This window comes from Myxocyprinus asiaticus, chromosome 6 (assembly GCF_019703515.2).
Source record: "Myxocyprinus asiaticus isolate MX2 ecotype Aquarium Trade chromosome 6, UBuf_Myxa_2, whole genome shotgun sequence".
Classification (NCBI taxonomy): Eukaryota; Metazoa; Chordata; class Actinopteri; order Cypriniformes; family Catostomidae; genus Myxocyprinus; species Myxocyprinus asiaticus.
This window is the reverse complement of record NC_059349.1, coordinates 16,508,089-16,580,177: the sequence shown is the minus strand read 5'-3', so window position 1 is coordinate 16,580,177 and position 72,089 is coordinate 16,508,089. Positions and strand designations below refer to the sequence as shown.

The window sequence follows — 72,089 nt, the reverse complement described above, 5'->3', positions numbered from 1 at the left end:
CAGGCCACAAGCTGGAAATCGAGCGAGCTCACAGATTTGCTGAGGGAGACAGGCCCCGACCGATTCTGGCCAGATTTCTGAGATCATCCGATAAAGATCTTGAGTTGCGCCAGGCGAGGAGCAAAGGGAAGCTTTCTTGGAAGAACCATAATATTTTCTTGTTCCTGGACTTTGCGAGTTCGACGAGAGAAACGCGATCGGTTCAAGGAATGTAAGAAACTCTTACATTGGCGAAAGATCTCGTTTGCTCTGATGTTTCCAGCCAAACTGAGAATAGAAACGAAGGACGGTCGCAATGTATTTATATGTCCCAATCAGGCAATGTCTTTTATAGAATCAATGTCTGAGTAAACCTTTGGATGTTTCTCATGTGAGTGGGTCAACTCGCTGTACTTACTCTTGAGGAAGCTGGGCGACATTTTTTTTTTTTTTCGTTGGCTCCGCCGTGCGGCGGGAGCTTGTTCTATTGAATCACATTCCTTTGGAACAGCTGTGGATTAATCTGTTCGTCCTTCGTGCTTATTCCTCCTGCTGGCTGTAGTTTGTTTTGAGTTTTTTTACGGGACATTGGAATGATTACGACACCCGTTGAACTCATAACAGCTGGCTCACTGAACATTCGTCTGTCTGTCCGAGGAATCTGAATGGTTTTATATCAGCTGGAATTTGTTTTGTAGAAGATCACACCTTTGAGACAGTTCTGTGAATGAATCTACACATTCTTTGTGTTCATTCTTCCTGTTGACTGGGTTTATTTTACAAAGTATTTTCTGTTATGTAATTTTGCCACACAAATTTGTGAGGCAAAATTGAGCAATCCGATGGCAAAGTTGTCGTGGGCTCTCGTGGGCGTTCATGGACTTTGAGTTTAGAGGGATTGTCGCCGGTTGACTCTTTCGTGCGTGGGGTTAATGCGCACGTTTTTCTTTTTTCTGTTTGTTTTGTTCGGGGGGAAGTTCGGGGTTTGTTTGTTTCACTAATGGGGAATGTGGTCTGTATAATTTTTGTTTTTGACACAATTTATTTTTTCTACTATATCAAAATGTCAGATGTCATTATGAGTGTACTATCTCTCTCCACATGGAATGTCAATGGGTTGGGGCACCCAGTAAAAAGAAGGAAGGTTATTACTTTTCTTAAACGTAAGAAATATGATATAGTGTTTCTTCAAGAAACACATCTCTCCCCGCAGGAAGCTGGAAAATTTGGGAAAATATGGGGTGGACATGTTTTTTTTAGTGCTGGCTCAAGTAAGAGCAAGGGAGTCATTATATTGGTAAATAAACATCTACAATTCAAATTTCTCAAACAGACTAAAGATAAATTAGGGAGAGTCATTATTGTTTTAGCAGAAATTCAAGGGCAAAGGATGATTTTGGCTAATATTTACGCACCTAACGCTGATGATCAAGGCTTTTTTATAGATCTGAAGGGATGTTGCAAGCCACTGGCACCCCTCATGATATAATATTGGGAGGAGACTTTAATCTTTTTATGGATTCAGTCCTTGATCACAGTGAAGCAAAAGTGTGTAAACCCCCTAGAGCAACATTGATGCTTCACAGGATGTGTAAAATCTTGATCTTTTGGATATTTGGAGACTTTTGAACCCATCTGGTAGGGACTATACATTTTTTTTTTTTTCATCAGCCCATAAGATTTATTCTAGAATAGGTTTTATTTTTATATCCAAGTCCCTCATTTCGTCTGTTGTTGATTGCTCAATTGGAAACATTTTAGTCTCAGATCATGCCCTGGTGAGTTTAGAGGTGATGCCACATATAGAGAAAAAGAAATCATATAGTTGGCGCCTTAATGTATCCCTTCTGCAAAATCCTGATTTCCAACAAATGTTAAAGACTGAAATCAGTGTTTATATGGAGACCAACTGGTCCTCATCATCCTCTGTGGGCGTGGCTTGGGAGGCACTTAAGGCGGTTCTTAGGGGTCGGATCATACAGTATGCCTCATTCATTAAAATATCCAAGGCACAAGAACTCGTGGAGTTGGAAGGAAATATTAAAAGTGCCGAGGCGGAGCTGAAGCGCCGAATGTCATCTGATGGCCTCAGAGAATTAACCCAATTGAAATACAGATATAATACTATTTTGTCACGTAAAGTGGAGTTTTGGTTATTCAGGGCAAGACAGTCTTACTTTGAGTCGGGTGACAAAGCAGGGAAGCTTTTGGCTAGATACATAAAGCAGAGAGAGTCTTTTTCTATCATTCCCTCAGTGAAATCTGCTGGTGGTGAAATATTTACCTCAGCCATTGATATTAATAATGCCTTTTAAAGAGTTTTATTTTGATCTTTATAGTTCCACGTCTTCGTCTACTGATGAAGATATTAGAAACTTTGTGGAACCATTAGATCTTCCTAAACTGAAGACTGGGCAGAAAAACTCTCTTGATTATGAGATAACCTTGGAGGAGCTTGATGAGGTAATTAAGTCCCTACCTACTGGCAAGGCTCCGGGGGCAGATGGTTTTGCCGCAGAATTTTTTAGATCCTATGCTACAGAACTGGCTCCACTTTTGTTACAAGTTTATACTGAATCATTAAAGAATGGAAAGCTTCCGCCAACCATGACACAAGCCCGGATCAGTCTGATTCTTAAAAAGGACAAAGATCCAAGAGAGTGTAAAAGTTACCATCCAATCTCACTGATCAAACTAGATGTAAAAATATTGTCAAAAATTTTGGATAATCGATTAAGTAAAGTTATGACATCTCTTATACATATAGATCAGGTGGGGTTTATTCGGGGCCGCAGCTCTTCTGATAACATCAGGTGTCTCATCAATATCATGTGTTCAGTAGCGAATGATCAATCTCCGATCGCTGCCATCTCACTTGACGCCGAAAAGGCATTAGATATGGTAGAATGGGATTATCTTTTTAAGATTTTGGAAATGTACGGGTTCGGGAGTACATTTATTGGTTGGATTAAGTTACTTTATAGACATCCTTTAGCAGCGGTACAAACAAATGGATTAATTACAGATTATTTTACTCTGAATAGGGGCACTCGGCAGGGCTGCCCTCTTTCCCAATTATTGGTCTGTCTTGCCCTGGAACCATTAGCAGCCACGATTAGAAAGGAGTGACAGCGGGAGGTGTGGCGCATAAGCTTCTGCTTTACGCAGATGATATTTTATTATTTGTCTCTGAACCTACTAGATCTATGCCTTGCCTCCACAGAATTATTAATTCCTTTTCCAAGTTCTCAGGATACAAAGTCAATTGGTCTAAATCCGAAGCTTTGGCGCTGACAGCGTACTGCCCAGAAATGGCTTTCCAGTTTTTATTCCCAGCAAATTTGTCTGATTTAGTTAGTGTTAATTTTGACCCTTTAATAAAAAGGTTTTCGAGCGATGCGGGCAGGTGGGCTTCATTACATTTATTGATGATTGGGAAGGTTAATGTTATTAAAATGAATTGTATTCCAAAATTCAACTACCTGCTTCAGTCTCTCCCTGTAGATGTCCCCCTCTCTTATTTCAAGCAATTTGATAGCATAGCGAAGTCCTTTATTTGGAATGGTAAGCGCCCCAGGTTAAATTTCAATAAGTTACATAGGCCGATTGACAATGGTGGGTTAGGCCTACCCAAGATTTTGTTTTATTATTATGCGTTCAGTCTTATACATTTGGCTCATTGGTCGCTTCCACCTGAGAGAGTCCCTCCCTGGTTTTGTATTGAAAAGGAAGTTCTTGCCCCTATCTCGCCACTACAAAGCCTTTCGATTAAACTAGTTGGAGAGGTTAAGTCGCACCCCGTTATTTTGCATTTGCACTCGATATGGACAAAAGTGTCCAGAGTGTTTAATTCGGATATTTATTTAAACGTAGCCTCGAGCATATGGCAGAACACTAAACTATGCATTAATAAGTCCCCTTTTTGTTGGTCAGATTGGATTGTGAGGGGGGTTAATGCACTTGGTGACCTATATGAGGGTGGAGTATTGAGACATTCCCAGATCTCAGTTTTATAAGTATTTACAGCTTCGCCACCTACTCTGCACTGTTTTTGGGAGTGGCACGCACCCCCCTAAGGCGGCAGGTGCTTTGGGAGGGGTGATTGCTGCTTTTGGAAGAGGCCATGAAGCATCAGTGTATTACTCCCTACTAATTCAGAGTCTGGGGGATGGAGCCTTGACTTCTCTCGAGAGTATGGGAAAAATATTTGAATTTGGTATTGGAGGATGGTGTGTGGACTAAGATTCTTAAAAATGTCAAGTCTGTATCTAGAGATGCAAGGGTTTGCCTTATGCAATTTAAGATTTTACATAGATTTTATTGGACTCCCTCTAGATTATATAGGCTTGGTCTTAAAGACACACCCACTTGCTGGCGATGCCAATCAGAAGTAGGAGACACTACCCATGTCTTTTGGGGGTGTGTTAAGATCCAGGAGTTTTGGTTGAGGGTTCAGAGTTATTTGTGTGATGTATTGAACATTCATGTTTTGCTTTGTCCCAGACTCTGTATTTTGGGTGATGGGGCGGTCATGCATTTAGGGGATAATCACATAAAAAATTGGGTTCTGGCCAGTCTCATGATCGGCAGGCAAGTAATTTTAAGGGGTTGGAAGTCAAGTGGAGCACCCTCTTTTTCGGAGTGGTGTGTGGAAATGGGGAGGGTAGCTGCATTTGAAGAAGCGGTAAGTAGAAGGCTGGGGTTTAGGGACTTATTTGTTAAAAAATGGGGCAAATATTAAATTTTTTGGGGGGACTCTCGGGGAGGGGATGTGGAGAGTGTAGTTTAGTTTAATCATGTATGCTTATTTTATTTATTTATGTGTATATATGTATGTATGTATGTGTGTATATATGTATGTATACGTGTATGTATGTATGTTTATATATTTTATTTTATTTTTTTGGATTGTGTGTGTGTTATGTGGGACCACAGGGGTGTTCGTTAGGGGTCAGGGTGGGATTGTATTAGTATGGTTTAAATGTAAAATGTTGATTCTTTATGTGAGTTTTTTTCCACTGTCATGTGCATATGAATCAATAAAAATGTTAATTACAAAATAGAAAATCCTAAAGGAGAACGTCCAGTCATCAGTCCGTGAGTTGAAGCTCAAGCGCAACTGGATTATGCAGCAAGACAATGATCCAAAGCATGGGAGTAAGTCCACCTCTGAATGGCTCAAGCAAAATTAAAGTTTTGGAGTGGCCAAGTCAAAGTCCTGACTTGAACCCGATTGAGATGCTGTGGCAGGACCTTAAATGGGAAGTCAAGCTCGAAAATCCTCTAATGTGGCTGAACTAAAGCAGTTCTGCAAAGAAGAGTGGGCCAAAATTCCACCACAGCATTGTGAAAGACTGATCTCCAGTTATCGGAAGCATTTGGTTGCAAGTTGTTGCTGCTAAAGGTGGCACAACCAGCTATTAAGTTTAAGGGGGCAGTTAGTATTTCACGGGTGATATAGGTGTTGGATAACTTTTTTGCTTCAATAAAAAAATATATATTTTTGAAAACTGTATTTTGTGTTTACTCAGGTTGCCTTTGTTTTATGTTATATCTCGTTTGAAGATCTAAAACTATTTAGCATGAAAAATACACAAAAATAGAAGAAATCAGTTTCACATCACTGTAAAATGCACACTTGTTTGCGATTTGAGGGAGTTCTAGTTAGTTCTAGCATAGATTTAATGTTTATTTTCATAGAAAAATAAGTTGTGCATGACATTCCCCCTCCCCCTTTAGATTAATTAATTCAGTTTGCTCGTGGTAATTTTCTCCCTCTCTCTTTGTTGTAGTTTTGAGGTGGAGCTCTCCTACGGCTGTGAAGTGACATTTATGAAGGCTTGCACTGAAAGTAGAGACAATACTAGCGCACGCCCGATGTTCTGCTCACTTCACCATGCCCCTCAGAGATGCAACACCTACAGATGCTGATGTGGGATACCTGGCAACAACAGTGGCCATATATATATATGAATGCAGCCAATCTCTTGTGCAATAATTATTTGATTCAGGATATATGTTCAAAAAGAGTTCAGTTGGCTAAATCAACAAAGAATTTAAGGCATATTTTTTTTTTTCACTTGATCCTACTGTATGGCTAAAATGTGGTCTTTTTTTTTTTTTTTGTTTTTTTTTTTTATATGTAATTTTGAACAGGTCCTAACTTCCTAATCATATTTTAACATCTAAGCAACAATTATATTTCTGAGCCCTGAATTTTATATTGCTTTGTATAGCTTCAGATGTTTACTAAAATGGAAAATAAAATGGAGTCTAACAATGTATCAAAGTTCTTTATTTACATATTACAACTAAGGTTGGAAATGCAATGAAAATAGTACATTACAATCATTACAAGCAGCTGGCTTCCAAAACAGTGTTTAGTCAGAAGTGTTTGTTATAACACTTCTCGTGCTACTTCATGTAGCTTGGTTCGCTCATTTGTCTTGCAATGTAATTAACCTAGTTTAGAATCAGGCTTAGTCTACTCTTATCCAGATCACTTCAGGTGAAGTCTGATCCTATCTCCACTGTCTAAGAATACTATTATAGACCTGATTTCGCAGGTTTACAGTAAATGTTAGGTCTCTACTGAATGGCACACTATATTGTGGTTGATCCGATTAGATTGAAATGCGCAACCATTTAAAGTTTGGCTCCTTGCACAATAGTCTCTTTTTTTGTGTGAAAGCTATTATCTTTTCAAAACAGAGTTAAACCTGAAAGGTTTAATAACATTACATATAATAAATGTACATATTAAATGTCAGCTAACAAGTAACTAATAGCTTCTAAACTGTAAACAATTCAGGCCAGTTCCTTTTACTTGAATTAAGCTTGATTGGGCTTGATTAAAAGATAGAGATTCTCTATTGAAGGAGCACTCAAAAAGATTACCTTTTGATGGTAACTTCTGTCTTAAAGGAATAATTATATCTTAGCTTGTATTAAAAATGGGTTCAATACAAGTTAAGTACAATCGATAGCATTTGTGGCATGTTGATTAGCACAAAAATAATCCCTCCTTTTCTTAAAAAAGCAAAAATCTGGGTTCCAGGAGGTACTTACAATGAAAGTGAACAGGGCCAATCTGTAATTAAAATACAGTTTCAAAAGTATAGCCACAAGAAGTAAACAGTGCGTGTTAACATGATTTTAGTTTTATAAAATCACTCACTATCCTTTTCTTATACAACTTAACCTCGATTTATGTTTTTTTTTTTTTTTTTTTTTTTTTTTTTTATAAAGAAAAGGATGCACGAGTTGAAATTATTTTTTTTGGTAATCAACATTATGCCACAAAAACAGACGATTAAGCATAAATTGTATTGAACCCGGAATATTCCTTTAAAAGATTAGTTGATCCAAAATGAAAATTCTGTCCTCCTTTTGTTCCAAACCTGTGACTTTCTTCCTTCCATGGAAAACAAGATGAGATATTTAAAATAATTATACTAGTTTTTCTTTCACATGCAATTACAATTATTTTAAAGCTTCCAAAGTTAGTTAACTGAGACTTCTCAAGCATATTTTGTAGTGTTGGCAATAGTGGGCAGTATTTGTCTGTCCTTAAAATACAATTTAATTCCTATGAAGTTCATGGACAGGCCTGCAGACAGCACTTGATAAAGGCCTTGTCTGATTCATCCATCTGCACTCTGCGACTCGGGCTTTGCAGCCTTCAGACAGTGAGTGTAGGAAGGGTGGTAGTCTGACCTGCAGGTGTGTGGAGCTGGATGGGAATGCCTGGCACTACAGTAATCATATCAGAGCCATGTGAAGGCCAACCCTACATGCCAGAAGTACTAGCTCTTCTTTACACATGAGTGGTTGAGGAGGAGGTGTGGTGTGTTCTGTGGACTGCAAGCACAGACACAACAGTTAGCTTGAGTTGAGTTGCAAGTATAATACTACATAACATGAATCTGACATTATCGAGTACTCTTTGAAATTAAAGTATTAAAGCGAATCAGAGCTACATATTAGGACAGTGTCTTTGTTAAATTGTACTGTCTAGAATGATTATCCATTATGAATATGCCATTTAATATTTATATGACAGGACAAACGGAACAAATCCTTTTTCTTATTCACACTGCAAAATTAATCACGCGGCATTACTGAAAAAGCAACGTCATATGTTTTGATAGTGTGTACATGCATTTATGGAAAATCATATTAAAATGTCCAATTCTGTGTGTTCATTATATATATAATTTTAACTGATAGAAAAATGTCACATACCATTTAAGCATACTGTATATGCAACATATATTTCAAAATATTACATACATGGCCATTAATTTTTTACTGTACGTCACAAACAAATATTGTCTAGTCTAGACTAGAGACTAATGGAAAATGCTTACATAAATGATATTATCAGTCTACCTATTGAGTCAAAAGAAGGAAAAAAGTAATTATTCTTGCAATTCCATTTGCAAAAACAGTGGCACAGAAATAACACATTTTAAATGCCTTTAAATGTTTCCGAAACCATTTAGTTTATTTACAGGTTTAAGTGAGTATTTGAATCCCAAATTGTCAATGTAGTCGCAGACTTTTGGACCCCACCGTATATTACATACCCATATTATACAGTACATGGCCATATTGTAAATTCCAAGATTTGTTCTTTTTGCCAGACTTCTTACCGAGACACAGCAGCCCACTCTGAACCTGGCTTGCTGTCCCAAGGCAAGGAACGACACAAACACCAACTGTCGCCCAAGAACTCGAACTCCTTTGTTTAGGTTAAGGGACAGAAAGATTGGTCTCAGTGTTGTCGGTGTTTGAGCATGGTCTGTCCAGCTCCATATTCTGATCCTTGTCCCACTCTCATCTTGAGTCTGCCCACCCCAGGCATCCATACTCAACCTGCTCCACAAGAAACAAGAGTCACAGCAGAGCTGATGGGCAAACAAAGCACATTCAGTGATGTCATTTTTATTTTCAACTTTCCATTGAACTCATATGATGCACATATAGATTACAATGGAGATTTGGAGTACTGAGCTAACATTGCTTTACGTGTAACCTCTGTTACTGTAGATCAATAACCAACCGGCCCACTTGGGACATTCAAAACTGTATTAGTGTAGTAGCAATTTGACCCTAGCAAATGCTGATATTGCCGTGGTAACAAGTGGCTCTGCCATAGGAAGAAGGCACTGACTGGACAAAGGGGAGCTGTCACATCACCATGTATGATACAGACTCTTTCCCTCTTACTGCTGATAATCATTTTGGCCAAGTTTCCTGAAGAATAGCTATTCCAATGACATTAAGGACAAATAATAGCAATACAGTACACAGTAAAATTCAAATCCTAAGTACATTCTGGCATCAAATCATGACAACTGTTGGCATGGATGCACAGGGTTGCCAACTCTCTGGTATTAGCAGAGACATCCATCCATCCGTATTTTGGCAGAAATTAAAACATCCCCTAATAACCCTTAAATGCATACCTCGAGTCTTCAGTGACCCAGGCCCTCATTCCACCCCCTGTACCTCATCCATTTTTTAGAGTTGTGCCCACACCTCTTTAGTATTCCTCTAAAGAGGAATCTACAAAAACTACAATCCCACAGTCAAACGCTATACAGGTGCGTCTTGTTGGTATTAAAGTGGCGAAACACTCAAGGGATCCCGACACGCCCAGTCCCACCCCTGGTCGGACAGCACCTTCCCATACTGAAGTGCTAAGAATGCTCAAGTGCCCTGTATTCACGTGCTACCCCGGAACAGCATTATGCATATTGTCCGATACCAGTTGAGAAATTCCCTGTTTGCTGATGTGATAACAGGGGGTTAAAATAAAGTGAATAGTTTACAGGTGGTCACAGTCACAGCCTTCGGACTGGTGAGTGGATGATATGACCAGTATATGGCATCTCAACAGCAGTTGGTCATGTCTAGAAGGGAACTGTCGAAGATTCGCATTGACCGTTACAAAAGTTAGGGTTAGGTTTAGGGGTAGGGTTAAGGATAGGTTTAGGGATAGGTTTGGGTTTAGGGTTAGGAGTAGAGTTAGGTTTAGGGGTGAGGGGTAGGGTTAAGGATAGGGTTATGTTTAGGGGTAAGGGGAGGTGTAATTAACATGACAAACATAGTGGACTCTCTCAAGACTTTCCCCAGCTCAACAGTTCCCTACTAGACACAACCATGGCAGTGACCTAGCTGGTACGTGATGCATGACCCCTAAAATATGTGACCTGCATGCTGCCATATTTATTCACATGTCCTCAATTTTGGGAACGTTTTTTTGAGTGTCACCTAAACCATAAATAGCATGTGACTAACCACGCTGAAACCATAGCAAAATTACATCCCGACAACGCTCATTGCTTACAATCCCAAGTCCTTCACTCGCAATATTTGCGATCTTTACACCCTGTATGAAAAGCAGTGTCATGTAAAAGGATACAAAACTTGAGCAGAGCCATCTAGCAACACAGTAAGAAATGTATCTCCACTGGAATAGTAGTTTTCCAAGAAACCTGAATTGTTCTGTAAAAACAGAGAGATAAGACAATGTTGATTCAACTGTCTAATATGGTTAATGTACAGTAAGTCAGTTACCTGGTGATGAATTAAACCAAACCCAAATGTCCCCTGTGTAGAAGGTCCATCATCTGGCCATTGTTCAGGGCTCTCCTCCTCATGAATATCCTCTTGAACATTTCAGATATTCTCTTTGGGCGCACAGTTAGAAAGCTGAAAACTGATGACCCCAGATGTGTAATATGGAACACATCTGTGGAAGGTTACATTGAAAAATATCCCTTAGAACCCATTCATTTACGCCACAACATGCTGTTATTTAGTCTAGTCTATCTCAATAATTCGTAAAATCAATAGTTGTGCATTGAGGATACTCACTGTTCTTTGCAGCCAAGAAACTGTTGAATCTTCCCATCTCTCTCTGCTACCGTCTGGAATTACGTCAAAGATGTAAATGAGAAGAATTTTTTTGTTTTTTTAATTAAAAATAAAAACCACATTTTAAAGCACATTTCACACATTTCATACAATACAAACCTGTGTTTTGCCTCTTTCTTGTGCTTTAACTCGTAGCTCTTCGTCCTCATTGATAGTGGGGCAATTCCACTACTGGGCCATCTCGAAGGTTTCACAGTCAGATGTTTCTCGTGGGCTACAATCTCAGACAACTGAGTACTTCTCACAGCAGAAGTCCTGAAGGCAAATTGAAGGTCCAGTTAGACATTCATGGATTCAAGTAAAGTGTTGAAGCTATAAGAGTTTGTGTATACTCTAACTAACCTCTGGTGTCTCTGCATAAACAGAATCCAGAGGAGGCCAAGCTTTCAAACCACAGAACTGACAGCTTATCGGAGAGTCCCTCTGAGGTTGGTGCTGTGTAACACACTAAAGTCATTTATTTATTTATTGTATTGGCTTGATGAAGCCAACCCACTTTTATTCTACAGACATGGTTAGGGTTTTTTTCTGCCTGTAACTCCTCCTAGAGCTTTCAAGCTACATCCATAGACTTTCAGGCTATTCTGAATCTGGTTGCTATGACTATTCCAACTGATCCAAATTACGTTTTTCTCACAGGATTACATTATCGGAATGGTCATATGGTCCAAGACTATCCAAACTCACACTGTCAAAAAATTCAAAAATGTAAACATAACCAAGGCCATCTGCTTTATCTCTCTCTCTGTTTTCCTTGCCTTGTTATCTATCTATCTATCTATCTATCTATCTATCTCTCTACAGCTGAAGTCAGAAGTTTACATACACTTAGGTTGAAGTCATTAAAACTTATTTTTTAACCACTCCACAGATTTAATATTAGCAAACTACAGTTTTGGCAAGTCGTTTAGGACATCTTCTTTGTGCATGACATGAGTAATTTTTCCAACAATTGTTTACAGACAGATTGTTTCATTTTTAATTGACTATCACAAATCCAGTGGGTCAGAAGTTTACATACACTAAGTTAACTGTGCCTTTAATTAGCTTGGAAAATTCCAGAAAATGGTGTCAAGCCTTTCGACAATTATCTTCTGATAGGAGGTGTACTGAACTGGAAGTGTACCTGTGGATGTATTTTAAGGCCTAACTTCAAACTCAGTGCCTCTACGGGGAGCTCCCTTTGAGCCCCTGGAGTCAGTTGAGCTAAAGGCACTCTCTTTGAAGACTGCCCTCCTGACTGCACTCACTTCAATCAAGAGGGTAGGGGACCTGCAGGCGTTCTCTGTTAGCGAATCGTGCCTGGAGTTCGGTCTGGGCTACTCTCACGTCATCCTGAGACCCCGACCGGGCTATGTGCCCAAGGTTCCCACGACCCCATTTAGGGAACAGGTGGTGAACCTGCAAGCGCTGCCCCAGGAGGAGGCAGACCCTGTGTCTTGCTGTGTCCGGTGCGTGCTTTACGCATCTATTTGGATCGCACGCAGAGCTTTAGGAGCTCAGAGCAGCTCTTTGTCTGCTTTGGCTGGGCAGTCGACTTGTCCCTGAAGGGACCGTTCGACACTCATAAGAGCATTGGGGGAGGTTACATGACAGCCTGGTGTGCTGGCTACGAGGCACACATCGGTCTGCCCGTCTCGCACCGCCAGTCCACGTAACACAGTTCAGCTTATTGTGCCGTTTCGTATAGGGACCCCTAGTGTCACTACATTGACACAACGTCGAGTGAATGACAAATAGGGAATGTCCTGGTTACTTTCGTAACCTCCGTTCCCTGATGGAGGGAACGAGACGTTGTGTCCCTCCTGCCACAGTACTGAATTATCCGCTGAAATGGCCGGGACCCTGTCTCGGCTCCTCAGCACAAAACCTGAATGAGTGGTTGCAAGCCAATTCCTTTTATACCCGTACGTCCGGGGGAGTGGCATGCAAATTCCACTCGCCAATTCCCATTGGCCTTTTTTCAAAATCAGAGGTGTTTGGGGCTCCCAAGAGTGACCCCTACTGTCACTACATCGACACAACATCTCGTACCCTCCATCAGGGAACAGAGGTTTACGAAAGTAACCAGGATGTTTTCTTTGCATTATTTGAGGTCTGAAAAAACTGCATATTTTTTGTTATTTTGACCATTTGTCATTTTCTGCAAATAAATGCTCTAAATGACAATATTTTTTTTTATTTGGAATTTGGGTGAAATGTTGTAAGTACTTTATAGAATAAAACAAAAATGTTCATTTTACTCAAACACATACCTATAAATAGTAAATTCAGAGAAACTGATCATTTTGCAGTGGTCTCTTAATTTTTTCCTGAGCTGTAAACATATTTGGTAACTGCTTAGTTACCAAAAGTGTATAGGGACCATTAAATACCCTAGATATACAGTATAAAAGTGTCAGTTTTTTTTGCACTTCCATAAATCATATAAATTTACTATCACAGGATTCTTTGTTTATTACAAGACAAATGAGTACTATATTCATACAAATACATACTGTATCATGTTGATTTTCTGTGCAACAATGGTGAATTATCAGTATCCCATATGCATGTACACATATATATTATACATGCTTTTTCTTACTCAAGGTGGCGCTGTTGATTCAGTGATTGACTTGATTTACATTTGACATTGCTATTTGACGAAGAAACAGTGTGGAAGTAAACTATAGCAAATGTAACACTGAAGGTGTATGCTTAAATGTTTGAAATTAGTTTTGTAGAGAAAAATATAATTGTGCCACCATATTAATTTATTTCATTATAAAACTAAAATTTAATTAAAAAAAAAAAAGTTTTTGAAATTGATGACTTGGACCAAATAATAAAGAAAAGCAGCCAATAAGTGCCCAACATAGATGGGAACTCCTTCAATACTGTTTAAAAAGCATCCCAGGGTGATACCTCAAGAAGTTGGTTGAGAAAATGTCAAGAGTACATGTCTGCAAATTCTCGGCAAAGGGTGACTACTTTGAAGATGTTAAAATATAACACAGTTTTGATTTATTTTGGATTTTGTTTAGTCACAACATAATTCCCATATTTCCATTTATGTTATTCCATAGTTTTGATGACTTTACTATTATTCTAAATGTGAAAAAAAAAAAAAAAAAAAAAAGAATATATATATATATATATATATATATATATATATATACAGGTGCATCTCAATAAATTAGAATGTTGTGGAAAAGTTCATTTATTTCAGTAATTCAACTCAAATTGTGAAACTCGTGTATTAAATAAATTCAATGCACACAGACTGAAGTAGTTTAAGTCTTTGGTTCTTTTAATTGTGATGATTTTGGCTCACATTTAACAAAAACCCACCAATTCACTATCTCAAAAAATTAGAATATGGTGACATGCCAATCAGCTAATCAACTCAAAACACCTGCAAAGGTTTCCTGAGCCTTCAAAATGGTCTCTCAGTTTGGTTCACTAGGCTACAAAATCATGGGGAAGACTGCTGATCTGACAGTTGTCCAGAAGACAATCATCGACACCCTTCACAAGGAGGGTAAGCCACAAACATTCATTGCCAAAGAAGCTGGCTGTTCACAGAGTGCTGTATCCAAGCATGTTAACAGAAATTTGAGTGGAAGGAAAAAGTGTGGAAGAAAAAGATGCACAATCAACCGAGAGAACCGCAGCCTTATGAGGATTGTCAAGCAAAATCGATTCAAGAATTTGGGTGAACTTCACAAGGAATGGACTGAGGCTGGGGTCAAGGCATCAAGAGCCACCACACACAGACATGTCAAGGAATTTGGCTACAGTTGTCGTATTCCTCTTGTCAAGCCACTCCTGAACCACAGACAACGTCAGAGGCGTCTTACCTGGGCTAAGGAGAAGAACTGGACTGTTGCCCAGTGGTCCAAAGTCCTCTTTTCAGATGAGAGCAAGTTTTGTATTTCATTTGGAAACCAAGGTCCTAGAGTCTGGAGGAAGGGTGGAGAAGCTCATAGCCCAAGTTGCTTGAAGTCCAGTGTTAAGTTTCCACAGTCTGTGATGATTTGGGGTGCAATGTCATCTGCTGGTGTTGGTCCATTGTGTTTTTTGAAAACCAAAGTCACTGCACCCGTTTACCAAGAAATTTTGGAGCACTTCATGCTTCCTTCTGCTGACCAGCTTTTTAAAGATGCTGATTTCATTTTCCAGCAGGATTTGGCACTTGCCCACACTGCCAAAAGCACCAAAAGTTGGTTAAATGACCATGGTGTTGGTGTGCTTGACTGGCCAGCAAACTCACCAGACCTGAACCCCATAGAGAATCTATGGGGTATTGTCAAGAGGAAAATGAGAAACAAGAGACCAAAAAATGCAGATGAGCTGAAGGCCACTGTCAAAGAAACGTGGGCTTCCATACTACCTCAGCAGTGCCACAAACTGATCACCTCCATGCCACGCTGAATTGAGGCAGTAATTAAAGCAAAAGGAGCCCCTACCAAGTATTGAGTACATATACAGTAAATGAACATACTTTCCAGAAGGCCAACAATTCACTAAAAATGTTTTTTTTATTGGTCTTATGATGTATTCTAATTTTTTGAGATAGTGAATTGGTGGGTTTTTGTTAAATGTGAGCCAAAATCATCACAGTTAAAAGAACCAAAGACTTAAACTACTTCAGTCTGTGTGCATTGAATTTATTTAATACACGAGTTTCACAATTTGAGTTGAATTACTGAAATAAATGAACTTTTCCACGACATTCTAATTTATTGAGATGCACCTGTATATATATATATATATATATAATAAAGAATGAGTGTTTCAAAACTTTTGACCGGTAGTGTATATATAATTATAAGTTAACATTTTTATAGTAAGAATGGTATGTTAGTTAACGGGATAGTTCACCTAAAAATGTATATTCTCTCATCATTTACTCACCCTCATGCCATCCCAGATGTGTATGACTTTCTTCTGCTGAACACAAATGATGATTATATATATTATATATATATCAGCTCTGAGGTTGAGAGACAGATCAATATTTAAGACCTTTTTTACTATAAATCTCCACTTTCCCTTTCAGATGTGAAAGAGAAACTAAACAGGCACCACATGTGACTGTCAGATGTGAAAGTGAAGATTTATAGTAAAAATTACTTAAATATTGATCTGTTTCTCACCCACACCTATCATATTGCTTTTTATTTATATGGATTAAACCACTGGAGTCTTATGGATTAATTTGATGCCGTTTTATGTGATTTTTTGTGCTTCAAAGTTCTGACCAGCATTCTCTTTGTATGGACCCACAGAGCTGAGATATTCTTCTAAAAAATACACATCTGGGATGACATGAGGTTGAGGAAATGAGAGAATGTTTATTTTGGGGTGAACTATCCCTTTTAGTAATTATTTTATACATAAGAGTTGTAACAGTTTGATTTTCTGATATAGATCAGTTCTGTTGTCACTGTGATTGTCAACTTACAAACACCATGAGTGTTAAACATCACATACACCAGAGATTTGTTCAAAAACAAGAGCGATATATCCAATATTAGCACCAAAATTCCTTCAGTGACAAGCCATAAAGATTTGTTCACCCACCTTAGCATTTTGTGCCGAAATAACGCAGATCACTAAAAGCATTTGCCTGAAGGCGTCTCAACGGTGTCACTGCAAGAAAAACTGTTATTTTTTTCCTATACTGTTGTCACGATGAAAGTACATATCTCTGATAGATTGGACAGATTTGCACCATGTTGAGTAAATCTTAAGTGAGATTATGAGTGTGCATGTTTGATTGACAGACCGTGCATGAGCGCACATGCACTGTGTATGAACGCGCGTGCACACCGATCGCCACTCTCATAATATCAGACATTCTCAGACAGTGGCGTAGATTTGGCTTGAACATTGGGGGGCGTTGCAGCGTGAAGCATTTACAGGTTTCCTTTGATCATGGTATAAATAATGGGGGAGGGGGGTTGCAATTGCTTGTTTTGATTATTGGGGGGGTTACCTCCACCCCATCCCCCCCGGAATCTACACCCCTGTGCTCATATATTATTCGTCGTTGTTGTTGTTGTTGTTGTTTTGTAACATCCTCTTGCAGTTGAATTACCTCTCTAACGTGATTCAGCAATGTAGAGAACTAGCGTAAATCCTCATGAAGATGAACACCTCACAATTCATACAGATTTGATAGGCTGCTGATATATATTTCTGATGATATCATAACATGGGGCGCAAAAGATCACTTGAGGGCTGCGTGTTGAGTAGCGCTGCTTTAGCATATTATTTAAGTATCTTTGTTCTTTATATCAGGTGTGGTGCTGCTGAGAGACTGCAGATCCCCAATTAGTCAATATACCAACAATCTCTCAGTATTTGTTTCATGAGAATAGCAATACATACTGATATTTTAGTTACCTCAACACAACAATTAGCTCCATTCTTCTCCACAATGGTAACCTCCAAAAATATTAAACATGACAGAAACTCCTCTAAATTCCAACATAAAAGAATATTAAACAAGTTTTCTACTTGTTTTTATTTTGCATAGAAAGACATTAAAGTAACACTTAATTTGAACATTTACGCTCCCAATCCAGTCCCGTGCAAAGCATGCTGGTAAATGGAAATCCCTTGCCCGGCTTCAGCAATACATTGATGCAACACATTTTATTCACATAGTCCCAACACAACTGGATTAAGTGAACATACTGTAGATAGTTTGTACACAAAGAAATCAAGCTGAGACCAAATGCTAAAGAAATGTGTTGCATTAGCTCATTTTAAACAAGTTAAATGAGCATTCAGTAAAAATTAAGTTGAGTGAACACCATCTGTCACAGAAGTCTGAATCCATTTGAACATTTATTTCATAGCAATGTGATCATATAATCTTTGAATATCACTGTAACTTTACGCAATATTATTATGTTCTCATGTAAAACAAATGTATTAAGTTGATCTCAAGTGTTCTGGTTTAATGTTTTCAATAGATCTGCTTTTCCTTTTTTTTCAGTGTAAAGACCCAAGTATGTAATAATGTTTGGCGAAACACCCATGCATTAAAGGGTTAAAAGAAAAAAAGATTCAAATATCTCACTTGTTGTCTCACCTGGCTCACCTGTCACAACTTAGGTATGAGTTTAAAACATATCTCCCTTTTTATCACTTTGTTACTGTGAAAAGATTAACATAATAATTATAATAACATAAAATTCTCTACCACCCCTGGAGTCACGAGTTCGAATCCAGGGTGTGCTAAGTGACTCCAGCCAGGTCTCCTAAGCAGCCAAATTGGCCCGGTTGCTAGGGAGGGTAGAGTCATATGGGGTAACCTCCTCGTGGTCACGATTAGTGGTTCTCGCTCTCAATGGGGCGTGTGGTAAGTTGTAAGTGGATCGTAAAGAGTAGCATGAGCCTCCACATGCTGCGAGTCTCCACGGTGTCATGCACAACGAGCCACGTGATAAGATGCGCGGATTGACGGTCTCAGAAGTGGATTGATGTGAGTAACCGCGCCACCATGAGTACCTACTAAGTAGTGGGAATTGGACATTCCAAATTGGGAGAAAAGGGGATAAAAAAATAAAAAATACAATTTAAATTCCAACCAATTTACAATCTACTGTCTAAACAAAGACTGCAAGCAGGGCCGTAGCTAGTGGGGTGAAAGGTGGAAACGATTCTATGGGCCCAAAGGTCCAGGGGGCCTACAACAAATTTGAAACTGTATTATTTTAAAAGAAAGGGGCCCAGAGCAATATATAGTTAGGGGGCCAAGAATTCTTTGCTACGGCCCTGCCAGCATGCATTGCAAAACCTAATAAATTTACACGCTTACCGGGCTGAAAGGTCCTCCTGTGATCTTCCGAATCACATCGGTATTCCCCAGATATCCAGGAAATCATATTTTCACCTGCAGTTTCTTGTCCCATCCACAGTAGAGAAAGTTGGAGGGAAAGAGCATCCTATATATTTTTGTTTCCCTTAGTCACTAATACAGATAATATTTTATTTAAGATATTATTAGTCTATATCTGGGAATGTTCAGAATTTTGGATTGTTTCACAGCAGTGCATTGAAGGAATGCACCCAGTAAACTGTTGATGGTATCATGGACATTTAAGAGCACTTAGGGGAGTTGTCCAGCCTGTTATATCAAACCCTGTGGGATACCATAGTGGTCAGACCAGAGTGCCAAAACAGCAAGAGCAGCATATTTTAATTAGATTTGTATGTGATTTATTCACAAATAGCCTATGGTAGTCCATATCATAACATTTTGTTTTAAACACAATGAAAGACAATTTCAAGATTGTTGATGTTTGAATGAATTATAAAAATAATTTGCTCTCGTAGTCTAAGTGTGCAACAATCCTTGGACCAAACTACTGAATTACATAAATATAAAACGCAACGCGTTCACTTACTGCAAAAGGGACTCGCAGAACATGCCGAGAGGTAAAGCCAAATCAGGCTAATAATAAAAACGGAACATGTGATTGGCCGTGCACGCATCAATTTACCAAACATGTAAGTGATTAAAGGGCCACAACACAAGCACAATACTCGGGTCTGGCAGGTCTAGCTGCACTACAGAACTTTGGGCTCTCTAGTTACATCTGATGTTAAAAGCTAAAATTGCAATTAACTTGCGGAGGAACATTTTATGCGAGTTGTGTTTTGCCACTGCTCTTCTTCGCGTGCAAATCTCATGGTTTGAGGTTACCTGCTTTGCCTGTGATCACTCTGACATATTCACCTGAGAGCCACAATCACTGCGTGCTATTTTTATATTGATATTATGTTATTTGATTAAACATTTATAACCAATGTTTGACTTGCTTTGAGAAAATATATGAATGCTTATGTTAGTGTTTTATCCACCACACATTAATGCTTGTTTTGTACTACAAGAGATGAAATTTGTGATATGACTGGTATGTGTTCAATGGAAGACAGTTATTATAATCTACAGCCTCAGTGCACAATGCAATAAATGAATATGACAATAGTAGGTCTATGCAATGCACACAGTCAAACAAAATGATAGAGATAAAATATTCTTTATTTAACATGAAAATAATATGCAGAAATGCACAATAAAACAAATGAGCACATCGCTATCAGTAAACACAATATCCTCTGTGTAATGTTCAATTCATTAAAGCTTGACAACCAATATAAAATTTAACAACCCTACCAGAAAACATATCCTATTATTATAGCAAGTAAACAAATTTGCCTAACAGTTAAACATCCATCCGGAGACTGCAATCCTACTGCTGCTAAAACTGCTGTAGTTTCCCCAGCCCTTCTTTTCTGTGCTTATGGACATGTAAACATGCAAGGACAAATAAAGTAAGCCAGCATAATATAAATCATTATTGTAGGCTTACCGTAGTGAATTGCTATAAGACAAGGACAGGCTTTCAAAAAAAGTCATTTTTAGCTCTTATACATTGTCAAATATAGTCAAATTTAAAATTTCACACACACAAAAACATATACTAATAACCAGTTGTAAAGGTTGTTTATCAATAAGGATTATTTTGCATAAGGAAGGGGCAGGTGTCACATCCAGATCTGCTATTACACCAGTTTTAGGTCATCACCCCGCTACTATCCACAGCTAGATTCAACACACATGCATCCAATGTTCTGCTAATCACCCAAGGACTATATAAGCATTGCTCTCATAGATTTATTATTATCAGTATTAGTAGCAGGGCTGGGCGATATAGCCAAAAATATCATCACAATATTCTTTTTCATATCTATCGATATTTATCACTATATACATTCACATTTGCACATTGCACATATTTTTGAATTTCCAAGTTGGCAGAGGAAAAGAAGCTTATCATCGATATCGTGGATTTTTTTATCACGATAAATATCAAGATCATTTTATTGCCCAACCCTAATTACTAGTACTATTATTACTGTGACTATTACATAATCATACAGCAGTGATATCTGTAGTATTTTTATTTTTTATTTATTATGATTTATTTTTTTTATTACTTAAACTGAGCTTTAATTTTGGTGGAAATTTGATGGAGTTTCTCAACTCCAGAAAAGCGGGTTGATAATGCACTCACGTACTTGTACTCGTAAAAATGCTCCAATGCCAAAAAAAAAAAACCTGACTGCTGAAATATGAATCATGGTGTAAAAATTCAGCACACAAATTAAAATCAAAATATGTCCTTGTGTGATAATTAAACTGCAAAATGCTGTGATATCAATAAATAAATATGAAATCTGTATGTGTGCTCTGCTTTCTGTCATCTGTTACACAATGAGCGCATGTGAAACTCCTAATGTTGTGTTCTCAGTGTATGAGCGGCCAGCTTCACACTTTCACTTTAAAGTGCACAGCACATGCAGAATATATATTTATTTCATTAAATCACAGCCTTTGCGGTTTAACAATCACACTAGGACATATTGCGATTGTGTGCTGAATGTTTACACAGTGATTTATATGTCAGATGGTATCAGGTTCTTTTATGTTTTTATTTTGGCATTGGAGCATTGGAGTACGTAAGTGCATTATCCGACCCGATCGGGACATCCCTAGATATTGCTAAAGTAAACAGCAGCTCTAAACTGATTAAATAAAACAGCGCTTATTTATTATTGATTTATGTTCTACACACTGAATAAAATACTGAACAATTTTATGTTGTTCTTATTCCTCTGTCATAGTGAATAGATTGTTATTCCTGCTGACCATGAAAGTAAACTGTGCTTGTTGTAATTATTGATTTGTCAACTTAAAATTAACATATTTTGGAACATGCTAGGATGCAAGGTCACTCAGAAAATCAGACAAACATGTAAGGTGATCAGCGGGGGACACTTGTACCATTATCACTGTATCCGCTGCATAAGAAACATGGTTGCAAATGCTTCTTCTTGACTTTGTTAGCTTTTATTCAGTCAGAAAGCTTAGATAAGAAAGCAAGACAAATAGACAGACATTTTGCACTGGTATAGATACTGTAGATTGAGAGATTGTTTGCGTTGTGTGTCCATGTCACATGTCACATCATATCAGGTTTAAGAAAACTAAGAGAGGAGTTATAGCTGATGTGTTAGAACTGATACCTGTATGTAATCATTATAAATATCTGAAAACAGTCATAGAATATAAAATGTGTCCGTATTGTTATATTAAGTTATATTGTTAAGCACATTACAAATAAGTATTACAACTGTCCCAGGAAAGTATTACAACAGTACCCAGCATGAGGACAGTTGTAACAAATGCACTCCTTGCACACAGTAATTGTGGAAAAAAGGAACTATGTATGTAGGTTTTTGACATTTATTTTGCTGGTAGACAGATAAAAGCATCTTGTGGAAAAAATGGCATGTTTATTCTGGTCAGTATTTGTACGGTATAGCAAAAAGTGTTACAACTGTTCTCAATCTTTAATGTATTTTCCAAAATCCCTACAGAAAGAGACATAAAACATCTTAGTACAGACATTGTTTTTATTAGATGGGGATCATTTTAGATATGGAAATTAACTTTTTGAAAAAAACTAAACTAAATTGAAAGGGCAAGTTGAAAATTAAATAGAAATAAAAACTAAATCTAAAATTCAAAACAGTAAAAACCCTGATTGTATGATTCTAATGCAGCCGTTTGCTTTTCTATATGCTTTCACTTGAGTGTAGAGTGCTGTATGAGTGGAGGAGGGAAAAAAGCATCAAAGTTCATTGTGTTTTGTCTTCACACACTTATAGAATATGCTATTGCTCTGAAACCAATTTTAAGTTTGTTGGGCAGGATAGCCTATTAATCATGAGATGTTGATATAAAATGCTCTAGAGGTATGTTTTGTGACTTTTATATAGACACATAGTTTTTCTTAGATGCGAAGGTTAAAATAATCGTAAAATATTCTTGTAATGGCTTGGTGTTGTATTTACAGTTACAATTTGAATTCAGATTCATAAACAGATTTATTTGGACTCGGCCTGTTATGGACTCGATCTTGAGTCCGACTCGGCCCTCTTTGGACTCGGAGTAGACTCAAACTCAGTTGGTTAAAGACTCTGGACTCTAACCCAACACTAGGATTTGATAAAAGCTGATCTGTGGAAGAAACACAAAGGGAGAAATACAAAATCAAAGTAATAGGGTTTTGAGTGGCATATGCAAATCTGTTCGAAAGTCTGTTTTTGAGTATGATTGGTTTGAGGACATTCCCATATATTGCTGTTATTCTGTACTTTTGCAAATCAAGTCCTTTGTATTAGAATACAAGGTGCCTTATGGTGGACAGCATACTAGATTGGGGGATGGCTGGAAAGCCAGACTGAATCATCAGGTTTGAAATTGACAGCAAAACACTGATCCAGTTCACTGCCTTTGCTTTTCTAGTGACTGTGTTTCATTGCGAAGTGCTTGTGCTCCTCCTTGCACGCTCACTCGTGCTCTCCCTCCTCCCCCCTTGATGTGCGTGTATTGATGCAGGATCACGGCTGGTCTCAAGGGTGTAGCTCAGACACTGCAGTGGAAGGTAGGGCTTGGCTGCTGCACTATACAATGCGCTGAAAGATGGTACACCAGGAGAAATGTGTTTACCAGGTAAGATGAGTCTGTCTGATAATCTGCTGTACTTTGTGTGCTTGTAGGTGTTGTGTCGTTATGCCTTATGTTAAGTACATGTTAAAAAAATAGGTGTGTATAAAGTCGATCTGTCTGGCTTTATCACCAAGGTTCAAATGTCTTCTTTTTTTTTTTTTTTTGGTCATTGCTGATGCTAAAGATGCAGTTCTGAAGAGTGGTAGAATTATTAGCCTATTTGTAGATTTATTTTGATGATAATTTGATCAAAACAGAAAAATGACCCTATTTATTATTTTAACCCATACCACACAAGGTCGTATTTTTCTGTGTATATGGAGAGGTGCTTAGTTTATCTGCTAGTTAAGTGGCTGCAGACCATCCCTTCCCTTGATAACAGCATGTATTAGGGGGTGAGAGCAAACCAGTTTGTTACCGTTCTTCAGAATGCCCCAGAAACCTGCTTCATAGATTTTTAATTCTACATCACAAGCTGGATATATAAATCGTCATCTGAGGAGAACTGATCTGGAATCAGTCCGAAAATGAAAGGAAGCAGAGAGATAGAGAGAGGTAGATAAAAATAAATGTGGATTTTGTGGATTTTCATTAGAGAGAGGAAAAGACCAAGTGTTTAAAAAAAATGGTGAACGAAGAACGGGAGAGGAAAACATTGAATTTGTATAACTAGTAGGCCTGTATTGTCAATAGATCAGAGATGGATGACAGTAATATATAAAATATTAGTCATTCTGAGCACCAGAAGGAAAATTCTGTTGCCATGGCAATGAAGTAGATGATCTGAGAGAGGGTCTTATCTTTGCAAACATAATGTCTAGGAAAGGTCATGTAGGAGTAGTCATACAATTGTATATATTTTCATGTGTGTCCATGTGGGTATGTTTGTTTGGGCCTGTCCTCTTTCATGTGTACTGCCTCAGGTCTCTCTCCCTCTTTTTTTTTTCTCTCCGTCTCTCTAATTTGCTGTTCATTGAGGCAGCAGTGATTTCACCACTAACACAAAGCCAGAATTTATACCACTCCCTCATTGCTCCACTCAGGCTTTCTCTACTCCCACACCAAAACCATCATGTCCTTGGAAGATATCCAGTTAGTTATTTTTACTCTGTCATGAACGTTTAGTTTATATATAGGTCAATGACAGATATGGACATCTGAGATGATACAAAAGAGAGATGCTTTAAAAACTCTACTTTAAACACAAATTCTTAGAAATAGGCTATAATCTTTTTACTCATGTTTTAAAAACATTTATACAATTTTCAATCCAAATTTTGATTGATTTTGAATTACTTTTATGACCACAAAGTAAAATATTTAAAAAAACCTTTACTTATACTTGAATACACGACTTTTTTGTTTGTTTGTTTGTTTCAAAAAAGTTTTAAAACATTATTTATTTATTTTTTTTATTTTTTATGTTTTAACAAATATAATGGATTTTTGAATGTTACAAAGTTTTCTTGGGGATTGTCCATTAGACCTGAACTAACCAAGCCCACTACAATTGTACAGAGTGGTTATCTGAGTTACCATAGCCTTTCTGTCAGCTCGAACCAGTCTGGCCATTCTCCATTGACTTCTCTCATCAACAAGGCGTTTTTGTCTGCAGAACTGGCGCTCACTGGATGTTTTTTGTTTTTGGCACCATTCTCTTTAAACTCTAGAGACTGTTGTGTGTGAAAATTCCAGGAGATCAGCAGTTACTGAAATACTCAAACCAGCCCGTCTGGCACCATCTGTGTGATTTTATGCACTGCACTGCTGCCACACAATTGGATGATTAGATAATCGCATGAAAACCCCATACACACATGCAGCAGCAACTACCAGCGACAAAGCGATTTCATCTCATTCATTTTCAATGAAAGCTGGCGACTTTCGGCGACAAAAGTGACAGCAACCTCTGGCGACTAGATTTGGGCATGGTGAGCGACACGACAAAGTTAAGGAAAGTTTAACTTTATGCAAATGAGGAGTGACTTTCAGGAGCGAGAACCAATAGGAGGGAAGAGGGTGTTCAATGGAGGTCACGTCATCCGTCTCCTTTGAAATAATGCCGTTGAGTGCAGGCTAGATGGAGCAGCGCTGTGATGTTTCTGTGAGAGATTTCACTGTTTTGTGATTTGTTTGTAACAACATACATGGAAGTGTGGTCAGCAGTGAGCTTGATTCGTACATTGATAGATTGTTCATCTTTTATTAATGATACGATGCAATGAGCACAGTTCATGTAAAACACTCTCCCCTGCAGAATGTGCATTTTAGGGACAAGAAAACTGATTCATTGTCAAATTAGAAATAAATTTTTACAGACAGTACATCTCATCTGTAATCATATTTTCAAAAGACATGGCCAGACGTTCAGTCCACCAATAACGTTAGAGTGACATTGAGTGATAAAGTGTACAGGTGTTCCTAATACAGTGCTAAATTAGTGTATTTTAAATAATGACTTTGACACACAGTCATAAGTGATTGAAAGGGACTTTGTTCCGATTTACGATTACGTTCTGCAAAAAAATTATATTCGTTTTCATTTTTTGTTTTTGTCCCTTGAACCATTTTAGTCCCTGGTTGTGAGTTTCTACAGGTGTTATATCTGTAATATAATTTCCTGTTTAATGGTTTTCTTGTCACATGACAGCAAAATGTCTTCATGCATGTTCATTATGCCATACTGACTTTGATATGGACAAAAGTTTTTTAAATATTAATAACATTTTTGTTTTAAAAATGCACAAAAATGAAGTGTATTCAAGTCATTTTTCGTATGATTTGCATTTTCAATGTTTTTTTTTTTTTAATAAACTAATAGGTACAGACAAAAATGAGCATCACATTACTGACCCGTATGTAAGCATGTTAAAATGGCAGTGCTAGACATCATCATCTATTTTAAAATGCCACATAAAATATTACTTGTTATGAGGTCTTCTGTGGCCTAGTGCATGCTGGCTCTGTGAGTGTTCTCCTCATTTATTGAAGTCAACTGCTTTTGCTCAGGCCCAGAGGAATGAGAGGGAGTCCATTAGACAGAAACTGGCCCTTGGCAGTTTCTATGACGACGGACCGGTTACCTTTACTGGCTGCAGCAAGAGCTGCCTGTCCTCACGGTCAGTGTGTGCTTGTCTTTGGTGGGTTGGTGTTTTATGTGTGTGCATGTTCGCCGTCATTGACTTTAAAAGAATAGTTCACCCACAAATACTCTGCCTCATGCATCCCAGATGTGTGTGAATTTCTTCTGCAGAACATTTTTAGTAAAATATCTCAGCCCTGTAGGTCCACAAAATGCAAGTGAATGGTGACAAAAACGTTGACGCTTCAAAAAGCATATAAAGGCAGCATAAAAGTAATCCATAAGACTCCAGTGGTTTAATCCATGTCTTCTGAAGTGACCCAGTTGGTTTTGGATAAGAACAGACCAAAATATAGCTCCTATTTTAGTATAAATCTTAACATCTGCAGTTTCCTTGCCGATCATTATTTCAAGCTCGATTACACTTCCTTGCACCATCAAGTGCTCTGCGCATGCGTCAAGAGCTAGGAAGTGTATTCAAGCTTGAAATCATGATCAGGCCTAAAGATTGCAATGACAAGATGTACAGTGAAAAACGAGTTATATTTTGGTCTGTTCTCATCCAAAACCAACTGAATCACTTCTGAAGTCATAGATTTAACCACTGGAGTCTTACGGATTACTTTTATGCTGCCATTATGTGCTTTTATGGACATTGTATGGACCTCCAGAGATGAGATATTCTTCTAAAAATATTTGTTTGTGTTCTGCAGAAGAAAAAAAAATATACACATCTGGGATGGCATGAGCATTTAAATTTTTGGGTTAACTATTCCTTTAAATGCATAGTTCACCAAAAAATGCTAATTCTGTCATTTTCTTACCCTCGTGTCGTTTCAAACCCCTATGACTTTCTTCCTTGGAACTTCCTTGGAAGTAAAGCAGAATGTTATGGACTGGCAGCCTTAGTCACCATTCACTATCATTGCATCTTTTTTCCCATACAATGAAAGTGAATGGTGACTGAGGCTGAGAATGGTGACACTGCACCTAACATCATCTTCTGTGTTCCATGGAAAAAAGTCGTATTGGGTTGGAACAACAAAAGGGGGAGTAAATGATGAAAGAATGTTATAACACTTCTATATAATGATTGTTATTTGTAGTGTGAACATGCTGTTTTTTGTAAAATAAAGTGAATATATTTGGGGTTGTCCCATCTGATGACGAATCATCATTCATGCGGCTCTAGAGTTTCACCATGAGGCACTTTGGCTTTGTGGGTGTTGGGATTGCTGCATTTCAGTGTCTCTTCACATTTTGGAACATGATTTCTAGAAGGTTCCTAGAAACAACAGCCAAGTCCAGAATGATGAAGCAAAGGAAAGTCCACACAGAATCAAATTCAAGTAATGAGAATTAGCCAGAAAGAGCATGTTTCCATTGTATCACTGTTGTATCACTGAATAAAGAGTAATTGCTTTTATTTTAACTTTACAAGGTACCACATTATCTCAAATCAGTGTAGAGGGGTAAAATCTTCCAACAATGAAGGCTAACTTTGTAATTATGAGGCCTAGTCAGTGTTCTCTAAATATACTGTTAAGTTAAACACAAAATTCTCTAGCAATTGCAGAAAAAAAGTCTAGTATGGGAAGTGCTTGCTTCACTGTGGTTCACAAACACTAAAAATGGACCTTTCTCGTTTGAGAGTTTAAATGTTTTCTGGTTACTGTCAACTGTAACAAGTCTCAAGTTCTCAGGAGTTTAAAGGGTTTATGTAATTCACAGTTATGTGACAAAAATAAATAGGTTGTTTAGTTCAATTGATTCTAAAAAGCCACTGTCTTTGTTCATGCATTTCACCCAACTACTACTGTAAATACAATGTCACAATTTGGCATACCGTGTACAATCTTCAGGATAGCTGAGCAATAAGAATGTCAACAAATTAAAGAGGCAATAAATAAAAATCCCATTATTTTCATTGATACTATAGAAATATGTATGTCAATGCCTGTTGAAAAATGTTTTGATTGAAGAATGCCAGTCATGTTCTCCACCTTTCATCTTCACTGCTCTTTCTGCGCTGTAGGCTTCAGAATGGGGTGAACCTACAGATGTGCTTTGTGAATGACAGCAGCAGTGACAGGGACAGCGATGCAGAGGACAGCAGAACAGAAACCAGCCTGGACACCCCATTGTCTCCTATGGTAGAAACCATAACTTTTAGTATATCTAAGCACTTAATATTTTCATAGTGTCATCCAGTTTAAATTAAACTTGTTTGGTATTCTTTGTCTCATTATAGAGCAAGCAGAGTTCTTCTCTGTCTGATCGGGACACAGGTGAGGAAGATCTCGACTCGGAGGATTCTGAATTCTGGCGGCTTCAGCGACGTCTGCAGGAGGAGGCCCGTGTGGCTCTGGCTTTGGCCCGTCCAATGGCCCGAATGCAAGTGGAGGTGGAAAGACAGATTCAGCTACACCGCAGATCCCCTGTGGCAGACCTGGTGTGTGAGGCCAAGAATAATGCTGCATTTGTTCACAATAGACAGCATTAAAAGCATCAGGAACCAAGTGCTCTTGTGCATGGAATTAATGAATGTTTCTTTTCCAAAGCTTGTTTAATCGTTGCTTATTTTTCCAACTTTGAGCATTTGCTCTTCATCAGCCTATCAGAGTAACTCAACTGTTTCCATGTGTTATAGTTGCCTCATCTGCCACACATCAGTGAGAGTCTACTGAAGAGAAATTTGAGGCCTGTGGACCTGAGAGACATGAATCTCGGCCAGTTACAGGTCATCACCAATGATCTGCACTCTCAGATACAAGGTAAGGGCAGCACACGCTTATAAAAAATACTGTAAGCACACGGAAAAAATGACTGTTTAACTTAACAGATTAAGTTATTTCTACATTTAATAAGGTAAAGCGTGAACTTAAAAATATTAAGTGAATTCTACATTTGTACTCAATTTAAACATGTAACAATTAATGCTCTAGCTTTTAAGGAAATGGTATTTATGATTGTTTGTTATCTTTATAATGCGTCATCATGCATGAATCCTAAAGAAGAAAACCTTGTCATATTTATTTGCTTATTTGAGTAAATTTCACAGATAAATAAAATAAGTACATTTTACTTAACTTTTTGAAGCTGGTGTTCCCAGCATGCACCAGGCTTGAATAATGAATGAACTTGCATGGTGTCACTGTTTCCAAGTTTATTTACACCCTTTTTATTGTTGATTTTGTTATGTCTGATCACTTTTTGTTTTGTGAAGTCTGAAGTTCATTTTCTACTCAAGATTACCCATTCATGATCAAAAAATGATCTGTTGATTGTTACTGTCATCATGTTTTGTGCACCAAGTGTTGACGTCTGTTGACGTCTGGCATCTGCGTAGTCATTTTGTTCTCTTATTGACAATAATGCAAGGTGATGTTGTCTAGTAGGCTACATAGCATGCATTAACCTTCCTTGTGGAATGTTTTTGCATGTCATTTGGTAAATTATTAAACATGAGTTTATAAGTAAAATTCAGCATGTGAAATGTTTAAATAAAATGTTCATTTAAATTTTACTATGTTTGTTTAAGTAACATGTACACCAGATTTGTTAGTAAAAGTTACTCACTCACTTTAATCAATATTATTCTAAGAAGTTAAATAGATTTCACTTAATTTTATACCATTAAAAATTACTTGGGTAGTTGGGAAGTTCAAACTAATGGGTAGTTGATGCATAACGTGTCAATGGATTTTTTTTATCAGCATCAAGATTTTAGGTTCAAATTTATTGTAACATATAAGAGTTTTTATTGCTGTGATAGGTCACTTTTTCTTTAAATTGCACTTTTTAAAATAAAATTTTTGTCTTTACTTGATTAATTCAAATTAAAAAAGCACATAAAAGATGTATAAAGATTATTAAAAAAAAAAAAACATTTCACAAAATGGAATGCTGTTTAAAATAGTTTTCCCAAACAACATAATCAATAGTTGTTTGTCATTGTTTATGCTGTTGGGATAATGTAAGAAGTTAAGCTGTTAAGAAGAAGAATCTTTTTTTGCATTTATCCTTAGAAGAGACAAGGACAATTTAGATGCAATGACACAAGTTGTAATGGCAATGGTTTCCCAGATAGAACTGAACCAATTCTTTCAGGTTTTACTCTGGATGAACACCTATCACCTTCACATGATGTTTATTCATGTTGTATTATAACGCTTATTGTTTTTAATTCAACTGAAGGTCTGAATGAGGAGCTGGTGCAGCTGTTGCTTATGAGAGATGAACTGCACATGGAGCAGGATGCCATGCTGGTAGATGTGGAGGATCTAACCAGGTTAGGTTTTAGTCCAGAACATTTGGTTAACAATGAAACTGCAGTGTAAATTAGAACCTACAGTCAAGACATTATACATTGTAAAAATTAAGATACTCAAGGCACCATTTGGGGTTCCTCACATGCCACACATATATATTTCAAAAGCCTCAAAGCCTTTCCCTTAAAATGGGGTTACCGAAGGAACCCCAAATACTAATAGTTAATAAGTATATATATTAACCATTATAACTATATAAAACTCAAATGTGCAGAAGATGCTGGAAAACCAAAGAATGTGCAGTATCTGGAGGATTTTAGCTTCACTGCTCAAGACACAAGAAAAACAAGTTACAAACAGTCATTGATCATCGAGTAAGTTACACACCATATTAAAGAGATAGTTCACCCAAAAATAAAAATTCTCTCATTTACTCTCATGCCATCCCAGATGTGTATGACTTTCTTTCTTGTGCAGAACACAAACAAAGATTTTTAGAAGAATATCTCGGATCTGTAGGTCCATAAATGCAAGATAATGGTGGCCAGATCATTGAAGCTCCAAAAATCACATAAAGGCAGCATAAAAGTAATCCACATAACTCCACTGGTTAAATCCATGTCTTCAGAAGCGATATGATGAGTGTGGGTGAGAAACAGATCAATATTTAAGTCCTTTTTATTCTAAATCTACACTTTCATTTTCACATACTTTTGTTTTTGGCAATTCACATTCTTTGTGCATATCGCCACCTACTGAGCAGAGAGGAGAAATTATAGTAAAAAGGATTAACTACTGATCTGTTTCTAACCTACCCTTATTATATTGCTTCTGACGATATGGATTTAACCACTGGAGTCATATGGATTAATTTTATGCTGACTTTATGTGCTTTTTGGACCTTCCAAGTTCTGGTCACCATTCACTTTCATTGTATGTACCTACAGAGCTGAAATATTCTTCTAAAAATCTTCATTTGTATTCAGAAGAAGAAAGAAAGTCATACACATCTGGGATGGCATGAGGGTGAGTAAATTATTCGATTATTAAGATTTTTGGGTGAACTAACCCTTTAAGAACCAAGGGGATGTTAACCTTTGAACAAGATCACCTGTGGTAATTCAGTTATTATTTTGTTTTGTGGAATATATGTAAGTATCTATTAAGTCATATAGCTTTATCAGGGCAGTACTAAATAAAAAAATAAAAAATGCAATTTTAATGATCCCTCTTATTTTTTCAAAATGATAAGTGCAATTTGCCAAACGGTGCCTTAAATATCTTTTAATATGTACAGTGATTGTGGGATGAGTATTTATGTAAGAAATCTGTCATGTTTTTTGAACAGGCATGCACATAGTCAGCAGAGGCATATGATGGAGAAATCTCTGGCCAAAGGCAAAGGAGCTTGCCACACTCGCTGTGATTCTCCATACTGAGGCAAACAGTAACCAGCACAGGGGCCAACCACTTGTGTTTCACTATGTGATGAAGCAGCGTACTCACTAGATTCTCTTTTCAGTCCAACTAGATGTGTGTGTTATTGCCTATGTTAAAAGCTTTGTGTGGATGTATGTTAATTATACATGCTATAAGTGTTCATGCATGCCCGCACCTTAGCTGAGGGTCACACACTCACTTTTCAGAATAACTGTTGATCATACATAATGTATAAATTAGGGAGGAACATAAAGAATCATGTGACATGGATCTATCAATGGGATTTCATTTCACAGGTTGTAACTTTCCCTGTGATTTCAGTACTGTTCTATCTGGTCACTCTGTATGGACCATCATAGTTGCACTCAGAAAATAACATATTAACACTATCTGTCAACTAGTTAACTGCTTCTCTGTGCAGATTATTGCTGGATTTGCTTATTAACCTGCAATTTCCCTCCCTGGGAATAAATGAAGTTTACTCTGACACAGTTTTTGCACTTGCTAATGTGCTGTGTATGGAGCTACCCTACCTAAAATAAGGAAAACATAACTAAAACTTTTGAAAGGTTTGAATGGAATCTAAATTTTATTAAGTTGATGTGAACATTGTAGTTTTTCCATTATTATTGGTAAGAAGCTGCCTTGTGTGGTGGCAACTGATTCCTATGTTCACAGTGAACTATTATGTCAGTCTTTTAAGAATGTTAAAATGTTACTTACTTTTTCATCCAAATATGACATTTCCTGTTTCACAGAAATGTAAAAGTAAATTATAAACTAATAAATTACTTAACATGGGCCAGTATGACTTTTTATTGTTGTAATCTTCTGCAGTTGGGTAGTTGACATAACATGCCCATGGTGTGTGTGTGTGTATATATATATATATATATATAATTACTATGCACACAGGTTTTAACTTATATTAATTATGTATGTATATATATATAATCAACAAGATTTTAAGTAAAAAGTTATATGAATATATAAAAGAATGCGTATACTGTATCTTAAATCCTGTGACTGATCACCATTTCTTTTAAGTTTTCCACCATATACATTTATTTTTTTCTATATTTCATTTATTTATTTTTACATTAACTAGTTCATTTTAAATGGTCATGAAAATGCCTTTTAATGTAATCTCTCAATTAATATAAGTTAAAACCTGCGCGCATAGTAATTATTAAAAAGTTATGAAAATGCTGTTTAAAATAGTTTTACATGAAGTATGGCATGTTACAATGAAGGACATATCAACTTCCCAAAAGTATTTCATGTCAACTACCCACTTACTGCCTAAATACTCATTTAGTGCAGTCACAAGGCATAACAATTGAATCAAAAACAATTTCAATTTTATCATTCAACACTGTGGTTTGTATTAGGCCAGTCCCAAAAGTGAAAGAAAATTAAAAGCAATAAATAAAAAATAATAGTTTAAAAAAAGAAAGTGTGTCTGTTTCTTTATTAAGTTCACTTTCTAGTATTTGAATCATATCAATAAGACCACCAGAGTGTTTTAACACAGCAGTGAATCTCAGAATACTTTGTCATTAAGTATTAGCATACAAAACCTAAACTGAGAGTTGAGTAGCTTTCTGCTTCCTTTTTTTGCGGCCAGATTACTTAAAACACACGAGAGCACCACTGTGCGTTCTGTCTCTTTCTGATACCAGAGACCATTTACCATTACCACAACATGACATAGTTTTCATAAGACATGACGTGTCTGCTTTTTCAAATGATCACACATGTCTATACAGAAAATAAAAACAACTGTTTTTATTGGGTATTCCACTCTTGTTCAACATTGTGGCCTAAATACCCACAGACATGTAAACATACATGAATTGTGTAAAATTAAATGGATGGCTTTCAAAGAATCCAATATAGGTTGGGCCTGTCCAGTTTAAATAAATATGTTTTCAAACTTGGCTAAGAGGTATTTCCAGAAAATGCCATTTTACCTTCAAAAAGGGGGCAAAATGTGTGATTTTTTAAGATTAGAGTGTCTGTTAACACCTGTCTTGATTTTCTTTGAAACTTTTTGAAAACCCCATCCAACTAATAATACTAAGAAATCTTCATACTTCAAATAACTGGTGTGACTAAGGAGAAGCCTGACAATTTAAAATTTTTTTAATTAAGTCAATAATAAAATAAGTAAATAAATATAAAAATATTAAATATAAAAATATATAAAACATTAAAATATACAATATGTAATATATATATATATATATACACACACACACACACAAATATAAAATAAATAATTAGGATTATTATAGATTAGATAAATTCATGTAGGCTTCGATGTATTAAATCGGGACATCTTTGAATTTTTTTTTTTATATATATATATATATATATACATGTTCTTGTTTTACGTGCTTCTGCTAAATGTTTGTTATGACTGTAAACTGGAATACAACTACATTTAAAATACTGGATGAAAGTGACAGTGAAAGGGATTTACCAGAGGTTCAAGATTATCATCCTTTAGCTACACACACTATGTGTGAAGTTTGTCCATGTAAATCGAAACGTACGTTAATTCCATTTATGCAAGCAATGTGTCCTCAAATGTTAGAACTCAATATCTGTTCCATGGAAATTACAAAACACACGGGGAGTGGGTTATTTCATTTTAGTTAATCTTTTGAAAGGAAACTCCCATATCTCCGCAAGGATGCCCATTTAAAAGGTCAAATCATAAACTTGAGCATCAATTCGCAATAGTCCGTGCAATTGAAGCAGCAATGCTGTCCAGTGTCTTTAACTGTAAGTATTGTGTTTTTCTTCTGACTTTTAAAGACTCTTAGTCTGATCTATTAAATTCAACCCTCAACTTTCAATTCATTTTTAAAGACTAACTAGCTCAGTGATTTCTAAGGAGTGCCTTAATGTCAAAATATCGATCATTTTTATAGAAAACCTGTTGAATATGTAATGTTTTGTGACAGATTTGGCAGTCTCCGTGCTCTGCTGTGCGTTGTGGCAGTGTGGCATCGCGGGTCCGGTAGGAGCGCGTGACTCACAGTTGAGCCTCACAGGAACGTGCAATGCGCTCGCGCGCTCTGTGCTCTGGAACGCGTCAGAAGCGCTCGCGATGGTGAGCGTCATTCAATACATCAGCACATATAGGCCTATGCACAAGTGGTTTGAAGTCTAACATTTGTTGTCCACTTACAGGATCATCTGTTCAGCGGGTTTACCTGTTCACAGCAAAACGCTGAGGTGCACCTCAGGACGCAAACAGTGTCAGCGTGCATACCACAGGTAAGAGATGAGAAGGATAAAGGTGGGACTAAAGTTTTGTTGTTGTACTATTTATGTTGAGTTAAACACATGGAAGTGTATTAAATGTCTATGATTATGAAGAGAACGTAAGAAATGACTGTGAAGATTATTTTGATTGCTTACTTTGTGTAAATCCTATAACCTCATTTTTTTCAATATCTTGGTCGAACCCTTATACAGTAGATGGCTTGACATTTTGAAAGCTTAATCGTGCATGAGATAGCCTATTTTGAGTTAAAATGTCCAAAATGAAATGTAGTAAAATTGCTAGAAAGTATAAGGCTTTAAGAAAATTCAGCTTTTTGTTGGATGTACCTGTACAGTGTTAGCTTCGAAAATAAAATAGGTTGCCTATATTTAAAAGGAATGCTTAAGAATTATACCTAGCTTCCTAAAAGTAGCTCCCTCATTATCCTTTATTTTCTATATTTTTTTGTTTTGTTTATTTTATATTTTTATACATGCACTCACTGAGCATTATATTAGGAACACTATGGTCCTAATAAAGTGCCCGACGTGGTCTTCTGCTGTTGTAGCCCATCTGTCTCATGGTTCAATGTGTTGTGCATTCTGAGATACTATTCTACTCACTACAATTGTACAGAGCGGTTATCTGAGTTACCATAGCCTTTCTGTCAGCTCGAACCAGTCTGGCCATTCTCCATTGACCTCTCTCATCCACAAGGCATTTGCAGAACTGCCGCTCACTGGATGTTTTTTGTTTTTGGCACCATTCTGAGTAAATTCTAGTGACTGTTGTGCGTGGAAAAACACAGGAGATCAGCCCATCTGGCACCAACAATCATGCCACAGGCAAAATCACTGAGATCACACTTTTCCCCATTCTGATGATTGTTGTGAACATTAACTGAAGCTCCTGACCCATATCTGCGTGATTTTATGTACTGCACTGCTACCACATGATTGGTTGATTAGATAAAGGCATGAATAAGTAGATGTACAGGTGTACCTAATAAAGTGGACAGTGAGTGTATATTTATATGCTATTGTTATATTAGTTATATTTTGTTATAAATAGCCATTGCAATCAAAATAATAATTAATACTCTCCTTTCTTGATCACAGTTCATTCTTGATAACTAAATTAAAATTCTGACACTTATTATTTGTACTTGACTCAACAGAACTCAGACTGTGCTCACACAACTACCCTAAATATCAATGAGGTAATTTTAGTATCCATTTTCCATATTTGCTTTTTATTGGCAATGTCTTTTGCCTGTTCCGTTGACATATGCTGCCATATATCTTTGCAGAGTGAATGTCTACTGAGAATTTTAGAAGATCTCCACTACTATCAGGAAACATTTACAGCATACTCTAACCCAGAGCTCACCAAAACGGTTGTTAGGAGCATTGATGACCTCATGCAGGTACAATAAGGCAATGAATCAAAAACAAATGGCTTTCAAACTAGAAGACTCATTTCACTCACTGTCCATTTTATTTCTTTTTAAAAATGTTTTTACAGGACTGTTTTTCTGTCTCTACGGTGGACAATTCTCCGCTCAAGGTATAATAGGTTATCTTTGTTGACAGTTTAGACACATTATGTTTCCATTGCATTCTTTGTTTCCATTACATTCTTTGACCTCTGTGATCCTGCCATGTGTAAGTATGATTTTCTGTTTTTACAGGTGTCCATGGATCATCAAAAATCTTTTCAAAAACGACTGCAGCTGTGCAAAGTCCTAAAGGGCTTCCACCTTCGAGCCATAACAATAAATAGAGTTTTCAACTACATTTTGACAAAATAATAAGCTAACAGTAACAGGTCAGTTACAGTTATTGAATAAAGGAATGATTATTTATTATTAAGTTATTTAATGTATTGAAACATTATTTATTAGAGCGTAATGTATGTTTTGTGATTTTCAATTGTAAACTGGTTTGGTTTTTGCTGTTTTATTAAAGTTGTCCATGCACTTCACCAAATGTTTGAACATGGTGTTATACTTGTGATGTAGCAGATTTCTACACATGCAACTGATTTAAATGTCTATCAGGAATGATATATATATATATATAATGATTGTGAAGATAATTTTGAGTTAAAAGCATACATTTTAAATAGCCAGTGACATTGTGCATGTTAGACCACCAGGCATCAAACATTTAAGTTTTTAGACTCTAATCACTGTATACATTATTAACGGAGATGCCAAGGAAAAAGAGGACTTTGACATTTGATCTGACATTTGCTTACTAATAATTACCATATTTCCTAATTCCTTAATTATTTGAACATATAAAAATGGTTACAATGTTGCAGTTACATCATCAGAGTGACCAAGTATTGAAAATTGTATTGCCATTTATTCTTTTGTTTTCACATAAATCCATGTGAAAACTCAGATAGCAAGTTAACATTCATACATTTCTCATTCAAATCATCATTTCGGTCAAGGTTGTTTGCTTTCTGGGAAACTACTAAACCACACACACACATTCACACACACACACACACAAAATAGTTTTAAGTGAGCTAATGTCATCATATAGGAGGAAGTTTCTAAGGAGTTACTACACTGCGTAAGGTTTTAAACAGTGGGATAAATGTAAAAATAAAAATGGAATTTAAATAGAGAGAAACTTCTGATTTGATCACATTGTTCTGCAGATTTTGAGAAAAGAAAAAAAAATGATTACAAAAAAGATCTATAACTAAACTTAAACAAATGCATCAGTTGTCCATGTGACACTATTCGGCATTCCCTGCAGTCTGCCCTTTATGAGGTGGAGGTACACTATATTGCCAATAGTATTCGCTCACCCATCCAAATAATTGAATTCATGTGTTCCAATCACTTCCATGGCCACAGGTGTATAAAATGAAGCACCTAGGCATGCAGACTGCTTCTACAAACATTTGTGAAAGAATGGGCCGCTCTCAGGAGCTCAGTGAATTCCAGCGTGGTACTGTGATAGGATGCCACCTGCGCAACAAGTCCAGTCGTGAAATTTCTTCGCTACTAAATATTCCACAGTCAGCTGTCAGTGGTATTATAACAAAGTGGAAGCGATTGGGAATGACAGCAACTCAGCCACGAAGTGGTAGGCCACGTGAAATGACAGAGCGGGGTCAGCGGATGCTGAGGCGCATAGTGCGTAGAGGTCGCCAACTTTCTGCAGAGTCAATCGCTACAGACCTCCAAAGTTCATGTGGCCTTCAGATTAGCTCAAGAACAGTGCGTAGAGAGCTTCATGGAATGGGTTTCCATGGCCGAGCAGCTGCATCCAAGCTATACATCACCAAGTGCAATGCAAAGCGTCGGATGCAGTGGTGTAAAGCACGCCGCCACTGGACTCTAGAGCAGTGGAGATGCGTTCTCTGGAGTGACGAATCACGCTTCATCTGGCAATCTGATGGACGAGTCTGGGTTTGGCGGTTGCCAGGAGAACGGTACTTGTCTGACTGCATTGTGCCAACTGTGAAGTTTGGTGGAGGTGGGATTATGGTGAGGGGTTGTTTTTCAGGAGCTGGGCTTGGCCCCTTAGTTCCAGTGAAAGGAACTCTGAATGCTTCAGCATACCAAGAGATTTTGGACAATTCCATGCTCCCAACTTTGTGGGAACAGTTTGGGGATGGCCCCTTCCTGTTCCAACATGACTGCGCACCAGTCCTGACCTCAACCCGATAGAGCACCTTTGGGATGAATTAGAGCGAAGACTGCGAGCCAGGCCTTCTCGTCCAACATCAGTGTCTGACCTCACAAATGCGCTTCTGGAAGAATGGTCAAAAATTCCCATAAACACACTCCTAAACCTTGTGGAAAGCCTTCCCAGAAGAGTTGAAGCTGTTATAGCTGCAAAGGGTGGGCCGACATCATATTAAACCCTATGGATTAAGAATGGGATGTCACTTAAATTCATATGCGTCTAAAGGCAGGTGAGCGAATACTTTTGGCAATATAGTGTATCTTCACTTACTGTAAGGTAATGTGGAAAATCCAATAAAAGCAAGCAAAGGTGGGTTTGTTTTAGTCAGTGCTCCTGCAGATTTTTTTTTATATATATATTGCCCCTAAGCCTCATTTCAATGTGAGGGGTTTTCTGCATTTGGTTGTAAGATTGTTACTTTGGCACAAACTATTTGGAATATCACGTTGTCTGGATCACTCGAGTACACATATTCCGAAATGTTTTTCTCTCGTTGTCTTATGTGCAACATGTTGGTTTTGTACAACATTTAAAAATGGCTGTAAAAAAATTATATAATTTGTTTAGCCGTCGCTACATGAAAATGTATTTTATACAACAAAGAACTATTTCCTACTTTGTATATTATTAGTATTAGATAGTAGACAGTAGATTAGATCATAGATAGAATTACCTATACAATCAGGATCTCAGCATTAAATGGATAGTTCATCCAAAATTGAAAATTCTCTCATCATTTACTTACCCTCATGCTATCACAGATGTGTATGACTTTCTTTCTTCTGCTGAACATAAACAAAGATTTTTAGAAGAATATTTCAGCTCTGTAGGTCCATACAATGCAAGTGAATGGTGACCAGAACTCCAAAAGCTCCAAAAAGCACATAAAGGCAGCATAAAAGTAATCCATACGATTCCAGTGTTTAAATCGATGTGTTCTGAAGCGATCCAGTTGGTTCACATATTATTATGAGTGTATTGTCAAGTGCTCACTAGTTTATATAACTTGGAATGAACCCCATCCAAAAAATGAATGGGGTTAGGGTGGAGGTCAGTGCCCTGCTGCAAAAACCTGAATCCTGTAAGAAGCACATGACAGAGATTTAAATTAATTGGTGGTAACAACTATTTCCTCAACTCAGGGCATGATCTGACTCAATTTGCCCCACAGCCATTTTGAAAAAAGTGCCTTGTTAAGTATTTCAGGACTAATCTTTAGATAAATCTATTACATGATGAGACAGTCTTTAACATTCTTGATACATGCCATGTAAAAATTTAATTCTGACATGCAAAACAGTGTAATATCCCTTCTCAATTCATCGTGAAACGCAAGGAGGTAATTCTTAAACACAATCTATTACTTTCCACTAGCTTCTAAATTAGGACTGTCACTGAAGTCCAAAAATTTTACATTTTGCACAAAATGTAATCCTTAAAGGTGCACTCAGTATTTTTGTCCTCATTTAAAAAGTTTTACTTCAAAAGAAATTAATAGTAATTTTGAAACATGTATAAAATCACGAGCACTGACATGAGATGAAGACTCTTATAAAAGCTGTTTTATTCTACATGGAGAGGGTACGCACACGGTGGCTTGCCATGTTAGAATCACATGACCAGCTGAATACTACTGGCTTAATTTCAGTAACCGTCCCGTTATTGGACACTTTCACTCATGGATTAAAGGGGTCATGACATACTTTTTTTTTATAATTGTATTATCTTCCCTGAGGTACACTTATAATCTTAGTAACGTTTTTTTTTTTTTTTTTTTTTTTGTTGCACCAAACAGTCATAATTTAGTCATAAATAATAACTTCCCACCTCTGTTTGAAACGCTTGGTTTTAAGTTGTCTAACCCTTTAAGACTTTAGCGTAAACGCCCACTGTTATGATCGGCCTTTCCAATACAGCCATTTTTTAAACTCAATCTGAAGATAATTGTAAAACTACATTTCAGGGTTAACACATAACATACATCCAACACATTTCATCTGAATGTATCAAACTGTTCACTCAAGCAGCACCATAAATGATCAAACCGTCATGACATTTAAAAAACATTTGTGAATAAAACTGGTAACTTGCGTTTTTTCGTCCAATAGTCCAATTTTAACTGCCCCATCTTTCAATAACAGTTCCTTTTCAAAGCTTGAATCATATTGTGACTATTTCACAAGCAATTCACACTGAAATGTTCTGAATACACAAACGTTATACAATCCACGGTGATGTTGGGTGCTTCAACCGGCTTCAACAGGCAAAAGCAGAGATGCTGGTTTTCACATCATACATTTTTCATGGTTTGTTCACAAACAGGACTGCATGTGCTTCTCCCAGTCAGTGGCAGCAGCAAAATGAGATGCATTTTTAAAAGTTGGGCTTGTACCACTCTTAAAACGCAGTGCACATCGCCCATCTCTCCCCTCTTCACCTGTGTGTCTGACTGAGCACCAGTGGGCAGGGTCAAGGGTGCAATGACAGAAAATAGGCATTGCATATGCAGATGTATTTGGTTCCACAAATTCCAAACAAGGAAGTTTTCAGTTCTGAAACTTACAGTATGTTTTTATAGTACAATGACCTCTTATACACTGCCTGGCCATAAAAAAAGTCACATACTTTAATATTTCATTGGACTGCATTCGTCATGGCATTCTTTCGACAACCTTATGCAATGTCACAACATTTATTTCCGTCCAGAGTTGCATTAATTTTTGTCAGAGATCTTGTATTGATGACAGGAGAGTCGAACCACTCCGTAAAGTCTTCTCCAGCACATCCCAAAGACTTTCAATGGGGTTAAGGTCAGGACTCTGTGGTGGCCAATTCATGTGTGAAAATGATTCCTCATGCTCCCTGAACCACTCTTTCACAATTTGAGCCTGATCAATCTTGGCATTGCCATCCTGGAATATGCCTGTGCCATCAGGGAAGAAAAATCCATTAATGGGATAACCTGGTCATTCAGTACATTCAGGTAGTCAGCTGACTTTGTTGAGTCAAGACCTGACCAATTGAAGCAACCCCAGATCATAACTCTGCCTCCAGAGGCTTGTACAGTGGGCACTATGGGCATGACGGATGCATCGCTTCATGCGCTTCCCTTCTTACTGTGACGTGCCCATCGCGTTAGAATAGGGTAAATCTGGACTCATCAGACCACATTACCTTTTTCCATTGCTCCACAGTCCAATCTTTATGCTCCCTAGCAAACTGAAGTTGTTTTTTTTTTCGATTAGCCTCACTAACAAGTGGCTTTCTTGTGGCCACACAGCTGTTTAGTCCCAATCCTGTAAATTCTCATCGCACTGTGCGTGTGGAAATGCTTTTACTTTCACTATTAAACATAGCCGTGAGTTCTACTGTCGATTTTTTACGATGTGACTTCAAGCATTTTAGTGATCTCCAATCATGATCATTCAAGATTCAAGATTTTTTTCCGACCACATTTCTTCTGCGAAGCTTACGGTTCACCACTATCTTTCCAGGTTCTAACAATGCGTTGGACAGTTCTTAACCCAATTCCAGTGATTTCAGCAAACTCCTTAGTTGTTTTCTTTGCTTGATGCAGGCCAATAATTTGCCCCTTCTGAAACACAGTAACATGTTTTCCACGACCACGGGATACATCTTCCAACATGGTTGATTAAGAAATGAGAAGCTACACAACTGCATCAGTTAGGGTTAAAATAACTGTTGCCAGCTGAATAATTACAATAATGATCCAATCATAGGCTCTTAAGTATCTGCTTATTTAAATCCAAACAACGACTTTTATTTTGGACAGGCAGCTTATGTCAAAAGATCAAGGAAATTTTATTCCTCATGTCATGACCCCTTTAAATGAACCCTAGCTTACTGTGAAAAGTGAATATCTGCAATGGCATCTGTAACTCAAAACTATTGTGTATGAAAGATGCTGCATCCACACCCCTATGTGTCAGTGCAAGTCCAAGACAAAATTACTGAGTGCACCTTTAAGAAGAAAGAAGAACAAGAAAGAGACATTTTGGTGTCAGCTCCCCCTTGTGTCACCTCCAAATTGTTCTTGTTTTGTTTTTGGCGATTCACATTCTTTGTGCATATTGCCACCTACTGGGCAGGGAGGAGTGAAAAAAGGACTTAAATATTGATCTTTTTCTCACCCACACCTATCATATCACTTCTGAAGATATGGATTTAACCACTGGAGTCGAATGGATTACTTTTATGCTGCCTTTATGTGCTTTTGGGGCCTTCCAAGTTCTAGTCACCATTTACTTGCTTTGTGAGGACCTACAGGGCTGAAATATTCTTCTAAAAATCTTAATTTGTGTTCAGCAGAAGAAAGAAAGTCATACACATCTGAGATTAAATGAGGGGGAGTAAATGATGAGAGAATTTTTATTTTTGGGGAGCTATCCCTTTTATATTGTATAAAATAAGCATTTATTTAATTTAATCAAGTTTGTATTTTGTGTATTTTATTAGCTAGCATTACATTTTATAATTAAATCACAAATATATATAGAGAGAGAGAGAGAGAGAGAGAGAGAGAGAGAGAGAGAGAGAGAGAGAGAGAGAGAGAGAGAGAGAGCGAGAGAGAGAGAGAGAGAGAGAGCATACATGCAGGGTCAAAGGAACATTACAGTTGTGGCCAAAAATATTGGCACCCTTGGTAAATATGAATAAAGAAGGCTGTGAAAAATATGTCTTTATTGTTTATCCTTTTGATCTTTCATTCAAAATATTTACAAAAATCTATCCTCTAATGAATCTCAAACAATTGCAAACACAACACAAGTTTTTTCAACAAACAAAAATATCTTTGTAAACATATGTGTGGCACAATTATTGGCACCCTTTTATTCAATAATTTGTGCAACCTCCCTTTGCCAAGATAACAGCTTGCATTATAGGAGTCTTCTCCTATAATGCATAATGAGGTTGGAGAACACCTGGCAAGGGATCTGAGACCATTCTTCCATACAGAATCTCTCCAGATCCTTCAAATTTTGAGGTCCACGCTGTTGGACTCTCCTCTTCAGTTCACCCCACAGGTTTTCTATGGGGTTCAGGTCAGGGGACTGGGATGGCAATGGCAGAACCTTGATTTTGTGGTCAGTAAACCATTTTTGTTTTGATTTTGATGTGTGCTTTGGATCATTGTCCTACTGGAAGATCCAACCATGGCCCATTTTAAGCTTTCTGGCAGAGACAGTCAAGTTTTTATTTTTTTATCTGTTGGTATTTGATAGAGTCCATGATGCCATGTATCCAAACAAGATGTCCAGGACCTCTGGCATAAAAACAGCCCCACAACATTAAAGATCCACCACCATTTTTAACTGTGGGCATGGGGTACTTTTCCATATGGCTACCTCTCTGTGTGTGCCAAATCTATCTCTGGTGCTCTATTTTTGTTTTATCTGACCATAGAACCCAGTCCCATTTTAAGTTCCAGTAGTGTCTGGCAAACTGAAGATGCTTGAGTTTGTTGCTGGATGAGAGCAGAGGCTTTTTTTCTTGAAACCCTCCCAGACAACTTGTGGTGATGTAGGTGACTTCTGATTGTAGTTTAAAGACTTTCTGACCCCAAGACCCAAATAATTCCAGCAATTCTGCAGCTGTGATCCTTGGAGAATTTTTGGCCACTCGAACCATCCTCCTCACCATGCATGGAGACAATATAGACACACGTCCTCTTCCAGGCCGATTCTTAACATCTCCAGTTGATTGGAACTTGTTAATTATTGCCCTGATGGTGGAAATGGGCATTTTCAATGCTTTGGCTATTTTCTTTTAGCCACTTCCCGTTTTTTGAAGCTCAACAACCTTTTACCGCACATCATGACTTTATTCTTTGGTCTTACCCATTGTGATAGATGACAAAGGGAACCTGGCTTGTGTGTAACTTCATATTTATACCCCTCTGAAAAAGGAAGTCATGGCTGAACAATTTCATGTTCCTAGTCACCCAGGTATACTAAAAAATTTAAAATATGAATGGGAATATACTTCAGATATATTTTATTCATAAGAATTTCTAGGGGTGCCAATAATTGTGGCAAATGTGTTTTGGAGAAAAATATTTATTTCATTATGAAATATCGAATAACGGTTTGAATTTTGTTAATATTTTGAATGAAAGATCAAAAGGATAAACAATAAAGACATATTTTTCACAGCGTTCATTGCTCTTATTTACCAAGGGTGTCAATATTTTTGGCCACAACTGTAGGTGTTAAGGTTATGTGAGATGAAATAACTGTACATATGCCTAGCCATAGTTTTCCTGAGCAACCACTAGGCAGCGCCATGATGATTCTAATTGCCTGTTTTGTATTTCTGGTCTCGAGATGGCAAGTAAAAACTGCCAAAACGAGCGAGCCAGAGAAGACCAACAACCACTGAAGTGTTCCCTAGTGTAAAAATGAATTTCAGGCTCAACTTGTGCCGTTGTTGGCTGTCATAACAACTCAGAATAATTAATGATATAAACGTAACTAACCTCTTACCATCTCTTCATGTCATCTACACACCCAGGTGAGGCACTGTATATAAAAACAACTGTCATCTTGACTCTGTGAAATATCTGCATTTTTATGTTCTTCTTTTTGGCAATTTTTACAAATGTAATACCTTAAAGGTGCACTCAGTGATTCCTGAGAAACACTGTTGATATTCCAACTCAACTGCCAAAACAAACACACACCTCCTTTCAGTGCCCCACCCCCCATCCTGTTTGCACAAGAACCACCCCCTGTTGCTGATTGGCTGGAGTAGTGTTGTGTGGATCGGTCCGATCCACTTTGTTTTTGTCCCATTTACAGAGCCAGGTCTGTGTACTAATACTAGATTTTTTTTTCAGCCCACTCACAGAACAGACAGCTAGCAGACTGTGAAGAGATATTTGCCAATTTGACAAAAAGTGTATTGGATTAGAATTACTGAGTGCACCTTTAAACATTACATTACCCGCTAAGAATATAAACTGATAAAAGGTGGATAAAAACAGCTTCCGGTTCTTACTTGGCAGCACAAAAAAAGTGAGGCAGCTGACGATGCATGACGACACCCCTTTAAATGAGGAGGATTTTAGGACCCTGTAACTTCTAGTTTGCGTGACGTCAGTGAGGCAGCTCCAGGCTAACGACAGTCGGAATGAAAATGTCGTCGTCTTTACTCAACATCGCGCTGGTTTCAATTATACCGGTTTTTCTTGCATCGCATTTTGGAGAGGTGTCAGCTGAAGGGGATGGACGAGGTAACAAAAAAAAATGTCAATAAATGTAGCTTATCGTCTAAATAATTCCAAACAAAGCTAGCTATGATGGACTACCGGTATCTGACCCGGGAAGTGGATCTAAAATCATGTAGCCTAGATTTACCAAAACGCGTTTATTTAATAACACTGTGTGTGTGTGTGTGTGTGTGTGTGTGTGTGTGTGTGTGTGTGTGTGTGTGTGTGTGTGTGTGTGTGTGTGTGTGTGTGTGTGTGTGTGTGTGTGTGTGTGTTAACTGACGATCTTAACCTATTTATTCCCCAACAAGTGAAATGAGCATGTTTTATGCATAGGTGAACTCATCTGAGCTGCTAAGTTTCTGTGAATTTGCAGCTGTGATTATCAATGAATCATAAATGATTAAATGGCATTGGCATAAATCATTGCTCCACAGTGATGCTGAATGATCAGGTTAGCTCTGTCAATTCGGATTAAATGGTGGTATGAGCTCTCTGCTCTTGGATCTCTTTGTTCTGTGCTTGAATATCTGTGGCTTGTCCTAACATGCACACTTGTTGTGCCTAATCTAATGTGTTGATTATATGTTAAAGATCTTGTTGTGTATGTTTGTGTGTAAAAATATAGGGTTTGGTGACCACATTCACTGGCGGAGCCTTGAGGATGGGAAGAAGGAGGCTGAAGCAAGGTGCACGTGAACACAAATCCATTTCATTTTCATCTGATATTATGGGCCATTTAGTATCTTATCCTTTTTCCTTGTGTTTTGCTTTAACTGTGACTTTGTTCTTTCAGTGGACTGCCTCTGATGGTGATTATTCACAAGACTTGGTGTGGTGCATGTAAAGGTATGATGGTAAAATGCGCCGGAATATCTGTCATAAGAATTGTCAAGTTTATGGCACATTTGATTGATTTTTCATTTTTTACTTTTTACTTAAGCACTGAAACCCAAGTTTGCTGAATCGAAAGAGATCTCTGAGTTGGCCCACAACTTTATCATGGTTAACTTAGAGGTAAGGAATATTGCTTTTTTATACATTCACTTGCCTCTTACAGAAATGCATATTGCGATTTATGCATCAACATGTATACATGTACGAGTCATTGGCGAATAAGGTTGTCCGAGGTGATAAAAATGAGAAGTCTTTAAAGCTGCACTATGTAACTTCGTGCTCTCTAGCGATATCTGTGGTTGAACACTTTTACGTGAGTCATGTTTCTGCGCTGCTCTTCTGGCGGATCAATCTCATGATTTTACACTTATAGCGCTTTACTGACACTGCACTCAAAGTGCTTTTACATAGAGAACAGGGGACTCAATCACCTCCAGTTACCAGTATATGTTAATATAATTATTCAAGCATTTTATCTACTGTTAAAGGGGTCATGACGAGGAATCAAATTTTCTATGATCTTTTGACATATAAGAGGTCACTGTACTATAAAAACATTCTGTAAGTTTCAGAACTGAAAACTTCCTCCTTAATAGAAAAAGAGCATTTATTTAAACCAAGCTGCAAAAACGGCTTGTTTGGAATATGTATAACTTGTGACATCACAAGGACCAAATACATCTGCATATGCAAAGCCTATTTTCTGTCAGTGCACCCTTGGCCCCACCCACTGGTGCTCAGAGTCAGTCTGTCAGATGGGCCTGTCATGAGAGATTCATCCAAAGTGGACTTACACAGGACACCTTCATGTGCCTGTCTGGATTCAAATGTTGTTCTACATAGACATTCACAGACAGACGTCTTGGACCGCTTGATACATATCTCAGGCCGATTTTAAAAGATGCATTGTCAAGTTACAACTCTGAATAGGAGAATGCATCATGGACGCGTTCAACTCTGAATAGGAGAATGCATCATGGACGCGTTCTTTCGCCCATCTGCTCTATTTTTAGTTGTTGGTGTATGAGAACATGATGGAATGATACTTGAAACTGGATGTGCATTTGTCTTCAGCGTATTTTAGAGTTGATTGTATGTTCGGCTCATATACGATTCAAGCTTTGAAAAAGGAACTGTTATTGAAGGATGGGGCAGTTAAAACACTTGGACGTGATCGCAAAAAATTCATTAATATATTTCATATATCATGACTGTGTGATTGTTTATGGTGCTGACATCCTGTCTACATCGGGTGCGTTGACACAAACTTTCTAAACAGCTTATTTGTGATTTATTTGTCAGTAGTAGTGCTAGCACATGCAGTACAAAATGGAACGGGACATCTGTTTACTGTCGGCGCAATGTGACGCGCCGCAACGGACGCTTCCATGGTAGACCGCATCATTGATTATAATGGGTTTTATTGCTTTTGACTCTACTTTCGCATCCGATGTAGACAGGGTGTGAGTGTTAAAAGTTGTGCTCGAGATGAACAGTTTAATATATTCGGATCCAACACATTGCATGTGCGTTATGTGTAAACCCTGACATTTAGCTTTATTTTTTTGGTGCTTTTAAATTTTCTCCCAATTGAATGTCAAAAATGGCTCAATTTGAGGGGCTGCGCGATGTAAACCAATCATAACAGTGGGTGTTTACATTGAAGATTTAAGGAGGCGCTTAAGCTAAAACCGAGCGTTTCAGACTGCAGACCAGAGACCGGGTGAAAAATGATCTTATATTACTAAATTATGACTGTTTTAATGCAAAAAAACATTACTAACTTTATCAGTGGACCTCAGGGAAGATAATAAAACTATAAAAAAAAGAGAATTTCATGACCTCTTTAATGTTTTTATCGTACTACACCTATCAATTGAAGATGTGCAACTTGTGATATGGCTGATACGAGTTCAGTAGAAAACTTTATTATTTTTATACTATATTGTCCAGCCTCGGTTATTACAATAGCATGTCTATGCAATGCACGCAACAACACCGAAATCTAATAACATTAAACGAGGATTCAGTAATGATGGGGATAAAATCTACTTTATTAAACATGAAAATAATATGCTTAGATATGCAAAATAACAATTACAAGAAGTCAACTTCAGAAGTCATAAAAATTAGTAAACATGTCACAGTAACTTCCCCCGAACATAGATACATCATGATCGGTTAACACACGAGTAATGTTCGATTCATACAAGCATAACAAGCAATATAAGCTTCAACAACCCTACCAGACAACATATCCAAGCATTATAGCAGGTAATCAACTTTGCCAAACGGATAACAGATAAACATCCATGCAGACTGCAGCGTGTGAGTGACTGAACTAAATGTAGTTTCTCCAGCCGGAACATGACAGCCAGTTCTTCTTTCCTGTGTTTACGGACATGACGTAACGACTCAAGGATGAATATCATAAGCCTGTGATTTCGTGCCAAATCCGACCCGACTGCTCAAAATATACATTTTTATAGGCTTATCGTAGTGAATTGGGGTAAGGACATTGTTTTGAACACGGATTTTTTTTTTTTTATGTACTCAATCAATAATGGCAATTTGTTAATTTTTAACCAAAAAATCTTACATAGTGCAGCTTTATATTTTAGTTCAAGACACATTTGTAAAGTTGGTAAAAATGTAATCTTTTGTGTCCAACTTCAAGTAGGGATGGGTATTGATGGATATTTCCTGATTTGATTCCGATTCACAAGCTTTCGATTAGATTTGGATTTTGATATAGATTCATATGGGTATATTTCAGTTATAAAGTCCCTTTGCTTGCATATGAAAGAAGTTCTCTCCCAGCTAATGCTGTTAGTTATACAGGGGACTTTGCCCTATAAGCACATATACATCTCCAACATGTCTGTTTGATGTGTCTACATCTGGAAGGTGTATTTTTAATATTGTTTATTAAACATCTGCAATAAGCCTATAAGAGGTTTCTCTTGGATGTCAATAAGACATTCAGCAGATGTCTTTGATATGTTTATGATTTAGAATTTTTGTAAATCTGATCTTTTTAAGATGTTTAGCAGACATGAATTAGATTGGGATGCTTTCCAGATAAAAAAATCTAAAACCGACATCTCTGAGATCTGTGTGTGCTGTTTGGGTGATTTAATGACTTTAAAAAATGTAATGTGGTGTAACCATCAAGTAAAAGGTATTAAAGTACGTTCCTTGCGCCTTGAATACACAAATGTACACAACTTAATCATTAATTTCAAAAAAAGTTTTCAATCACATTTCTCAAGAATTTGTTTTTTTTTTCACAAATATCAGACCATCTACAAGACCTATTCACTTTACCTTATATAGTCATACAAATTTTAACCTAACCTGTTTATGATGATTCAAAAAAAGTACATTGACATGGTGTGTGTCAACTACCCAAATACATTGTATATGGGACATTTTATAGGAGCCACATATAGTTCACGTACACACTGCATCTAATTCAAGAGTTGGCATCAACATAGTCTCATGACAACTCGTAATTATTTGTACGAATTGACGAAATGGTAAGATATCGCATGACTTTTCTCATACGAAAAGGTATGCCTTTTATTCCCATACAGACCAACCAATCATTCAACAAACAAACAGCATTTTAATTCGATACAATACAGGAATACAGTTTTCAAAATTAAGAAAGAAAACGTCAGTGAACAAATTTGGTTACTAATTCCTTATTTATTTGGGCAATACAAATGACAAATGTTCTTCCGTCTTGTCGTTCCAAACCTCAACGTTTTCTTTCTTCTGTGGTACACAAAGTTATCCTATTAAAGTCATGGTTAGTTTTGGGTTAGGGGTTCAATTTTGGGAAAATCGTAAAAATGCTTGTTCAAACCCCCAGTGTATCTTTTTCTTCCGTGCTACACAGGTTTTTTATTTATTTATTTATTTATTTATTTTATTAAAATCATGGGTAGGTTCATAACTTATCACGATGTACTTGAAAATCCTGTACTGTACACGGAGTTCAGTTATTTACATTAAATCTGAGTAGATTGTACAGAACCAAACTGAACAACTAGTTGTTAATTACATATTTCTCCAAGTACGGTGCAAACAAATTGTGTTTTAACTAATTAGCAAATTTTGATACTAAATTTTGATGCCTTTCTCCACCCTAACCCTTATGGTTTGGGATTGTAACCCATACATTACAATTTAAAAACATTTTCCCAATGTTAATTTGTCTGGCCACTACTTTTCAAAAATACCCAACACGAAATAGGTTGTTTAACTGTTGGCATTTATCTTACTTGTTTAAAGTTAATTTGTTAAAAGCTGTCTTGGGCTTGTAAAAGACGTCTCACTCCTAATATTTTGCTCTGTGCCATACTAATGTTTGTAATGTATCACCGTGTGCTGTTTTGTTGTATGCCATTTTCCCCTATGTCCCATCTGGCTATAGGATGAAGAGGAGCCAAAAGATGAGACCTTCAGTCCAGATGGCGGTTACATTCCTAGAATACTTTTTCTTGGTAGGTCATAGAAATAAACAAATCGTCTAAGCAAATGTGCAATAGTGTAGAACCTTTATTGTTTCAACCTTTGCATTGGAAAGAATTCATTGTACGTGATATTTCAGAGTTTGGTGTAGATACAAATATTTCTGTTCTCTGGTAGATCCCACTGGTAATGTCCACTCTGAAATCACAAACAAGAATGGGAATCCCAACTACAAGTACTTTTACAGCAATGCAGATCAAGGTAAGATACAAGAAATTATATAAGAGAGTAAGAAGCTTAAAGTAACATTTTCAATGTTCCCAATTCCTTTCAGTCTGTCAAATAAAGGTTCACCAACCATATATGGGGGGAAAATCTGAATTTATGTTATGCGAGATCCATTTTTGTAGTTTCCCTTTTTTTTTGTTTATCATTTGTTGCCCCTTTGAATTTTTGTTTGTTTTTGTACATTTTTTTTATTCACTTTATTTTTGTAGTTGCCCCTTTGATTTTTTTATTTACTTATTCATTTGTAGTTGCCCCTTTTTTTTTTCTTTTTTTTTTGTAGTTACCCCTTTTGATTTTTTATTCACTTTATTCTTTTTGTAGTTGCCCCTTAGATTTTTTTTATTTACTTATTCATTTGTAGTTGCCCCTTTTTTTTTTGTTACCCCTTTTGATTTTTTATTCACTTTATTCTTTTTGTTGTTACCCCTTTGATTTTTTTTTTAATCACTTTATCATTTTTGTAGTTGCCCCTTTGATTTTTTTTATTTACTTATTCATTTGTAGTTACCCCTTTGATTTTTTTTATTTACTTATTCATTTGTAGTTACCCCTTTGATATTTTTTTTTATTCACTTTATTTTTGTAGTTACCCCTTAGATTTTTTTATTTACTTATTCATTTGTAGTTGCTCCTTTGATGTATTTATTAAATTTTTTTGTAGTTACCCCTTTGATTTTTTTATTTACTTTATTTTTGTAGTTGCCCCTTTTTTACTTAGTTAATTATTTGTGTAGTTACTCCTTTTATATCTTTTATACTTTTTTGTAGTTGCCCCTATTTTTACTTTATTATTTTGTAGTAGTCCCTTTCTTGTAATTGTCCCTTTGATTTTTGTTTACATTATTTTTGTAGTTGCCTTTTTATTTTTTGTCTTTGTTTACTTGTATTATTAAGTACATCACATCTCCATATTAGTCTGTTAAGAGTTTTTCTGTCTGAAATCTGAATATCATACACAAGTAAAACAACATACACCGTGTGCTGTATTGCCTCTGGCTGTGTCTGAATGTACTCATTTTGGCCCATGAACTATGTGGCTTTGGCTATAGAGTGAACACATCCAAAATGACAGTGCGGAGAGTCTGTTCTAAAGATTGGATTTGCAAAACAAATCGGACTTGGGTCTGTGAAAAAATTACAAATTTAAGACAAACCCAGAAATGGATGTCTGGTGCTATAGACTTGTTTCTATTTTGCCACTGAGTGCAAACTCTCACCATTGTTGTCTCTGTGTATAGTAAGCATTGCATCAATGCTAAACCAGTGTAGCTCAAAATTGTAGAGTTATTCTGTGAAATCGTGTCATCCAAGTGACCCGTGTTGCATTGACCCCTGTCTCTTCTATGTGCAGTTGTGACTAGCATGAAGGAAGCTCAAGAGAAGCTGACTGGTGATGCCTTCAGGACGGCTCATATTGGAGATGAACTGTAAGAAGTTCAACATGGAAAGATCTCAGCCAATACACTAAGTCACTCCACTGGCCACACTAGATTAATCTCCAACCTCAACTTCTCTTGTCATTTCATTTGAACTGCTGTGGCACAAGATTAGCTTCAAAAGTGAAGGAATTCAGAATGCATCTATAAAGTACACAGCTTGTGGTAGGTTGGCTCATTACTTTGAAAACCAAAGCATACTTTGTCCATTTCACATAAAGGGTGCTAAAAAGGGTTTTTTCTGCTTTTTAAAACATTTACAGCTTACATTATCATTATATGTTGAAAACCTAATAACATGATGGTATAGACCCTGAACTGCATTCACAAGGCACTCCACATTTTGTCAGACTAAGAAACACCCTGAACACACCAGTAAAGCAATTCCATGTGCTTCCAAGCCTTATCTTGCAAGCTGCAGTGCAACAGAGCCAGTTAGCCATTATGAAGGGCCTTATAATACACAAACTTTACCTGCCTAGAAACAAGCATTGGGGTAAGTTTTTATGAGCTCAACAGTCCTGCTATGTTAAGATTAGAAATGTTAACAGTATTTCTTAAACTTGTGTATTTAGTCCTCCTCAATATATGGAGTTGCCTTTGGTTTTTAAAGACACATTTTTACTATAGACCTGTGAATTAAGACCTTTAATGTAAACTGAAATTTCTTATTTTTTTTTTTTTTTGGATCGAGAGGGAATTTTCTTTGCCATACTGTATTTTTTACCAATATGTAAAACGAGACAAATAAAGTTGATAGAAAATATTGTATGGTTATTTCAGTGTTAGCTGAAAGCTAAGAACACTGTAGACAAGCCTACAGTTGTATCAGTTAGATTTTTGTCACTGGGTCCCCACAGTCATGAAAACCAGGTAATATTAGGGCATATTTAAATAAATCTTTCTAGGCCTGAAAAATTAATGTACATTTTTTATAGTTAATATACTTTTTTTTTTTTCTAGTTATGCACCACTCTAAAATATTTCATTGCTAGAAATTGCGTTGTCTTCGCAAAATCTAAATTATTTCTAAACTAAGTAAAAGTCATGGAAATTATTTGGTGTAAAGGTAGTGGTAGTGACATAAGAAAGAAAAGGTGATTTTTGGATGGAAAAAAAAAAAACAGCAAATACCTTAACACAAGTTTTATAGCATACTTACTGGGCTCAGCAGAGGAGGGGGCCTACTTTGAAAAGAATTATGGCTCTGCTCCAGGTCTAATGAAATTAATTATACAACTAATTATCAGAGATCAAATGGAACTGTTTGAACAATAATGTGCCACACACTTAAACTGGCTGAGAGAGCTACTGAAGTAAACTAATGATTTGTGGTACAGTAGGGGGCAGTCATTATCCAGTTATTATAACATCCCTGACCTTGGTTCAGTCCATAAGCTGTAAAGAGTAAAACTTCACTTCTATATGCTGTTAACAGTGGACCTTTTGCTGCAAGCATTTTATGCCCTGTATGAGAACGAGATGTTAAGCATAATTATTCTCAAATGATTTGACTACAAATTAAATTCTATATTGTGGCTTGAATTATATATGGCAATCTTGGATGATCTTGAAGTTGATGACGCCTTAATTACTTCTAATAATAACCATAGTAATGCAGGACTGGAAGGGTAACAGTTTATTTTATCATAGTGAATTATCAGGTTCACTGGTCATTTAATGCATCTTTTTTTCACCTTTAATGTGGAAAAATGGGCAAAGAAAAAAACATGTTATTTGAGCACAAATTGTTCATCCAAAATTCAATTGACAATGCAACAGTCAAGGCACACAAAAAACCCCCCCAACTAAAATACAAAGTGATCCCTTATGGATTGTACAATAAAGTCTTAACATTAAAATCAACAATGTGGAATTGTTCATTTGTGATATTTCTAAATTAAACGGTCTGTCTGGTTGGCACTGTCTTAAGGTAAAATGAAAACTTGAAACAATGTTTTTAATTTTTTTGTATTTGTATATTCCAAACTAATTGACTTTAAAATCTGATGACACTTTCCAACAGAGCATCCAACACAAAAATAATCAGCAATTAAAAGTCTTTGACTGTCAAAAGTCTGACCGCTTTATTAAACAAATAAATTAAAAGATCTAAATATATATATTTCTAAAAAAAAAAGACAATTATATCAATAATTCTATACAAAATTATATTCAAGATTGTTTCAAACATCACACTTTCCCTTGGCTTGTGTTAAATATGATACACTCCCAGCTCCACTTATAAATGTTTCCCACGGAAATAAACTCTCTAAATTCGCCTCCTTATAGGCCCAAACCTTGTGCCTGAATGCACTCAGGCTGGAAAATGTATGTGCGGAAAAATACAGCAGAGCTTTTTTTTTTTCTGTAAAAACATTATTGTCAATCACAAATTCAAATGTTCAGTACACCAGCTATAAACTGCATGACTATAAACAGGATCCCCATCATTTTAGCTCAGTTTTTAAATGCCGTGTGTGGTGGGATGGGCGTGCCGTGTACTGGTGTTTTAAAACCGTCCCTGTTTGGCATCACCAATGGCTCCCCAGACATCAAACACAAACTCATCAGGGAAGGCAAAGTCACCAAGAGCCTGGTCCAGAGCCATGGCAAACTCATCAGGGTTGTTCTTGTCTCTGCCCACCTCCACCATTGTTGCCGCTGTGCAGAAATGAGAAGGAAGTAAAATACTGTTGTTCTATACACTCATGCTAGCAGTATCTGCAAATGCAAGTCACTTTTTCCCCCGCAATAAAGGGACTTAGTCTGAGCCATGCAACTATTTCAGCCTAATGTAATCTCAAGCTTAACTTGAGTCGATTTATGCTCTAACGTTTATGACTTCATGCACACTACAGTGGTCTCACCTAATTCAGTGTCTCGAATGCCCATGTAACTTTCCAGAAGGTCATCCACTTTCTTCACAGCCTTCTCTTCAAACTCTGTGGGCTGTGTGGAGTAATAGAAAGGCATTAGATACACTATCAACTATTAGAGTATCAGTGATCCTGATGCTAATACTTTTACCATCTCCTCAACTGTGGCAGGACCCTTGGAGCGCAATCGAAGAGTTTCTCTGCCTGTGCCTACTCTGTTCTCTCCTGAGGCTTTGGCTCCGCCTCCCCTTGACCTTGGTTCAAGCATCTCTGCCAAGTGAAATAAGAATTTTCTTCAAACAAATGCACATTAAATCTACAAAATAACTTTTAATAGGTCACAAGGTGAAGTTGCGAATGGTGGCCCCAAGAAGTATTTGAACACTACATTACACTTTAAAAATAAAAAGTTGTATGCCTTTGCATTAGCAAAACATTAAGCAAGTGCCATTTATTTTAAAGTTAACAAAATCACATTAAGCAAAACATTTTAAAGAAAGATTATTAGGAAAATTTTAATTGGACCCCATTCATTTCCATTGTAAATGCCTCACTGTAACCCAGATTTTTCCTTTTTTTAAGAGTGGAAAGTCAAAATAAATTTTTGTGGTAACCAATATTATGCCACAAATGCTGTCGATTGAGTTTAACTTGTATTGAACCTGGAATATTCCTTTAAGTGTCCAATAGGTCTTTTGGAGGGCAAGTCTATCAAATCACAGAAAGCAATTTTAGTAATCAAGGCACTGAATTTTGTACATGCATGACATGAAAATATAATCGGAACTACCTGTGTAACAACTGTCAAATACATTGTTTAACTTAGAATATCCTGACAGAAATATTGGTCCAACAAGCATAAATAAGACAAACCGAAGGCTTTCATGGGCTCCACCAGTTTGATGGTGAAAGACTGGTTTTTAGGCAGCTCCTTCAGCATTCGTGCCACCTCAAAGTGCCGCATGCCAACAATGTTCTTTCCGTTAATGCACTCGATATGATCTCCTACACAGATCACCTTCACCCCGTCCACCACACTGCCCTCCTTGATCCTCTGCCAGCAACAAAACACAAAACAGAGGCTGGTAAAACAGTGAAGTATGTGACCGACGGTAATTGAACCATGGTTTGAACTAGTTAAATCACTATATTTGTTAACCCTTTAAACTCAGATTAGATGGCCAAGAAAAAAAGTTATTAAAATATTAATAACTACAGTCTTGATCAACACAAAATAGGTATCATTTTAAAGCTTAGAAGCTCTACTTTACAATGTAGGCATTATGACCAAAACTGAACAAGTGCTTTGAACACTTCTAGACAAATCAGAAGTGTTCTGTTTTGATAATTTATATATAAACTGCACTGCTCATAATATCTTAATTGGTAAAACATCAAACTGATCAAATAGCCTTGTGTCATATGCTGTTGGAAAGCTCTCAAAGAATACAACCAGCTATATTTTTACTCTGACAAAAATATAGCGAGTAACAGCCAAGTACATGTCCTTGACATACATATTATATGTAAACAGGTGTTGCTATTAAGCTGTTTTCACATATAACTTCAAGAAAAATAAATGGAACATAAAATATCACATACCATTACTTAAAGGAGCCGATTATCTTTAAAACGAGCCCTCACACAATGTACTCGGATGCATAGATCATTCAATAATCCACACAAAGCACAATGTGCACACAGTACATAATTAGCTATCTGGCTAAAAACATATTAGCTTTCCTAAATCAGATGACTGCATTGGAAATGATATAGTATGTTGTCCAGCATCATGGAACGCTAAACCAATCGTATTAGGATTCAGATTGCTGCAACCAGAGGTGGAAGTCATCCAAATATGGGCAGAGAGGATAGTTCACTCCAATTACATATGGCCACCAGGAAATTGCGGCAAGTACACAATACAGACTCAGTGATGGCTCAAATGACACAGAATGGAACTGAGATCTCGTTACTTATGCCTGCATGCTTTGGAGAGAGAGGATACATTTAGCCATTGTTGTGTTTGCATGTGTAATGTACAATGTATGTACTATTATTATGTTTTATTTGTTTGGAGGAGCTTTTGGACACTTGGAGATGTTTTTGGACACTAGGATAAATTATATTTGTAATGATATAACTTTTGATTGCTTTGTCCTATCAACACAAAATGTTACTCACAGGTGACATGATTGGGATCAAAACAAAGTGGTTTTTCTGAGCTACCTTATTTACACCCTGAGATTATATAATGTCAAATATGAAATATAAGAAGAAAAAATTATCATTTTTGGTGATTTTTCAGCAGTTTCTTAGGCTGAGAGTCTTATAATTTATCATGATCTACTACTGTATGTCATTGAAAAAATTAAAATGATACCAAAAAATTGACCATCTTTGTGTTTTTTGTAGTTATAAGCCTTTAATTTTGGGCATGCTACTGAAACAGGAAATCTTTAAAAACATCTTCAGAGCTAAAAGGGTTCAAATAAATATTACTCATGTCAGTGTTCAAAAATCACATTTGTTACATGCTCAATTGCATGAAATGTGAAATATGAGCAGGAAGGCTTCTTACTGTAGCTGTGCCATTGTGAATAATGTAAGTATTTTAAGAATAACATATGCTGACATTCTAGGATCACAAATTATTTAAAAAAACAAAGTAGCAATTGAACAAATCTGTTTCGCAAATCTAAAGTTTAGTAAGCAACATTTGTAATTAAAGAAATTACAAATAAACTTAAAATATTCAAAAATAATAAAAGAATTAGAGGCCATGTCTACAATATGTTGTTGTTTGAAAATGCATTGATTTTGCTACGTTTACGCCTCTTATCCACAACAGAATGCCGTTACCTCCTATCGAAATCCATTACCGCATACTTTGGAAGATGATGTTAGAAAGCTGAAAATGGTGTTGTCAAATGAAAATGCATTAATTTAGCTGTTTGTACCTCTTATCCACAAAAGAATGCTATTTTCCTCCTTTCGAAAATGCTCTCCATTACCACATACTTCGAAAAACAATGACGTTATTAAACTGAAAATGGTATTGTCAAATGAAAACACATTGATTTTGCTACGTTTACGCCTCTCAACTACTGAAACCTGAGACTTTCTAAAACACTCTCGATAACCACATACAGTACTTTGGATAACAATGACAGTAGGAAACTGAAAACGTCTACACTAATTCGTTTGCGCCTCTTATGCACACTAGAGTTGCGTTTTTCTCTACCTAAAACGAAGCGTTTCAAAAACTTTGGAAAACAATGACATTTGGAAACTGAAAACTGCATTTTTAAACTTGTGGACATGGCCTGAAACACAATTGACACCTGTTTTTGTCCAAAATATACTAATTTAATGTTGAGTAGTACAATATGAGTGTTTCCCAATCTTCTTTGGCCTTTTGTACACCCACAGCCACTTTTAAATCATACTCGGTTGATTACTATCAATCTAAGCTTGGCCAAACAAATCCAGCGTCAAACATAAAAAGGTAAATAGTACTTTTTATTTGTACACTTATATGTACATTGTGCAAGGTTATAAAACACTTTCCAGGCACAAGTTTTGCTTAATTTCAAAAAATGCAAATCATCATTGTATTTGGGCAGTGCAGGTACGACAACAAGCTGTGTTCACTGTACTGCAAAAGGGCCTCCATCCTTTAATAACACCCTGCTCTAGAATAAATGGAGCATTGTGAGTGTACCTTTATAAAGGCGTATCCAGCTCCATTGTCTGTGATTGTGAGTCCAAGTGCCTCCTCTGCTTTGTACACCTCCACCTCCTTTTTGATCCCTTTAATGTGAGCGAAGATGAAGTCCTCCAGTCCTATCTGTCCTCCCAGCAGCTTCTCCATATCAATTTTGTGGGTGTTGAGTGTGCAAAACAGGATCTGTTATAGTACAACATTGAGAAAGGAGATTCAGCTACAGTGACTTGGCAAATGTGGGTTTCATTGAGGATTGATGCAAATTGTTCTCAGAGTAGTAGCTGCACTGTGATAATATATAGTGTTCGAACAATAAACTTCAGCAAACATTACATTTTTCCTCTCCAAAGCTAAAAATGTTAAAACTGTCAAGTAAAAAAACGACAAAAATTGCTAAGGAATATCCAAAACAATGCTCACTTATTTCCATATTTCCTAAATTCTAGCAGCCGTCATTCACAAACTTCTTCATATTCCTCTCCAATACCATTAGGATCCTTCAGTATTGGATCCAAATAATTATAGAATCCTGTACACATTCCTTAGTCAAAGGATTTATTGTTTATGATTCCAACATAAAATACTTTAGAACACATAGTGGCCAATAGGATAAAATTGTCCTGCAGGACATTAAGGAATTTAAAGAAATTCTTCATTATTTTAAAACTTCTATTGCTCCCTACGTGATTTACTGTAACTTTCCAGTTACACAATAGTGTAAGACAATAGTCCAGTAGCAAGACATTAATCCATTTCAATACAAGTAGAGTTTTGTTAAAGATAGCACAATATTCCATAATCAAATAACAATCAAAACCCTTGTAGGAATTTCTGTTAATCCAGTAGGATCTTATTTAATTCTTGCAGGATTCTCTTGGATCCAATTAGGATTGGTTACAAAGTATGATATAATTCAGTAAGGAATGCTATACACACACTGAAAAAAAAAAGGAAAAGCAGCTCTATTGAAGATACTAAACCAGTACACTTGAAATCAACTTAGTTTGAGATGAGAACATAACTGTATTGCATAAAGTCCAAGTGATATTCAACACAGTCTTCAAAAAGTGATATGATCACATTGCTATGAAATGTTTAAATGGATTCAGACTTGTAACGGATGGTGTTCACTCAACGTGATTTTTTACTGCTTGCTCAACTTATATAAAATGAGCTAATGCAACACAATTCTTTAGCATTTGGTCTCAACTTAATCTCATTGTGTATAATCCTATGTTCACTTAATCCAGTTGTGTTGGGACTATGTGAATAATATTGCATCAATGTATTGCTGAAACCGGGCAGGGGATTTCCAGTTCCCAGCATGATTTGCATGGGACTGGATTGGTGGAGTACATAAAAGAGTTATTCACTACACAAAGTTTTTGAGTAGAGCCTACATTTTAATTTCATATCAAAGAAACACCGTTTCATTGTGTGGAACCAATGTCGACAATTTAATTAAGTTAACCCAACAACAAATTCAGTGCAGCTTCCTTTGGGATTTTTGACTGACTAGGAATTATATTTTGTTTATTAGATATTTTGGCTAATCTGAAAATACTTTCAGCTGCCAAGAAGTATGCTCAGCTATTTAACACATCTTACCATATTTAAATTCATAGTACAATTCACTGCATATAATTTCACAGTGCACAGATTAAGTGTGGTCTAATAAAGAATGTGTTCCTTTTGAAAAAAAAAAAAAATTGTTTTACTCTGGTGTGTAAAAGTCAATGGTGTAACAATAAAATTAGTAAAATGTATTAGAAACAGAATCTCCTACATTGCTCATAAGGTGGATTTTCAATGTTGTACCGACTGATGCCATTACAATAAACCTAAAAATAATTGTGCCTTACATAATACTAGAAGTAATATTTAAGGAATAGTTTACCCAAAAATGATAATTCTCTCATAATTTACTCACCCTTATACTGTTTTAAACTTCTTCTGCGGAACACAAATGAAGATATTTTGATGAAGATAGGTGAATATACAGTATATCCATACAATGCAAGTCAATGGGGTCCAACGCTTTCAAGCTCCAAAAAGGACATAAAGGCAGCATAAAAGTAATCCATACAACTCCAGTGGTTTAATCCATGTCTTCTGAAGCGATACAATTGGTTTTGGGTGTGAGAACAGACCAAAATGTAACTCCTTTTTCACTATGAATCTTGCCATCTGCAGTCTGCTAGGCGTGATCATGATTTGAAGTTCGAAGTAGTCCATAATCCATAAAGGTATGGTTTACCTTTATGCTGCCTTTATGTCCTTTTTGGAGCTTGAACGTGTTGAACCCCATTGATTTACCTTGTTGGATATATTTACATCATATCTCCATCAAAATATCTTACATGAGTTTAAGACTGATTATGGGTGAGTAAATTATGAGAGAATTATCATTTTTGGGCGACCTATTCCTATAAACATATTTTGAAACCGCACATTGACATGTACAAACTACAATGTTTTATTTACATGCACAGACTTTCCTATGACACTGTCCATCTAATAACAGTGGTCAGTGTCATTTGTTTTGTTGACATCCAAATGCCAGGTGGCTGGATGTTCATACCCTCATATCAAATGTCAACAAAGCCAAGCATATAAGGTCACACTGGTGTCAATCATCTAGAAATCTGGCATCATGTCTGTCATTGTGACTTCCTGGCAGCAATGGGGAAACATGATACCGGGGAAATGTGATACCTGGTCACCTGTGACACCAGATTTAAGGTTCATGGTGGATAAACTTGGCCAATGAAAGCTTGTTGCAGAATGTTCTGCTAGAGCAGAACTGGTAGAGCATAGCACTTAAAAGTTAAATTTCCAGCAAACATACTGTATATACAGCTACAAATGCATTTTCTGAAGTCAATTCAAAGTGTGTATCAAATGCATGCAATGTAAATACCTCTATTTAAGCCTATTCTACCCACACAGGACTACTAACACAGGAACAAGTTAGAAAAGACCATCGCATTTCACTTATTCCATTATAATTAGATTCATTTTAAACAGACAATCATGTGCTTAACCTTCTGTTGAGACAGATTATTACAACACACTTTCTAGATTCGGACGACCTTTGGACGCAATTTGGAGAGAAATTCCGAAGAACAAAAAAAAACAATCGGCCCGTACCAGCTCTTTATAACGACCTTTGGTGGTGTAGACACTCCAACAAAGAAGACTTGTTTTCCCCTCCTTGTGTGCACTGCAGGCACTTTGGACACACATCAGCTGACATGCGTACAAGACTGTTGCCCTGGTTACCAGAGAATATCAAAAGGCCCAGGATTAAGGGGGAGCTTTCGTAGGGACTAGGGGGAGGAGAGGGCTGTTGCTTGCTAGACAGCCAGCTTTGCTCTGCCCTGGCTGGCTGAGGGGCGGATTCTTGCCTTATCTGTGGGCTTGTGGGCGGATTCACAGACACCTACTCAGCGTTACCAAGGTTGCAGCTGACATCATGCTTCCTCTTACACTCGCCACGTTTGTAGAGACACAGGACGTCCTAGGCAGCCACGCTCTCATGTGCTGACGTGCCCGCCCACACTCAATGAGAAAAACCTTCTGGAACTGACAAATATCTCACCTACATTACGGGACACACCCACAGAATGAGGCAAGGATTTCAACAGTCCGACTTTCAGAATTACACTCCTCAGAACAGCAGGAAATGAAATGAGCTGATAAAGACTTGAAGTGACAGTTTGTCCAAAACTGAAGATCATGTCATTATTTACTTACCTTCATGTTGTTCCAAACCCACATGTCTCTCTTTCTTCCGTGGAACACAAAAGGAGATGTAAGCCCTTTTGTCCTTTTTCGAGCTTGACAGACAATTCACTTGTATAACAGGGCAAATACACCCTGTAAAGACTTTTTAAAAATTCACCTTTTGTGTTCCACGGAAGAAAGAAGGTCATATGGGTTTTGACAAGAAGGTATGAAGAGTAAATAATGACAGAATTCAAATTTTTGGGTGAACGATCAACTTGGCCACAAACAACCCTTACCAGGAATTCCAGGACGCCAGTATAAGATGTTGTTTCACACTTGAATTTCCATGACTTTTACAGTTGTTAAATTGTGATTAAAGGATAAACATGTTTAAAAATCTTTCAAATTCAGACAGATTCTCTAAAGAATCATTCAGATGAATTTGTGAATTGATTTAACTAATTCGTTGAAAAGAACTGCTCAAAAGAATGATTTACTTCTCAAATAGGACACACGTGTGAGAAAGTTTTCCTCTAATATTAGACTGGTGAAGTATTTTAGAGCAGAGCATAACTAGAAAAAGAGGGCTGTTAATCTATAAGTTACTTACATGACATCAAATTAATCGCAATTATTCGCATATCAGTATTTGCAGAAAAACAAATAAAGAATTTAATAAATAATCAAAAAATTATAAATATATTTAATAATACAGATAATTCAAAGACATTACATTATTGTGGCAGATGAGTAAAGCATTGATTAGACAATACAGTGGCTTTATAAGCCAATATATTTTAGGGATGGGCACGAGTACTCGAGTACTTGGAAGTGACCGCAATGATCAATCATGAAACCGATGATCGGTAATGATCATGCGTGACATGAGTTATCACTAAATTGAAATTTAGTGATAACTATACACAAATGAGTCAAAGATAGGCCTTATTTTTAATTTTGAGATTTTCGGCGGCACCTTGCGGTCTGAATCATCACAGCAACGAGCTTCAACACAGCACACCGTGTCTTTCTGTCCGGGGCAGAGACAGCACTCAACACTCTGGAGAAGCACACACACACCAGGTAAGTTCTTTCTTTCAAACTGCTTATCGAAGCACATCTGAATGGAACAAAACAGAGGTCCTGCATCCGAAACTGGGTACTTTAAAATGATGTACTGTATCTGATGAAGGACGCACTTCTCAGCCATTAAAACAGTACATTCTTAAGGTATGCATGAGTAGGGGGCCTGGGTAGCTTAGTGGTAAAAAGACGCTGGCTACCACCCCTGGAGTTCGCTAGTTTGAAACCCAGGGCATGCTGAGTGACTCCAGCCAGGTCTCCTAAGCAACCAAATTGGCCCGGTTGCTAGGGAGGGTAGAGTCACATGGGGTAACCTCCTCGTGGTCGTTATAATGTGGTTCGTTCTCGGTGGGGCGCGTGGTGAGTTGAGCGTGGATGCCGCGGCGGATGCCGTGAAGCCTCTCAGACGTGGAGGCAGCTGGGATTCGTCCTCCGCCACCCGGATTGATGCGAATCACTACGTGACCACGAGGACTTAAAAGCGCAATGGGAATTGGGCATTCCAAATTGGGTGAAAGGGTAAAAATCCCAACAAAAACAACAACAAAAAAAAGGTATGAATAGATTTCAGACATACACCGATCAGCCACAACATTAAAACCACCTGCCTAATATTGTGTAGGTCCTCCCTCGTGCTGCCACAACAGTTTCTGTCCGCAGAACTGCTGCTCACTGGATGTTTTTTGGTTTTTGACACCATTCTGAGTAAACTCTAGAGACTGTTGTGTGTGAAAATCCCAGGAGATCAGCAGTTACAGAAATACTCAAACCAGCCCTTCTGTCACCAACAATCTTGCCATGGTCAAAATCACTGAGATCAAATTTTTTCCCCATTCTGATGGTTGTTGTGAACATTACCTGAAGCTCCTGACCCGTATTTGCATGATTTTATGCACTGCAGCCACACAATTAAATAAGCACATGAATAAGTAGGTGTACAGGTGTAGTGGTCGGTGAATGTATATACACCAGCTGTGTCAAGTTAAATGTAGTTTGAAACTTAAAGGTATCCGCTCTACAATTCTGTTGTTTTCTTCTCTGTATAGCTGTGCATTGCCTATACAGGTGAAGCTGCAGCTACTGCCCCCTACTGACTGAGACTTGTAAAAACACAGAGGTGCTCTGTTGGTAGGAAAACTCCTTATAACGGCTTCTTGATTAATTGCGTTAATTTTATAACGCATTTGATAGTTTTTATATATAATGAATCCTTAGTATATTCATTATAGAAACTGTGTACAGTGAGTTAACAACTCTAAGGAAATAAAGTGGATTGTGGGGGAAATCTGCATACCACAATATTTTTTAATGGATAGCTTGCTGCAAAGACCATATTAGACCATATTAACATTTTCATCCTGGTCCAGGCTGGTTTGGTGCTAGTCTAGCTGGTGGACCAATATTACCAAGCATTCACCAGCTAGATCAACCTGCATGATCTGATTCTGTTAAAGAAAGTTGGCCAAGGAAGTCTTGCTGGTTTAGGTAATTAAGATTAACATAAAAGTCAAAATGCTGAAGCAGCCACATTTAATACCACATGAACATGTTTGTTGATGGAAAGAATGAAGTAAAGGGAACAATCAAATCATTCATTACAATGACTGACTAACTGACTGGCTTAAATATTACAGTGTAAATCCATTCACAACTGCAAAATAAGGCTCATCAACATTTTTTCAGAGGTAACCATTAACGCTGGGGAGGTTTTTAAAGGAATAGTTTATCCAAAAAATGAAAAGTTCTTATCAAACATGACTGTTTACAGGTGCATTCATTTTTTTTCCTCATTAAAAAGGTTTAACTCCTAAAGACATGAATTGTAATTTTGCAATATATGTAAATCAAGAGCACTCACATTAAATGAAGACTCCAGTCATATCAGTAACCTTATAAATGCTGTTTTATTCTACATGGAGAGGGTCCGCACATGGGGGCTGCCATATTAGAATCACATGACCAGCCGAATACTACTCGCTTAATCTCAGAAACCGCCTTGGTATTGGACACTTTCACTCATGAGTTGAAATAATCATGGCTGACTGTGAATAGTGAATTTCTACAGTGGCATTGGCAACTGAAAACTACTGCGATTAACTATCATTAAAACAATTACCGAGTGCAGCTTTTAGGTCCTATAGTGACATGTACAATACAAAATAATGGTAATACCATGAAAACCATCTTACATTTGGATGAAAAAAATATTCCAAGTACACGGATGAAGTCTAAAGTTACAACACAACCCTACAAACAAGTTTTAATTAAGGCACGACTCAGATTGTGTCTTGTTTTAACACATTCCATTCAGCTGACAAAAGCAAGTACATACTTGAATGACATGTTTCAAGATTGATAAATTATATTCCCATAATGACCCTGTTCTCAGTGTGGGTAACAATATTAGAACATAACATGACAAGCAGATAAATGACAAAACTCTGCTTCTACATGAATATCCCAAGTCTGAGGTGAAAATTGCCAATGAAATGCCTTGCGACTGGTGAATACTGAACTGAATGGTTTATAAAAAATCCTTTGTATGCTGCACTTTGGAAATAATAGTCAATACTTCACATCCCCAAAAGAGTTTACCTATGACAGTGTGCATGAATGGCACCAAAATACACACCAGTATACTGTAGACTAATCAGTAGAAAAAACGTCAAAAGAAAAATACATTTTAGTTTGTGTTAAGATACTGAGCCATTTTAGAACCATTAAGAATTTGCATTCTGATATTCTTTTCATGGTTTAATTAAATCTCATTAATGTAATGGATCCATGTTAAAACTATCCTGTCCAGACACAATTATTTTAATTTACATCATAAATTAAAGGAAGTACAACAAATACATATATGCTGGTTAAATACTGTACAAGCATTACTGACAATAGGAGGGTGGTGAATAATTGTTATGAAAATAATAATCACACGCTAAAATAGGCTTCATTCTCTTTTTGCAAAAGCGAATTTCTTGTTTTCTTCTTTTGATTTTGGGTTGAAAAATAACCGCACATGTTTTTGACAGGAGATTCACCCTAATAGACTAAACAATATAGAATTACATGCCTTATCAGCAAATTATTCATAATTGAATTCCTGGTAAATGCTTTTGTTACATGATTTGTTTCATGAGTCTCTCTCTTCAGTGGGTGATGTTGTCTATGAAGCATTAAAGGAATCTAGGTTGTACATATTACTTCTAAACTGTAGTTTACAAGTACTGTAGTCAACATGGGGTAAATGAAAGTGCTATGCCAATGGTACACAGAGATATCCTGTGTGTGTCAGTCACACTGGATGATTCTGATATGACAAATATTAATCACTAATTCTGTCTATCTAGCATTTTAAAACAGAAAAAAAAAGATTCCTACTATCACTGTTGTACCCATGACAGGATGTGTAAACCCAACCATTGACCACTGATTTGACTTTTAAAATTACACAAATATCAAAGATTCCATGCTGAACTGCTTTATTCAATCTTAAAAGGATAATTCAACCAAAAATAAAAATTCTGTCATCATTTATTCACCCTCATGTGATTTCAACCCTTGTATTTCTTTCTTCCTTCAATGGAACACCAAAGGATACTTTAGACAAAATGTTAGCCTGATTCACCATTCACTTGCATTCAATTGAAAACAGATGCAATGAAAGTGAACGGTAACTGAGTCATGAGGGTGAGTAAATGATGACAGAATTTTCATTTTTAGGTGAACTATCCCTTTAGAGCTAACTGGATGGGCTGTAGAAACCATTACATTTACATTTAAAAATGTCTATGTTCGCCACCCATTCCCAAGCCATAATTGGTCTTTCCGCACTTTTGGAATTGTTAATGTGGCCCTGCATTTTAACATAATTGGCATTAAAAAAAACTGCCGATAGGGCACTTACAAAAGGCTTTTGAATAAGTATTAACAAGGACTTCAAAGAGGATATCTGTTGTGGTCACACACTACACCCGCTCTTTGTAATCAGAACAGGCCAGACAATTATTTTCTGTTTACAAGACCCTGAATGGATTATAACAGCTATTCTTTTCTGATTATCAGTCAGTTTATGTTTCTATATCTTCCAGTAAACTGACTGGATACCAAGGTCATTTGGCAAGGTATTGTATGTATTCAATGATTCAAAGACTACTAGCCTGGAATGAGGACACAACAAACTACTACTGCCCCTAAATTACCCACTACCAAATCCTACAAAAATAGAAAGCAAAACTGGATGTTAAACAGAGACCTGCATTTAAATACTAAACAAATGACTTGTTGTCTTCAAGAATGGACACTTAGAGAAGTCACATAGTCGAACATGTGCAAAAGAGCTCAAATGTCCTGGTAATAAACAGACTTTGACCAGTAAAGTCCCGTAAAATTACTTATGAAGCCTTACAATGTCTTTTTTGCCCGCGTTAAACCACTTTAACTGACGTGAGAACTTCAGCCTGCCAGACACTTGACTGTCTTTTTGAGTCTCTTTGTCACATTAATTTTGCATAGGATGGTAATGAATGTTGTTCAAGCACACGTTAAAACATTAACAGAAGGCACTCTAACCAGATCAACATTGCCTTTTTAACAGAGCCAACTTAATTTGATCAAAGTCAACACGGTGAGGATTTGAATGCAGCAAAAACATGTAATTTGCTTGCGTAATTTGAATATACCAAATAATCCATGATAGTTAACAGCTGTCAAATTACTGCTAACAACATTGCTAAAAAAAGAATCCATCGTATTACTGATAGAACCATCTAAGAAATAATCACTGAACAGTATATGTAAGGGTAACGAAATGCTGCACGGTATGCACTCGTCTGTGTGCCCTCCATCCCTGGGGAGGCCTAAGCAGTTTATCATCATGTGTTAGGGCTGTTCCCAATGCACAGGATGTGAGGGACTTCCTCTGAGGACCTGCACTGTTCCTATACCATCCCACCATTCCTCCTCGGGTCTGAACCACTCTTGCACATGAATAAATAATTAGCGATGGATTTATAAGAAAATAACCACAGCAGCTATGGGTGGTTACCATTAAACTTCTTTCAGTCAAATTTAAAATTCTTTTAGTCAAATAAAACATCTAAATAGGATATCCCGTTCTGTTTCATTGAATATTAAACAAGAATTTAGAAGAAAAAAAATCCATAGAATGGGCGGCCACCATCAAACTTATGTCAAATTCGTGGGGGGAGGGGGGATGCTGTGGGTGCCCCAAATCCCCCATCAGAAAACATTTAAATGGGATATCCCGTTCTGTTTCACTGAATATTATACAATAATTTATAAAGAAAAAAAATCTGTTGAATTACTGAAATTGTATTGCCATACCTAGATAGCGTTACCTTTATACATGTAAAGCTATACCTTTAAAACTTTGACACAACACACCACATTTTTCTGTCCAAACAGCCATGTTCCTATTCTGACTAATTTTTGGATTGTACTGTACCCCCATATGTATTTTCAAAACAGGACCTATGCGGACTAACTGATTAAAGCTGTGAGGGACCAGACAACACACTGAAGAAAGGCTGTAAACACCACATCTCTGAAATATTCAGATTAGTTAGCAAACAGTATGGATTTATCAAATGAATGATTCCAAAAAAAAATTACATTTGCTGCCAGCAATCTTGAATGTTTGATTACATACAGTAAAGCAATAAAGCATTTCACCTTTAGTGTTTATGTCGTTATCCACCAGATCTCTCAAACTAAAAGTGACTCATGCATATGACACTATATTGCACTATATCTTCAATTAGCGCAATACCTTGAAATAAACAAAACTAAGCAGCTGTAAGTTATTACCAGAACTAAGTTCTAATTGATAAACAATGTTTGAAAATGTCAACTAATGCTTGAAGCCTATGATAATTTTAGGGATTTTCAAGTCAGTTCCCTGTCCCCAGACAGGCGCACCTTATGCAAACACCGACCGCCAATGCTTTTCATTTGCAACTTCGTTTGTGTATTTTTTTCTGACTCACTGCCTGCCTGCGTACTGACGCAAGCCCACATAATTTATTCATCGAGATTTTGAAATATAATTAACATTTGAGATTTACCTCATCCGGATTTAGGTTAAACGCTTCTGCTATTTTGTTGTACAGCTCTTTGACGTTCGTGAAACCCTCGATCCTGCCTGTGGGACTCCCGTGGGCGAGCTGCGTGTGGAACACCAGTTTCGGTCGCAGGCTGGCAGGTGGAGGTGGAAGACCGCCACCGTTCACGGTGGACTTCCCTGCCCCTCCACCTGAGTGTGCGCCGACCTCCTCATTTTCCACCAAGTTCGAGCTTTCCCTTGACTTGTTTTTCTTTTTCCTGAGTCCCAAAGGCATGCTTGCTCCTCCTGTAAATCCGTGGGGGGTTATTAAAACACACGGAAACCGGACAGCTAGAGCATTGGAAGAAGAAATGAAACCTGCTGAATTTCTTTGAGTTCGGTGCGGCCGTTTCCTCTCTTCGAAAGCGACCCAGAGAGCGGAAACGGCGGTATGCAACAGGTAGATTGAATCTACTGTAAACTCTCTAGTCGTTGGTGCTCAAACAATGGGCTACTCTATTGGCGAATGCGCGCGCGCGCTCTGGGAAGGAGTCTACGGTGTGTTGTGACGTCATCCAGAGACTCATTTACCTGGCTCAGGTGTGCATTAATGATTTTTTAAACTCAAAAGCAGAATGACTTTAAACATGCGCCGGAACAAAATAGTTAAAACCTAATGATATAGATTATTCGGATTAGATTATATTAGATTATTAATACATACTAATACACACTGCTGTAGATACACTTTCCTACAAAAACTGATAGATTTCATAACAGTGATGGGCGTGCTCCCACAGCCGAGTCATCACAGAAACTACAGCTGCTATAAAGAGGAAGATCAGTAGGCCTTCTTTCAACACTGACCACGTTTCCATGCACTCAAGAAAACTGTATATTCCAGGGTTTTTGCGGAAAGCGGTGCTCTTAAACGTCAAGTAAACAAGAACGTCGATTTCTTTACGCCGTTTAACACATCTAGGTTTCTCTCTG

The 72,089-nt window shown here is 37.1% G+C and overlaps 3 protein-coding genes and 1 pseudogene across 3 annotated transcripts; 3 read left to right on the top strand and 1 right to left on the bottom strand.

Annotated features, from left to right (window-relative positions):
* LOC127442035 (thioredoxin reductase-like selenoprotein T1a) overlaps positions 1-6,261 on the top strand; it is a 15,358-nt pseudogene extending 9,097 nt beyond the window's left edge.
* Positions 6,262-23,349: 17,088 nt separating this feature from the next.
* On the top strand, positions 23,350-33,743 carry zgc:153615 (uncharacterized protein LOC777747 homolog). Its single transcript, XM_051699702.1, has 7 exons — positions 23,350-23,506; positions 26,513-26,622; positions 28,621-28,738; positions 28,837-29,037; positions 29,236-29,359; positions 30,783-30,876; positions 32,205-33,743. Exons 1-7 carry the CDS (start codon positions 23,477-23,479, stop codon positions 32,293-32,295), a joined length of 768 nt encoding a protein of 255 aa, XP_051555662.1. The 5' UTR covers positions 23,350-23,476; the 3' UTR covers positions 32,296-33,743.
* Positions 33,744-46,394: 12,651 nt separating this feature from the next.
* Positions 46,395-54,380, top strand: LOC127442036 (thioredoxin domain-containing protein 12-like). The gene is made up of 7 exons (XM_051699707.1): positions 46,395-46,538; positions 47,143-47,203; positions 47,311-47,363; positions 47,458-47,531; positions 51,853-51,922; positions 52,068-52,151; positions 53,530-54,380. The coding sequence occupies exons 1-7, from the start codon at positions 46,436-46,438 to the stop codon at positions 53,607-53,609; spliced, it is 525 nt and encodes a 174-aa protein (XP_051555667.1). The 5' UTR covers positions 46,395-46,435; the 3' UTR covers positions 53,610-54,380.
* A 919-nt stretch (positions 54,381-55,299) lies between these two features.
* On the bottom strand, positions 55,300-71,630 carry LOC127442026 (PDZ domain-containing protein GIPC1-like). The gene is made up of 6 exons (XM_051699694.1): positions 71,119-71,630; positions 60,218-60,403; positions 57,367-57,547; positions 56,645-56,763; positions 56,485-56,566; positions 55,300-56,278 (listed from the first exon to the last, which is right to left on the bottom strand). The coding sequence occupies exons 1-6, from the start codon at positions 71,389-71,391 to the stop codon at positions 56,127-56,129; spliced, it is 993 nt and encodes a 330-aa protein (XP_051555654.1). The 5' UTR covers positions 71,392-71,630; the 3' UTR covers positions 55,300-56,126.
* Between the last annotated feature and the right edge of the window lie 459 nt (positions 71,631-72,089).

Excerpts from the sequence above, each read along its gene's own strand:
- zgc:153615 (XM_051699702.1), top strand. The coding sequence starts at position 23,477 with ATGGTACACCAGGAGAAATGTGTTTACCAG. Across the intron at positions 26,623-28,620 it reads AAGAGCTGCCTGTCCTCACG|GCTTCAGAATGGGGTGAACC; the intron begins GTCAGTGTGTGC and ends TCTGCGCTGTAG. Across the intron at positions 29,360-30,782 it reads TCTGCACTCTCAGATACAAG|GTCTGAATGAGGAGCTGGTG; the intron begins GTAAGGGCAGCA and ends ATTCAACTGAAG.
- LOC127442036 (XM_051699707.1), top strand. The coding sequence starts at position 46,436 with ATGAAAATGTCGTCGTCTTTACTCAACATCGCGCTGGTTTCAATTATA. Across the intron at positions 46,539-47,142 it reads AGCTGAAGGGGATGGACGAG|GGTTTGGTGACCACATTCAC; the intron begins GTAACAAAAAAA and ends GTAAAAATATAG. Across the intron at positions 47,364-47,457 it reads TTGGTGTGGTGCATGTAAAG|CACTGAAACCCAAGTTTGCT; the intron begins GTATGATGGTAA and ends TTTTTACTTAAG.
- LOC127442026 (XM_051699694.1), bottom strand. The coding sequence starts at position 71,391 with ATGCCTTTGGGACTCAGGAAAAAGAAAAACAAGTCAAGGGAAAGCTCG. Across the intron at positions 57,548-60,217 it reads CTGGATACGCCTTTATAAAG|AGGATCAAGGAGGGCAGTGT; the intron begins GTACACTCACAA and ends TGTTGCTGGCAG. Across the intron at positions 56,279-56,484 it reads CATTCGAGACACTGAATTAG|CGGCAACAATGGTGGAGGTG; the intron begins GTGAGACCACTG and ends ATTTCTGCACAG.